Source organism: Eriocheir sinensis, chromosome 18, assembly GCF_024679095.1.
Source record: "Eriocheir sinensis breed Jianghai 21 chromosome 18, ASM2467909v1, whole genome shotgun sequence".
NCBI classification, from domain to species: Eukaryota; Metazoa; Arthropoda; class Malacostraca; order Decapoda; family Varunidae; genus Eriocheir; species Eriocheir sinensis.
In genome coordinates this window covers 15,810,888-15,882,976 of record NC_066526.1, presented here as the reverse complement: position 1 = coordinate 15,882,976, position 72,089 = coordinate 15,810,888, and the positions used below count along the sequence as shown (strand labels likewise).

The window sequence follows — 72,089 nt, the reverse complement described above, 5'->3', positions numbered from 1 at the left end:
ACACACACACACACACACACACACACACACACGATCAGAAAGCACCTCGCAAGCAGCTTTAACGAGCAGGTAAACATATGGAGCCGCGGGGCAGACGAGACTCTCAGCCTATATATAACCCGCAGACTAATGCAGGACCGTGGGGTGGGGAGATGGGGGAAGCATGGAAACACAGAAGCATGGGAGGCCAGGCATCAGGAAGTGTGTTGCTTATAACGAGGCTGCATGCTTTAGTATGTCAATCAGTTCGTCAGGTACTCGGTGACCCGCAGAACATAACCATATCACTTTCTGTTCGTATGCACTGGAAAGATGATTTCACTCCAGTCACAACAAAGTAACCTCACTATGAACCCGAGCACAGCATTAACTTTATTGCAGACAGAGTTAGTGATTGCTGCGTATGTTTCAGGTCACTGCTTATAGTCACCCCAAGATTAGATTCATCATACGCGACGTCCAGAGGTTTTCCACACAAGTTGTATGTATGGCTATTATTCCTAGATCCAAAGAAAATTATTTAACATTTATCAAGATCAGAAGACAATTGAATCTTTCCTGACCAATAAATAATCCATCAAAAGGTCAATGTTGGATTATTTCGCACTCGGTCGCAGTGAGGGCCGTTCAACACTCTTGTTTCATCAGCAAACTTCAGTGTGAGAAATAGGAGGAGGAGGAGGAGGAAAATAGGATGAAAAAAAAAATGTTGCAATCGAAGCTTCACCTGTATGCTTTCTGAATTCGAAGCTCCACCCAGTCACCCACTCACCCACCGACACACACACACACACACACACACACACAGTACAAGCATATACATTTCAAGTTTTATGCCTTTCTCCTCCCCCTTCCCCCCTCCCCAAGTCTCTCTCTCTCTCTCTCTCTCTCTCTCTCTCTCTCTCTCTCTCTCTCTCTCTCTCTCTCTCTCTCTCACTCTCTCTCTCTCTCACTCTCACTCTCACTCTCTTCCCCCCTAAATACCGCCAGCCCAGATTAAATCAACGCCTGCCAGCTCATGAAATATGCCCACAAGAAGGTGATAACACGCGCATATGAAGATTAGGTGGTACCATATATATTCCCGGAGATTTATACCACTATTTTCCCCCTTGTGTGTGCGTGTGCGTGTGCGTGTGCGTGTGTGTGTACCAGCCTTCCACCAGCACTCAAGCTCAGCCACCCAGCTCGGATTGTCGTCAAGTCGGCTTCATCTTCTCCCCGCGTCTTTTCTTTCCCTGCCTGAAGTATCGACGCCGCCTCTTACACATTTTAGCCAGTCAGGACACTCCATACCCCTCCTCCCCTCACCCACCCTCACCCACAAGTCAACGTTGGCAAAGGCGTAGCATAGGGAGCGAGGTGAGGCAAATGAAGGGGGATAAAGACGAGGAGGAAAGGAAGAGAAGGAGAAAAAGGACTGCAAGACCTTTCTCATCTTTTCACACACATCATTGCTGGTAAAAGTGTGACCGGTATAACGAGTAGGGGAGAGAGAGAGAAGAGGTAGAGGAAAATGGAATAGAGGATAAAGAAAAAAGAAAGGGATGAAGGAGGAAAGGAGAGTTAAGGGAGGAAGACTAAGGAGTTACGTAATTAAAGAAAACGGGGACTGGAAGAGTAGGAGTAAGGAAAAATGTAAAGTGGTCGTGGTCATGGTGGTGGTGGTGGCCATGAAGAGGGTACTGCTGGTGATGGTAAGTGCTGGTAGTTGTAGAAGTAGTCGTGGTAGTTGTGGTAGTTGAATCAGTAATGGTGCAAAGACATAGTTGATAATGGTAATAGTTATGGTGGTGATTGTGGTGGTGCAGGTGATAGTGGTTGATGGTTGTAGTATATTGGTAATCATAGTGTGGTATTTCAAATAACAGTATTGGTAATGTTACTGGTTGTGGTGCGGCCCTTGTTACTGGCAGTGGTGGTGATACTGGTGGTGGAAAGGGGTGGGGAAGTAATGGTGGGAGGGGGGGTTATGGTGGTGGTGGCGGCGGCGGCCCCGTGCCAACACCACCACCACATCACCGGCGGCAGGTGTCACAGACTCTTCTCAAGCCCATCAAATTAGGTTAATTGGTGCGGGGGACGGTAAGCCTAACGCAGCGAGACGCCCAAACCAAGATACTGAGGGGGGGAGGGGTTATTTTTATTTTCTCTCTCTCTCTCACAATGGTAATAACCAGATGGAGCAAATGAGCTGTCTGTCTGTCTGTTTACCTGTCTGCATTACTGTCTACCTTTGATTTTTTTTTTACAGCAGAGGAAACAGCTCAAGGGCAAAAAAAAGGAAACAATAATGAAAAAAAGCCCGCTATTCGCTGCTCCTAAAGAAGAGTTCAGTGGAGTGGCCGAAAGATAGGTCAATTTCGGGAGGAGAGGTGTCCTGATGCCCTCCTCTTGAAAGAGTTCAAGTCGCAGGCAGGAGGAAATACAGATGAAGGAAGATTGTTCCAGAGTTTACCAACGTGAGGGTTGACAGAGTTAAGATGCTGGTTAACTCGTGCGTAAGGGATTTGGACAGTAAAGGGATGAGCTTGAGTAGAAAGTCGTGTGTGGCGAGGCCCCGGGAGGGAGGGAGGCATGCAGTTAGCAAGTTCAGAAGAGCAGTCAGCATGAAAATATCGATACAAGATAGAAAGGCAACATGGCGACGGATTTTAAGAGGTAGAAGACTATATCAGTAAGAGGAGGGGAGCTGATGAGACGAAGAGCCTTAGACTCTACTCTGTCCAAGAGAGCTGTGCGAGTGGAGCCCCCCCCCCTCCCCACACACACACACACACACACGTGAGATGCATACTCCATACGAGGGCGGACAAGGCCCACGTATATGGATAGCAACTGTGCGGTGGAGAAGAACTGGCGGAGACGATACAAAACGCCCAACCTCGAAGAAGCTGATTTAGTAAGAGATGTGAAGTTTCCAGTTAAGATTTTGAGTTGAGGATAGACCGAGGATGTTTAATGTTTAAGATGGTGACAGCCGAGTGTTGTCGAAGAAGAAGGGATAGGTGTTTGGAAGATTGCGTAGAAATGATAGGTGGAGAAACTAGGTTTTTGAGGCATTACATTTACCCGTGTCTTGCTGTCTATCTTCCTGTCTGTCAGTCTGTCTTCGTATCTTTTCTGGATAGTTTGTCTGTTGGTATTTTGTACGTCGCATCTCCCTCTCCGATTCGTGTCGCTCCATCTGCCTTCCCTCCCTCGCCTCTCCCTCCCTCGGCTTGAATGCGTAGAGTGTCGCGTCGCGGCACACACACACGCCAGACACGGTATCAAAGACGCCTGAATACTTAACTAAATCTTGGCTTAGCTCGACGGGATTAAGACCTCTGCCTGGCTTAGCGTGAGCCGGGCGAGGCGAGGGGAGACAAGGGGGGGGGGGGTCTGGTTGGCTTCGTCCTGCCATCCACCAGCTATGCCCTTCGTCTCACCCTCACTCACTCCCTCCCTCTCCTTCCACTAGCTATGCCCTTTACTGACACCTTTCCCTCTCTCCCTCTCATTCTCTCTTCAGCATGTCCTTCACCTCTACTTCTCTCTCCTTCTCTCCTTCCCCACTCCGCAAGACGCCATCCTCGCCCACCCTCGCATGATTCATCTCCATGCAATTAACAAAAATAACCCGTCGTTGATTTTCTGGGGCGGGACAGAGCACAAGTTGTTGCAATTACTTGATTAACGCCGGTGTTCCTTACGGCCGGTCCCGCTGCCCTTCGTCTGTGTCCGCCAGGCTTGGGACGCCCCGAGCTGCCTGCCGGGGGATGGAAGGGAGGCAGGGAGGGACGGGCCCGGCACTCCCTTTTAATTCCTTAGTGCCAGACGCCCTGAGTGTGATCTCCATACAGCGTTCACGTTTTTCCGCCGTGAAAGGGAGGCATTTCCTAGAGCGAATTTCGATCCTAAGAAATTCTACTAAACTTTCGACACAAGTGACCAATCAGCGAGCGAACCCTTTGTGCCTGGTTGATGTAATTTGATCCTGTGTGTATACACGTTGATTGCATTAAGCTAAGTGGCAAGCTCACAGTTAATTCACCGGGCGCCTCAATGTTTCGCTCACTCCCGCAGAGACTCGCTCACAAAAGGCCACAAAACCCCCTGAGCCGGGAATCGCGAGCGAGTGAAAGGTTGTGAAGGTTAGTCGTTCTCCAAATCGTTTAACCATTTCTTGATCAACTCCCGTCCATTGTGTATTGAACTACTCGATACCGCTGCATAGTTGTATGATGAAACTGCGCGTTGGATATCTGATTTCTCTAATTGAATTCCTTTATTTCTCTCCCCCGTTTGTGTCTCGTTGATTGGCCCACTGTAATTAAAACTTCCCGCGCGCCAGAATTGGAACCCGAATAAATTTGAAAACATCGAATATGATATAACATAAGCCTCAGCCAAGTCACCGCGCACACACGCCGCGGACGTAAAAAAAATGCCCAGGAACTAAATAACATCAACGAGGCACAGAAAAAACCTTTAATACGAGTAACTAATTAATGCCCAAAAGGGGGATCCGGTTTCCTTGAAGATAGTCTCTGATCCCTTTCGCTCCTTCATGCATTCGCTCCCTCCTTCCTTTACTCCTCCCTTCCTTAATTCCTTCTTCCCTTCCTTCGTTCATTTTCGATAACCTTGGGATCTTTCATTACAAGCCTTTACCGTCTCTCTCTCTCTCTCTCTCTCTCTCTCTCTCTCTCTCTCTCTCTCTCTCTCTCTCTCTCTCTCTCTCTCTCTCTCTCTCTCTCTCCCTTATTTTCCGCCCACTTGGAGTCTAAAGGAAAAAAAAATCGTCCCCTTAATAGAAGAAGCGATATGAAGTGACGCGATTCACTCATTCCTGATCAAACAAATGCGTGTGAAGATCAGGGTGAAAGGCTTCCCCTCCCCCCCTTACCTCCCTCTCACAGAACCCTCTCCTCCCTCTCCCCCCTACCCTTTCACAACCCCCTTTCATCTGTCCAATTCAGGCACCCTTCATTCGCCTCCCCCTCCCCTTCCCTCATCTCCTCCTCTCTATTCCTTCTACCGTATTCCATTTTCCCATCTTCCACCTCTATCCATTTCTCCTTTCTCCCTCTAACACTCCCATCATCCTCTTCTCTCCCTTTCCTATTTCCATCACCCTCCCTTTTTCCCTTATCTACTTATCTCTATTTCCTCTTTCTATCTCCGTGACCCTCCCTGCATACTTTTGTCTCCAGCCTCACATTTCTCCCTCACCTCCCTTCCTCCTCCATATTTCCTCTCCCTCACCCCCTCAACACCCCATCTTTCTCCACCTCACCTTTCTATTTTTTTTTTAATTTCTGTTTTTCCCGAGTCAATCTCTCTCTCTCTCTCTCTCTCTCTCTCTCTCTCTCTCTCTCTCTCTCTCTCTCTCTCTCTCTCTCTCTCTCTCTCTCTCTCTCTCTCAGGCGTCACCGAGGTAGCCAAGGCCAGCTCTGAGTAAGCTACAAAGACGCAATCTCTCGCCACGCAAGACTCCTTTTAATCTCGTGTTCGTTGGAATGCTGGTTACCTCATTCCTTCGCACGCAGTAATATCAACAGAATTCGCTCCAGGAGAATTTATATACAATTAAATCTGCAACTCGTGTGTGTATGTGTGTGTGTGTGTGTGTGTGTGTGTGTGTGTGTGTGTGGGACAAAAACTTGCTCTCAGGCTATTAAAAGCGTCTCAAGCAATATTTAGATGACGGGAGCGATAATTAAATATTCTTGCAGCGCGTGTTACCTGGTGTTTACACGTCGCCTTGATTCACACAGGTAGCGATATACTACAGGTGTGAGTGAGGACACCTAGGTTAAAAAAAAGACCACTAAAAGAATCTTCCTCTGGTATAAAACTAATTTCCCTTCCCACACTTTTTCTCTTCATTTCCTCGCCGCTTTGCTGTCACGACCATTATCATAAAGCCATTAAAAGGCCGCAAATAAACCAATCTTTACTTTTTCATGCTGATCTGAGAGGAGAGACGACAGGGAGCGCGCCGTCCTAAGCCTCCGCCGGTGATCGAGTCGGAAAAGCCCTTCTGCCCCGCGGCGTAGGGCTCATGTCGGGCGGGCGGGCTTGGGGCGGGATGGAGACCTCGGCTACGGCGGCTGCGAGACTCTTTTAGGCAATATTTCTGCTGATGTCAAATGTAAATTCCCACATTCTAAGGCGCTTAACGCAAATGGCGACTTGTTTGATGACGTGGAATAAATCTTTGTGTTGTAGGTATCACGTGTGGTGGTGGAGGGGGGTGGAGGTGGTGGGAGAGTGAATATGTCTCGTCTTGTCTTCTTCCTCCAATTCCTCCACCCCCTCCTCCTCCTCCTCCTCCTCCTCCTACATCCCAGCTCTGTCCAGCCTTCTCTCTTTCTTCCTTGGTGGTATAAACTCTTCTTTCGCCTCGTCCTCGTCCTCCTCCTCCTCGTCCTCGTCGTCCTCGTCGTCCTCCTCGTCCTCGTCGTCCTCCTCCTCCTCCTCCTCCTCCTCCTCGTCCTCGTCCTCGTCCTCGTCGTCCTCGTCCTCGTCCTCGTCCTCGTCCTCGTCCTCGTCCTCGTCGTCCTCGTCCTCCTCCTCCTCCTCGTCCTCCTCCTCCTCCTCGTCCTCGTCCTTCTCTCTCTCGCCTCCTCCCCTCCTGTCAGCCGCCGCCATATTAATCATAAGGAAAGTAATCCCGCCTGTGACTTTAATTTGATGTTGTGTCCTGCGGTGCCGCGTGAAAGCCGTCTCCTGCCGCCGCGGAACATTCCTTTAGTTTTTTCCTCATCTCCGACGCCGCTGATTATGATTGTTTTCCTGTCGGGCCAGAGTTAATTATGTGGCTTTCCCTCTTTCTCTCTCTCTCTCTCTCCATTCCTCCTTTCCCTCTTCCCCTCTCCTGCCTTTTCCTCTCACAATCTTTCCTTTTTTTCATTCTCCCCCTCTTTTCCACTCCCCCTATATCCTCCATTGTACCTTTTAGCCTCCACTATATCTTTTCTCTACCTCCCCACAAAGCAACATATCCCTCCCATCATTCCTGACTCCTCTAACAGACCTTCTCTTCTACCTTACAACCCACAACAATCCCCCCTTTCAAATACCACTCCCACTACGCCCCCCACATCATCATTTCTCCTCTAACAACCATTCTATACCACAACACAACCCACAACAATCCCCCCTTTCAAATATCTCTCACTACGTCCCCCACATAATCATTTCTCCTCTAACAACTCTTCTATACCACCACACAACCCACAACCCGTACCTTTCAACCATCACCCCCCCCTCCCCCCCCCCACACAATCGTTCCTCCACATTTTGAGAGCGTTTTCCCGCCTCTCACTCGCAGCTCCCTCCCCTCCGATCACACTCGTCGCGCCTCTTAAGAGAATTGGCATTGGGACGAGCAAACCAATACATTACGTTATTGGGACGAAGACTTCCCTACAGCGCGTGATCCCACAGGCTCACAGCGAACCCCCAACGCCGCCACACTCCTCCTCCTCTTCCTCTTATTCTCCCTCCTCTTACTCGTCCTCCTCCACCGCCTCCTCTTCTCCATCTTCCTCCTCCTCCTACTTTCACCAAACATATTAAGCTTTCCTTCCTTCATCTGATAAGTAAAAGCACGTAACCAAACAAATAACACACACACACACACACACACACACACACACACACACACACACACACACACACACACACACACAGGCAGTGATGGTGGTAGTGGTGGCGGTGGCTGCTGCTTCGCCCCCGCCAGCTAACAGGTCAATTTCTGGCTTTGTCGTCCTCCCTCCCCTTTATTCCTCTCACGCCAGACACTTTACTGCACTTACGCACATTATTCCATTACTCTCAGCTTACTTTGATACCCTCCCGGCGCGTGGGGGCGGGGCAGCGGGGGCCGGCGAGCACTTAGCCTTCACACGGCACACACAGACTCGTAGAAATAATACAAACTTATCCACAAAGACATGAAAGCTTCGGGATCCATTAAAAAGGTGTCCCAAGGCTTTCTGGATAAACATTTCCTTCGCCAGACGACCTGCAGCCCACACAACGACCTCTACCAGTCAGTATGGCAGTCTGTCTACATAGTTAGTATACGATAGACGACCTGCAGCCTACTCAACGACCTCTACCAGTCAGTATGGCAGTCTATCTACATGGTTTGTATAAGATAGACGACCTGCAGCCTACTCAACGACCTCTACCAGTCAGTATGGCAGTCTATCTACATGGTTTGTATACGATAGACGACCTGCAGCCTATCTCTATCCCATTTCCTTTCATTCTTCATATTCTTCCTCTTTCCTTCCTTACTAATTTTCATCCCCCAATACGTATACATAACGACCTCTAGCTTTCAGTATGGCATTCTATCTAAACAGTTTATAAGTTAGACGACCTGCAGCCTACAAAACAACCTGTAATAGTCAGTATGGCAGTCCCTCTAAACACCTTGTATGCTGGACGACCTGCGGCCCACAAGACGACCTCTGGCAGTCAGCGGGGAACCCTCTTACGCAGGGCTTAACACCACTCGGGTTATAATTGAATTTCTCGCGGCATTAACCTCCTCTTTCTACATTCTGCCGTCAACTTCCATCCACATATCACGGAAAATGTGGCGGTATGACGCGGCGGGAAAAGTGCGAGATGGGGCGCTTTGCTCAAATGTTACGACACGAGCTGGAAGGGAGATGAAAGGCGGCCATGGATGAATACCTTGAGCAGGGCGACACCAGCGAGCCAGGACGCCGTATGTAGCCAGCCAGACGGACGGACGGACGGACGAAATGTTAATGCGGGAAATTATCAGCCGAAACCACCGCCAGAGCAGCGCAGAGTCGCCCTGACACGGTTCGGTGATTCCAATTGTCGGTGTTCCAGCAGCTTTCTTTTTTTGAGGGGGAAGGGAGGGAGATTTAGCGAGGGGGCGCCACGGAGGTTAGAGGGAAATGGGGTTCTTATACTCTAGGGTTCTGGGGTTGAAGGGGATTTTTTTTAAAGAAGAGAAGGGAGATTCAGTAAAAGGGGGCGGCGAGGGAGGGAAAACGGATTCTTGGGTTCTATGCCTCTGAGATTAAAGGTTCTGGGTTCTGTTGACGCTGGTTCTGAATCACGCTTGGGATATACTGAGCAAGAGCGGGACACGCAGAGGTTATATGGAGAGCAAAAGCGAGGTTCTAGGGGCACCGCGGTTATGTGGTTCTGTTGGCGCTGGTTCTGAATCACACTTGGGGTAAAATGCGTAGGAAAGAGAGACGCAAAGGTTGTATGGGATGGTAAAAAGGGAATTCAAGGGGCGCCGCGGTTCTATGGTTCTGTTGGAGCTGCTTCTGCCTCACGCTTGGGGTAAAATGCGCAAGAAAGGGAGACTCAAAGGTTGGATAGGATAGTAAAAGGGGAATTCAAGGGGCGCCGCGGCTCTGGGTTCTGTCAGTGCTGGTTTGTGCAGAAGAAAAAGGAGAATAAGAAAACTAATATGGGGTAGCAAAAAATAGTTCAAGGGGCACCGCGGTTCTGTCGACGCTGGTTCTGCTTCACGCCTGAGGGAGCTCCGTGCAGGCCTCTTCCTCGCCACATAAAGTCTCGGGCGCCCTCACCCGGACACCGGCGCCGCGACACTCACAAACAGCTTTGATACGCCCCTCAGCGACGCATGGGTCACCTGTGTCACCCCGGGAGAGCGTCGCCGACCCGTCCAAGCGTCACATCAAACTCGGGAATCGCTTTTCAGTTGCATTTGTGTGTTATATGAAAATCACCTCAGAAACGCCTCGCCTTTTTACACGACAGACTCTCCCCTTTGGAAATACTTCAGCATCAACATATTCTCGGCGTCTTCCCGTGTGAGGCGGCGACAAAGAGGCAGGACGCTGAATAACACGAAATTCGCTTCACTCTTCCGGGCAGCGACAAGTCACCGACTCACAAAGCCGAAGATTTCAACAAGGTAACGAGGCTCGCGATGCCTTCTCATGCTTCCTTCGGCGAGTGATTCCAAAGACGTTTAGCCTGGAGGTGGAGTGTGTAAGTTGAGGGGGGTGGGGGGTGGGAGCTGTGTGTGTGTGTGTGTGTGTGTGTGTGTGTGTGTGTGTGTGTGTGTTATCTATTCCTATTTTACTCAATGTATTTTATTATTTATATTATTGTGAGAGTTTTCACCAATTGTATTGCTAGCCATTATGCAGTCTAATTAATTCTGATTGTGGAGCAGAGTATATAAGTATGATCTCTTGTAAATAAATTATCTAGCTATTATATCTTTCTTTATCGTTCGAATTACCTGCTTGTCTATCAATTTGTCTAGACGTCTGCCAGTAATGTTTTTACTCAACCTCACTAATAAGGTTACGAAAGTGTTAACATCAAGGCCTGGCCAGCCAAGGAGATTCATGCCTCTTTCCTACATGGCCTCGCGTCCCGGGATGCTGAGAGGGACGAATCAGCCTATGAGACGCTGCCTCAGAAAACTTCGGTCCACTTCGCCACACCTGCACGAGTAAAACACACACACACACACACACACACACACACACACAGCTTGATTTTATCGGTTAAAGCGCCGTGTTTTGCGTCCCGCCGATCCGTAAAAGTCAAGGTACCGGGTTAGTGAAGGCTCTTCAGGCGCTAAGAAATGCCACCAAAATAGCAGCATTTGTCAGTGCAGGAGGCAGAGAAAATAAGAGCTTTCTTTGATATAATCAATCCAATAATTTTAAGCAAACATGCACTAACACTTAACTCGGAAAAGGACAAATAAGAAAGAAAAGAGTAAAATATAGAGTGGAGAAAAAAAACAGCAAACTTGCTTCGACATAATCAATCCAATGAACACCAGACGCACCTCATCAACGCTTTGAGCAGAAGAAAAAGGAGAAAATAAGAAAACTAAATAGCTATTAATTTTACAAACAGTGAAGAGAAAAAGAAACCTGCTTACTTATACATTACCAACGCAGCAATCTGAACACAGAAACCCATTAACACTTCACTTGTAAACGATAGAAAAAAGAAACTCATAATAATAAAATCGAGGAGAAAAGAAACAAACAAGCATATATATTACCAGTAGATTGACACCACTTGTAAAAGATAGAAAGGATAAGATAAGAAATATTCATAACACTAAAAAGCGAAGAAAATAGAAACAAGCATTCACATATCACAAAAGCCCAACGATCCAAACACACAAATCAACACCTCACCTGTACATAATAAAGAGCAAGGCAAGAAAGAAAAGGAAAGGGAAGAGAAAAGAAACTCATTTTACCAGAAGCGAAGAATAGAAGAATCATGAAGCCCAACAGTATTTACCAAAACAGACATCCAGCATCACCAGGAAAAGAGAAAGGCAAATAAAATAAAAAAGATCCAGAGCGCAAAGAATAAAATATAACTTACTTGGATAGGACTGATTAAATAACCGTAAAACAAATCAACAGGAAGGAAAAAGAAACGCTCATTTTACCAGAAACGAAGAATAAAAGAAACAAGGGGTCATATGTATCATGAAACCGAACAGTCTTTACCAAAACAGATATCCAGACGTCACCAGGAAAAAAGAAAGGCAAATAAGAAAAAAAATTATACGCAAAGAGAATAAAGAATAAAATATAACTTACTTGGATATGACTGATCAAATAACTGTAAAACAAATCAACACTCACCTCAGTTTTAAAAGAGAAAGGAAAGGAAAAGAAATGAACACCAGAGGCAAAGAAAATAAACAGAGGCAAAGAAAATAAACTGTCATTCATGTATCGTATCAATAACATACATCATACCAAAAGCGAAAATAAAAAGCATGCGTATATTTCACGACACTCGACAATCTTTACCCAAACATCAATCAACACTTCACTGTAAAAGATAGAAAGGCAAGAAAGATAGAGAAATGCAAGAAAGAATAATAAAAGAAAGAGTAGAGGAAAAGCATACAAGAAAAACATCCATCTTTATCATGAAACCCAAGAATCTTTAACCAAACACCAATCAACACTTCACTGTAAAAGATTGAAAGGCAAGAAAGATGGAAAAAAGCGAGAGAAAAATTGAAGAGAGTAGAGGAAAAGCACAGAAGAAACAAGCATCCATCTGTATCATGAAACACAAGAATCTTCATACAAACACCAATCAACACTTCACCAACAAAAGAAAAAAATAAGTAAAGAAAAAAAATAGGAGAAAGTAAAGGAAAAGAAAAAAAAACAAGCCGTCACATATAATCATGAAGCCCAACAATCTTCATCCAAAACACCCATCAACACTACACCAGTAAAAGAAAGAGAAAGGAAAGGAAAAGAAACTACTATGTATTTCAAGGCCCGCGACATATCGTTTTATTGCAATAACGTCTAAACTAGGTTTCTGACTGACACGGCATTAAAACACTGTGTTTCAGACACCGACGTAATTAGGAAAAATATATCCAAGTATCTACTCTGCTTCATTAGGGTAGTTGTCTTAGAGACATGCCAGCAAAATCCGATAGAAAGGCGAGTCATCAAAAAGGTAAATGGCAACTGGGGCACTGGGAGCGGGCTGCTGAGGTGTGTCTGCCATGTCGTATGGCCGTGACGTGTACTCTTGCCACGCCCACCAATCATTGACTACTATATAATGTAAAACGTTTACTCAAATATATTGCCCTGTGATGGAGTTTAAGGATACTGAACCGTGCTTGTGTAGGAATGAATTCATATTCGACCTCAGTTGAGGCTATTACCCTAATACAATTAATTAACAGGGCACCGTACCCTGCCACCTGAGCATCGACTGGCCTTTGGGGTTGGATGGTAGTCGGAGTTGTGAGCGATCGTCGCCTGGTGCACGTGTTACACTCCGGTTTACTGTTTGGGTACTGACTTTGCCAAGCATGGTCATATCGCTCTGTTATTGTAACAATGCTCGGCTACTATGTGCTGCAATTAATGTACAATGCAATAACTGTTCATAATGAATTATGAGCATCCCATCACCTCCATCCATTCCTCAGTCAGGCGACTTCATAGCGCATGTATATGCTCCTCCAAGAATCCGCATAACCCAAGAAAATGTCTATTATAAATGCAGCAGGTTTCATTATCCTAATGGTATCATAACTACCCTAAAACGACAATCAATATATATATATATATATATATATATATATATATATATATATATATATATATATATATATATATATATATATATATATATATATATATATATATATAACATTATGACATAACATAAGATACTATGCTTAGGTAAATCAATGGCCAGGTAGCAGGGTACAGTTTCCTGTTGATTAATTGTATTAAGGTAATAGCCTCAACTGAGGTCGAATATGAATCCATTCCTACACAAGCACGGTTCAGTATCCTTAAACTCCATCACAGGGCAATATATTTGAGTACCTAATTACGTCGGTGTCTGAAACACAATGTGTTTTAATGCCGTGTCAGTCAGAAACCTAGTTTAGACGCTATTGCAATAAAACGATATGTCGCGGGCCTTGAAATACATAGTAACATATTACTAAAATCGAAGAAAGAAAAAAGCATTCACATACCAGCCAAAAATCCATACAGACAAATTATCACCAGCTATAAAACATGTAAAAGAAAATGAAAATGAAAAACAAAACGGAAAAGAAATGACATTCATTTTACCCGAGGCGACGAATAAAGAAAGAAACAAGCATATACTCATCTATTTCATGAAACTGGATAATCTTTACCGAAATAGCCATCAACACTCCACTGTAAAAGATGGAGAGGCAACGGTCAGGCCATTCTCTCCCCGCCCGGCCGCCGCGCGCGTGTGTGTACTCTGCGGCTCAAATGGATTCCTTGGAAAACGTATCAACAACTCGGTGTGAATTGCTTATTGGAAAACCATAGTCCATCACACCATGCACGCCTGACAGCCTCTCCCGCTAATGGTTTTAGGTCATCAAAAGAAATTAGATTTATTTCCATCCCCTCGTCTCTCTCTCTCTCTCTCTCTCTCTCTCTCTCTCTCTCGTGATATTTCAAAAAGGTGTGTCATTTCTCTCTCTCTCTCTCTCTCTCTCTCTCTCTCTCTCTCTCTCTCTCTCTCTCTCTCTCTCTCTCTGCTTAGCTTAAAAGAAATTTGTTAACCCGTTCCCTTAAAACATTATTCATCAACAGGGATTCGCAAAACTTTTCACCGAACGCCGCGGAATAAATGAATAGAATGGAAATAAACACACAGTAAATAAATAAATAAGAGAACAAATATAACAAATGAATAAACCTAATATTTTCCCGTAAATAATTCCATTTCCACCCTCCTCTCGCTCTCTCTCTCTCTCTCTCTCTCTCTCTCTCTCTCTCTCTCTCTCTCTCTCTCTCTCTCTCTCTCTCTCTCTCTCTCCCTATCTATCTATTCATCTTTTAATCCATATCTGAAGCGAGCGAAACACCAAATCATATGGGGCAGAAAAAAAGAAAAAAAAGAACCAAAATCATTTAACGTTGTGATTTAATTCTCGCGCGTGAAAGAAAAGAACAAAACAGAAGTGAAATTTCCATCAGTTGTGTTGCGAGGATGAAGCAACACAAAACCCGAGACTACACGAGACATTAGTGTTGGGCGGCGTGCGAAACACAACCCCAAACACACACACACACACACACACACACACACACACACACACACACACACACACACACACACAGAACCACCACTCTCTCTCTCTCTCTCTCTCTCTCTCTCTCTCTCTCTCTCTCTCTCTCTCTCTCTCTCTCTCTCTCTCTCTCTCTCTCTTATATATACAGAAACTTACACAATCGAGCCATTACCAACACACACACACACACACACACACACACACACACACACACACACACACACACACACACACACACACCCTGTGGTCGGCGTGGTCCATCTGGTGTATTGAGGTGCATGTTTTGCCAATATTGCTACTAATGCATTCTGAATGGTGCTCGCCGGACCCTCTAAAGCTGGGCGGACGCTTCTAATGGACAATCACCCCCACTGCCCCCCCTCCCTGCTCCCTCCTGCTCTCTCTGGTTCTGGTCCTCTCTTTCTGGTTCTGGTTCTCTGTGGTTCTGTGTGTCTGGTTCTGTGTCTCCCTGGTGCTGTGTCTCTCTCTCTCTCTCTCTCTCTCTCTCTCTCTCTCTCTCTCTCTCTCTCTCTCTCTCTCTCTCTCTCTCTCTCTCTCTCTCTCTCTCTCTCTCTCTCTCACAACTTCAATAATTCTAGTGTCCTCCCCCCGCCCCTTTCCTCCCCTCATCCCCTCCTGCAGGCCAAATAAGTATCGCTAATAAATAACTGAAAATACATGTCCCGATAGTTTGACTTTCGCGTGTCTGATCTTTTTGTTGAAATTTATAAAAGTGGCGAAGAGAATACACGAGAAAAGTTGTGATGGAAATTATAATGAGACTGATGATAATTATGGTGCACGGTTTTGATGATGTCTTTCTTCTTACAATAATAGAACACCAGCTTCTCGGAACTAATTTAGGGATCCACTTAGAAAAAAAGCGCATAATGAAATTTTCACCAAAATATATTTATGTACTCGTGACAAAACTTGCTTCATTCTTAATTACGAAATTTTAATCTGGTGTTACATTACTATATAATAATATATAATATATATATATATATATATATATATATATATATATATATATATATATATATATATATATATATATATATATATATATATATATATATATATATAATATGGGCTGCTTGTTATGCCAGAATTAGTGTTCAGATCAGGGAACTGAACACCGGTAATTGGCGCTGTTTGGAAGTCTTCATTTTGTGGCCGGGCAAAGGCTGCTCATTTTTTGTTTTCAATGCACGGGAATTTGCCAGGCCGTGGCTGCTGTATTTGCTCCAGCGGCGGCGAGGGGCGGAGATCGGCGGTGGCAGCGGCTTTGGCGGCGGCGGCAGTCTAGCGTCATTTAGTCAGTCATTCCGGCGGTGAATCGATCATGTTTTGGTTTGAACGACCCGCAAGAGCTTCGTGCGTGTCAAGGCGCCGTCAGCGTGAGGGGAACGGAACGTGACGGTGTTATCACAAAACATGTCATACCTCCCCCATCACTCCACTCCCAGACACTTGAAGTCAACTTTCATAAGGCAAACTTCAGCAACGACAAAAAGAAACGTATTTGTTCAGACTGATTGGTGCACGAAGTCTGGGCGTGAGGGAGGGAGGAAGGAAGGAAGGAAGGGAGGGAAGTGAGTGATTGAAGGATGGAAGGAAAGAGTGGAAAGGGACGAGAGGAAACTTGGGGAAAGGGGAGAGTTTTGAAAAGTACCGGCAGGAGAGGCGAGGGCAGGAAGATGGAGGGAAGAGGAGTTAAATATGAAAGGATATGAGACAGGAATAAGGGCGGAGGAAGGAAGCCGGAAGGAGGGCTGAGGGCAGGAGATATGAGGGAAAAAGTAAGTAAAGACGAGAGAAGGTAAGGAAGGAAGGAGCAGGGATGGAAGAAGACTAAGTAATAAGAACGTGTTACAGAAAAAAAGGAATAAATTAATGATGGAAGGAAGAAAGTTAGAGAATGAAATGAAAGATAAGAGGAAGGAAGGAAGAAGAGGTGAAGGAATAATAATTTAATGAAGGAGAGGTACACTGATAATGAAGGAAAGAAGGAGGGAAGACCATGATAAACTAAGAAAAGGAATGAAAATGAAGAGGATAAAGGATGAAATGTTGAAAAGGAAAGGAGAGGAGAAGAAGATAAGAGGCAGGTGGGAGAGAGTGAGTGAGAGGTAAGGTTACAGACTCCAGCATCCACCTGACTCCTCTCCCTCGCCTCTCCCCGTTTGTGTCACCGATGCTCAAACAGTCTTCGGCGCCCTCCACGTCCCTCCAACGCGCGGGTCCCCTTTCAAGACTCCACGGCGGCCCTTCGCTGGTGGATTGCGTCTTTGAGGTTAGAATATCGGTGAAGAATATGCCTTGTGACGCCCTTACCAAACGTGCACCCTACCTGAAAATCACCTGTGTGTGTGTGTGTGTGTGTGTGTGTGTGTGTGTGTGTGTGTGTGTGTGTGTGTGTGTGTGTGTGTGTGTGTGTGTGTGTGTGTGTGTGTGTGTGTGTCCCTTCCTCTTCCTCATCGTATCTTCCCCAACATAAGCTTCATCCTCCTTCCCCTCCCCTTCCCCTTTCCTTCCGTCCTTCCCTCCCCTGCCCCTTTCTCCTTCCCCTCCTTCCCCTGCCCTTCCCCTCTCATTCCCTCCCCTTCCCCTTTCCTCCTATCCTTCTCTTTTCCTTCCCTCCCCTTCCTCCCCTCTCCTTCCCCCTTCCTCCCCTCCATCCCATCCCCATTCCCTTCCTCCCACCCTTCCAATACCCGTCCCCTTTCCTTTTCTTTTCCTCCCCCCCTTCCCTCCTCTTCCCCTCCTTCCCCTTCCCCCCCCCCCCCCACACACACACACATTGGCATGGCGGCATCAGATGTCGACAAAAAGCGCCTAATGACAAAGGTGGCAAATGATGCAGATATTAATAAAGGATTTATTAATGGATTCTTTATGCTAATAGGATTGTGAAGGCGCCGCCCCGCCCTTTTGCCACTTATTGCCTCGCCGTGATCGATACATCGGCGGGGAAGCAGAAATATTAATAGAAAAAATGGAAGAAATAACGCGAGGGAGAGAGATGGAAATGATAATAGAAGAATAAATAACGGGAAGAAAAAGAAAAAGAAAAAACATTGAAGGAAAAAAACGAAGAAAATGATAAAAAGTTGGAGGAAAATACCGAAAATTCTGAGAAGTTATAAACAATAAAAACGGGGATAATTTTAGGGATGGTAAACGAAAAAAAAACAAAGAATACGAAAAAATACACAAGATAAAAATGCCACATAGAAGAAAATAAAGAAATACAAAAAAGGCGAACTGATAATAAGGAAGAGAAATATTTTAAGAAACAAAATAGCGCAAAAAAGAGTAACAGGAAAAAAAAGGTAAATGACAAAGAAAAATATGAAACAAATAAAAATCAGAAAAAAAGTAACACTATGATAAATGAAACTATAAATAAGAGACAAAACCCAAAAGCAAATAAAAAAACTAACCAGAAACAAACTAATAATAATGATAAAGGGAAACAAAAATAAAAACAAAAAGCAAAAAAAAAAATAAAACTAAGCCCGTATGCGTTAATTGCGATTCCTGTTCACACGCGGCTGTTTGTTCACCTCCCTATTTATTTCTTTCATTTATTCATTTATTTATTCTATTTATTATTTGACGGAGTGTGTGTAGGCTTGCATTAATTGCCTCGCTTTGCTCCTATTCCTCCTCCTCCTCCTCCTCTTCATCCTCCTCCTGCCCCTTCCCTTGCTCCCCTTCCTTCTCTCCCTTCCTCTCTCTCTCTCCCTCTCTCTCTCTCAACCAACCCGTAGCGTCAGTGCGACTCACAAGAAACTGTGTAACTAACCACGCCTCCGACAAGCGAACTGGTACAACTCGTCACGGCCACATTTCTATCATGTACACAAATGCACGTAGTTTAATACCCAAAAAGGACGAAATTAGGGCGTATATTGCAACAGAGAAACCAGATGTGGTAGCCATCACAGAGACTTGGGCCAACTCTACCCATCTAGAATCCGAAATGTCATTCCCTGGGTACGAAAGCTTCCACAAAAGTCGAAAGCACAAGAAAGGAGGAGGAGTAGTTTGCTACGTAAAAAGTACACTCCCTGCCATAAAAATAGACAAACAGGACGCAGAGAAATACGATTCTGTCTATGTGGAAATAACCGCAAATAACAAGAAACTAACACTTGCAACCGTATACAGGCCTCCGAAACAACAGGCAGCCGATGACACTGCCCTCTACGAAGAGATTCACTCTCTAACACAAAGCAAGGAAGCAATTATAATTGGGGACTTTAATTGCCCTAACATTGACTGGGGACTGATGACTGGAGATCAAGAGGGTAACAGGCTTTTAGAAATGGTGGAGGATTCGTTCCTCACTCAAGTTGTAACTCAACCAACAAGAGAAAACAATCTGCTGGATCTGGTATTAGTAAGCGACCCGACCTCATTCGCGACTGTACAGTTGGTGAGAAACTTAATGGGTGCGATCACCACTTAATCCGTTTTAATATCAACATATGTCACAAACTCGTAGATAATCCATCAGTGATACCAGATTACAAAAAAGGAAATTTCAACTACGACCTGGGACCAACTTGGCATCACCGACAATACAATCGACAACGCGTGGAACGTCTTCAAAGATAAGCTGTTGCAAGTAGAGAAGGCTACAGTGCCTACGAAATCCAGGCGAGTAAATGGGGCCGTAGATCCACCGTGGATGACCAGAGAAATAAAAAGGGCAGTAAACCTAAAAAAAAGGAATTATAATTTGATGAAAGAGAATGCTACGGCCGAAGCCAGCACACAGTACCACAACAGCCTCAGAGCTTGTCGCAGCCTTATTCGGAGTAGCAAACGCAACTATGAAAAGCAAATAGCGCGCGAAATCAAAACTAACTCCAAGAAATTCTTCACGTACATAAGATCGAAAAAGAAAGTAAAATCCAATATTGGTCCCCTGACAGACGAGACTGGATCTGTAACTCAGGACAGTAAACAGATGGCCAGAATCCTCAACAGTAACTTCGCATCCGTATTCACAGTCGAGGACATCGAAACCATTCCGAGCCCTGCCCGCCGAGTGAGATCACGCCGCCAATTGACTCAATATGCGACCAAGAAGTAAAAAAGTACTTGGACAAACTCGACACGAACAAGTCAACGGGACCCGACAGTTTGTCCCCGCGGTTATTAAAAGAGCTTAAACAACAAATACTTCAACCACTCACTACCATATTCAACCGGTCAGTTCAACTAAACAAGGTCCCGGAAGACTGGAAGATGGCGAACGTAACACCGATTTTCAAAAAAGGAGACAAAAGCGTTGCATTAAACTACAGGCCCATAAGTTTGACATCAGTGGCAGGAAAAATACTCGAAAAGATTATTAGAGATAAACTTGTTAAGTTTCTAGAAAACAATAATGTAATCTCCGACACCCAGCATGGCTTCAGAAACAAGCGCTCCTGCCTAACGAATTTATTAGACTTCTTCCAAGGTATATATAAGAACTGGGATGCCCACATCCCCAGTGATGTTATATACCTGGACTTTCAGAAAGCCTTCGACAAGGTACCGCACGAGCGACTCCTTAAGAAACTGCACTCGGCGGGCATCGGAGCCAATCTGATCGCGTGGATAAGAGATTGGCTCACCGACAGAAAACAACGAGTACTACTCAACGGACAGCCTTCCGATTGGCTACCAGTCACTAGTGGAGTGCCTCAAGGGTCAGTGCTGGGACCCATCCTCTTTATCATATATATCAATGACCTAGAATCAGGACTGAAATCCACAATATCGAAATTTGCAGATGACACCAAGGTGGGTGGAGATGCCCTCACAAAGACCGACTGCGAAATCATTCAGAAAGACCTCAATCACATTATCGAATGGTCGGAAAAATGGCAAATGTCTTTTAATGTTGACAAATGCAAAGTCATGCACATTGGGTCCCAAAATAGTAACCACACATACATCATGAATGGGAGACCTCTGCAAGCGATGCAGGAGGAAAAGGATCTTGAGTCACTATCAGCAGTGACCTGAAACACGCGAATCACTGTAAAAAGCATACAACAAGGCCAACATTATGCTCGGGTTCATAGCGAGGAACTCGAGTGTAAAACACCAGACGTGATGCTATCCTTGTATAATTCCATGGTAAGACCGCACCTCGAGTATGCAGTGCAGTTCTGGTCTCCCAATTACAGAAAGGACATTGCTTTACTGGAAAGGATTCAACGACGCGCCACAAAGATGATTCCAACCTTCAGGGCTCAACCGTACGAGGAACGACTCAAGCGACTCAATCTCTTTACATTGGAGAAAAGACGCCTACGAGGGGACATGATTCAAGTCTTCAAGTATCTAAAAAAGTTCAATAACGTCGATTACTCCAAATTCTTTGAACTGCAAACCAACTCAAGAACTAGAAATAACGGTTTACCCATTCAGTCGAGTCGATGTAACACAGACATTGGAAGGAGTTTCTTTTCAAACCGAGTCATCCGCCACTGGAACAATCTTCCCTCAGAAGTAGTAAATGCGAATACCATCAACTCCTTCAAATATAGAATCGACCGTCATTTCGCTGCGTCAGGAGTAAACTGAATAACGAGGGGCTTCCATCTGCTCCTCAATATCGAGGTGCTTTCATCTGCTCACCAAGCCCCAAGTGGCGGTCGAGCAGATTAAATCACCCAAGCGGGCGACCTCGTAATGAGCCAATAGGCTTTCTGTTGCCTGCATTTCCATGTTTCCATGTTTCCATGTTTCCTCCCTCTCTCCCTTCCTCCCTCTCTCCCTTCCTCCCTCTCTCCCTTCCTCCCTCTCTCCCTTCCTCCTCCTCATCCTTCCCTACGCCCCTTCTCCCTCTCTTACGGAAAAAAATAATTACAAAGCGAGATAAAAAATAATATAGAAGAAGAAGAAAAAGAAGAAGAAGGAGAAGAAGAAGAAGAAGAAGGAGGAGGAAGAGGAAGAACACAAGGAGGAAGACAGAAGAGGGAGGAGGAGGATACCGAGTAAAATTCTTATCATAATACAAAAAGAACACAGTAAAATGTTAAAAAAGAGCATAACAACAACAACAACAACAACAACGAAACCATGAACGTAAATTATCGCCGTTTAAAATATGACTCAATTTAGCGGTAATAGATGTGTCGAAGGGAGTGTGGCGAGAGGAATGTGCGGCAGGCGATAGGAGTAATGAAGAAGGGGTGAAGGGGTGACGGGCCTTGCTGGGGGTGACTAAGGGGGTGAAGAAGAGGGGTGAAGGGAGTAATGAGGGGCTGGCCGCGATTAAAAGGGTATAAGGGGGATCAAAGGGGGGTTAATGGGTATATATAAGGAGTTTAATGGGGGTTATTAGAATAGTGAACAGAGGGAAGGATTGACATTATGACTTGATGATGTTGGTGACGATAACAGCGAGAAATAATAAAATAAAGAAAGAAGAAAATGGAAAAGATGAAGAAGAAAAAGACCTAAAAATAAATGATGAACGGAAGAACAATGAGTCAAAAGAGGAAGAATAAAACTATCAATAAGAATGGAAATGTCAAGTGGTAGCGGAAGAAAAAAAAATATCTCTGTTCCTCCTTAAAAGCGTTCCCCGAGAGAAGATTGATAGAAAATGTACAGAGGAAACGTAACATAGAAAACGAGAGGTGTTCATGGTCAATAGTGCTAAATGTTGAAACACGTGAAAGTCCTGAGCGAGGGCGAACCGAAGGGGATTTTTTTTTCTTTTCACTATTAATCAACGAGTGCTGCAAATATTGTGGCTTGTGTTTGAGTCACTCTCGGGCTGCAAAGGAGTGATTGTGTGGATGCATGAATAAAATATAAAGAACGGTGACTGATGTGAGAGAAATGATTTATACAGCAACGTGACAGTGATTCAAATTTCCTACTAATGTTACTGCTGCTACTACTACTGCCATTATTGTTATTATATTGCAACAAAGCTATATATCCCCCCCCCCCAAACACACACACACACACACACACACACACACACACACACACACACACACACACACACACACACTTCATCCCATTCAACCCCTTCCAGTACCTCCACCCTTATTTCAACATCAACATCACCCCCCCTCTATCACAACTTCCTCACCCACCACCCGCTCCTCCCCATTCCAAGCTCTCCCCTTCTACCCCTCTCCCCATCCTCCTCCTGTCCCTCCCTTCCCACACCCATAGATAGTCCCCCCTTCCACCTCCTCCACTCACCTTCCTCTTCCTCCTCTGCCCCTTACCTCGATGTTCCTACCACCTCTCTCCCCTCTTCCACCTCTCTCCTCTTTTAAAAGCTTCCACAGTGCACTCCCACATCCCTCCCTCCACCTCCTTACCCTCACCACCCACTCCACTCCCCCTCTCCCTTACCTCGCCTCCCCCGCCACCTTCTTCCCCCCTACCCTTCTTCCCAGTCCAGCATCAGGAAGACTAATGATAAAATGGACTTATTTTCCGCCTTTATGTAAATACCGAGAAAAAAGTCGCTGCTGGACCCGAGCTTACCACGGCTGAGGACTTTTTTTGTTAGTTGAGGGGGAGTCTGACCACGTGTTACATTATCATCATTATCATCATTAGTTGTAGTAGTAGTAGTAGTAGTAGTAGTAGTAGTAGCTGGAAGGAGACTGAGTGTGAGATGACGGAAAGGAATAATTAAAATAAAGTAGGAAAATATCTACAAACTGGCATAAAAACAAGAAAGTATAATGATAAAGAAATGAATGGAAAATAAGAAAGTAGGATAGAAAGAACAATAATATTAATGAAAGGAAGGATATAACAGGAAGATATATACAAACACGGGGAATAAAAAGCAATGAAGGAATGAGAAGAAAAACAAGTGGAAGGAAGAATAGAATGATGGAAATAACAAAATTAATGGAAGGAAAAAGTAAGGGAAGATGCCTACAAACAAAAGTAATAAGAAGCAAGAAAGAATAAGAAAAACAGTAATTGAAGGACGGAGAAAGAGAATTAAAGAACAAGCGAAGTGAAGGAAGAGGTGAAGGAAGAGAGATGTACAAACAGGAGCAAGCAATGAAAAAAGGGAATGAATGAATGAAGGAAGGAAGGAGGGAAGGAAGAAGGGAAGGAAAGATGACTGATGAAAGAAGAAAGGGAAGCAAGGAGAAAAGGAGGCAAGGAATGAGGGAAGAAAGGAAGGAGGGAAGGAAAGGCTGAAGAAAGGGAGAAAGGGAAACAGAGGGAGAAGGAAGAAACCAATAATAGGAGCATACAAGGGAAAAAGAAAGTACGGAAGAAAGGAATGAAGGAGAGAAGCAAGGGATGAAAATAAGGAAGGAAGGAGGGCTGGTGGAAGAAGAAAGGGGAACAGAAGCAGGAGGAAGAAGCGTCACAAACAGGAGGCAAGAAAGAAAGGAAGAAAGCAAGGAAGAAGGGAGGAGGGAAGGAAGGCTGGTGAAGGAAGCGGAGGAACAGAAAGAAGGAGGAAGAGATTCACAAGCATGAGCAAGCAAGGAAGGAGGGAAGGAAGAAAGGAAAGGAGGGAAGGAAGAAAGGAAAGGAGGGAAGAAAGGAAGGAATGAAGGAAGAGGGAGAACAAAAAAGATATTCACTAACAGAAGCAAGCAACGTGAGAAGGAAAGAAGGGAGGAAGAAAGGAAAGGAGGGAAAAAGCAAGGAAGAAAGGAAGGAATGAAGGAAGGCTGGTGATGAAGGAAGAGGGAAAAAAAAGATATTCACTAACAGGAGCAAAGTGAGAAGGAAAGAAGGAAGAAGGAAAGAAGGAAGGAAGAAGGAAGGAGGGAAAGAGGGAAGGCGGGTGTGCAGTCCATGAGTGTGGCTTCTCAAACTTCCTAAGGTAATGGCCGAAGGAGGGAAATTAATGGACATGGCTCTCCCTCTTTTAATGGAGGAGAGTGGCTGCTTGTCTCTCTCTCTCTCTCTCTCTCTCTCTCTCTCTCTCTCTCTCTCTCTCTCTCTCTCTCTCTCTCTCTCTCTCTGACAAACCACTTCCTTCTCCATGTCAAGCTGGTAAAAATAGTTATCATCAGCCCACTATCGTGCTCTCTCTCTCTCTCTCTCTCTCTCTCTCTCTCTCTCTCTCTCTCTCTCTCTCTCTCTCTCTCTCATGACTAAACAACAACGCCTTGCACGTCAAACGACACGAGTATTAAAAGTAAAGAAATGAGAAGTTTTTCTTTTCCTTAACCATCAATTACAGTACACAAAAAAACAAACATAATTCCCGAACACACACGCTGTCAAACAAACACTAAACACTCAAAGCACTTTAATAAACATACCACCAAAGCCAAGCCAAGCCAACCCAACCCAACCCAAACCAATCTAAACCATCCCAACCCAACCCAATCTAAACCAACCCAACCCATCCCAACCCAAACCAAGCCAAACCAACCCAACCCAAGTGAAGCCAAGCCAAGTGAAGCCAAGCCAAGCACGGCGACCATATCCCTTTAACGACAAGAACCACTCACAAACATTTGGCAAAACTCGCGCCAATTTCCATTCCCTGTATCTTGCCGTCTGTCGAAATTGCAATACTGGCGCGCACACACATCCCTTGCCCACAAACACGAGAGAGAGAGAGAGAGAGAGAATAACAAATAAGCAAAAAAGACGTGTAAGATTTATTTAGTGATTGAAAGAGAGAGAGAGAGAGAGAGAGAGAGAGAGAGAGAGAGAGAGAGTGGAATAACATATTTGTAAAAGATTGAGAGGAATAACAAAAAAAACTAGAAAAAGATGTGTAAGACATATTTAGAGATGATTTCCTGAGAGAGAGAGAGAGAGAGAGAGAGAGAGAGAGAGAGAGAGAGCAGCTGATCACAATATAGAAATGAAGCCCACAAGCCAATAATCTGTTTGTGTGGCCAGCGAGAGAACGGACGCGGCGGAGATGGGCGGAGTGGCGGCGGTGCGGCGGTACTAAAGCGAGATATTAATGCATTAGACATTAGGCCAGACGGAAACAAGCTGCATGGAAATAAGCTGATGGAGTGCCCGAGGCGTGGCTGCCCTAACGCGCGGGGCGGAAGGGGAGAGTAGGGAGGAGGGGAAGGTGCGTGATGGAGTGTGGAGAGGAATAGAGGAATGTTATTGTGGTGTGTGTGTGTGTGTGTGTGTGTGTGTGTGTGGTTATGCCATTTCACAGGTTTCCGTGTTCGTGCTAGGGTGTGTGTGTGTGTGTGTGTGTGTGTGTGTGTGTGTGTGTGTGGTTATGCCATTTCACAGGTTTTCGTGTTAGTGCTAGGGTGTGTGTGTGTGTGTGTGTGTGTGGTTATGCCATTTCACAGGTTTTCGTGTTCGTGCAAGTGTGTGTGTGTGTGTGTGTGTGTGTGTGTGTAAATGGAGAGAGGAGACAAAAGAGCAGATATAGCGATGGAACGATGAGGGAAAAGGTTAAGAACAAGGAAACTATACAAAAGGAGATGGGGCTCTTCAGTACTATATGCATGCAGCTGTAAGTGGTGCCACCTAGTGTCGGTGAGCGCCCCTAAAGAAAACGACACCTTATAGGGGTGACTATTTTCATGGGATCACTATAGTTCGAACCTGCCACATTAAACTTATCTTTGAAAATTGTTTACTTTCCCTGTTTACTTTCCCGCTAACGACAAAATAAGTGCCTACCGGCGCTATAGTATAACACTTAAAAAAAATTAGGTAAATAAATTATTTAGCAAAAAGATTAAATTTCAAAACCTCATCAAAATTTACCATACATTAAGTTACGTCCACAATTGAGACGGTAAACTTATATTTACCCTAACTATGTATTCGGTGAAGACTGGGTGCGTTTTGAAGAGATATTGAGGGTGTGAGTGGGTGGGGGTAGGAGGCAGCGGGGTGGAAGCGGCCATTATGGCCCGGCCCTTCCAGTAACTTTTTTGACTGCCAGGATAGGTTATATGCGGCAGTAGGCACCATGACAGGCTTAAAATTTGGTGTAAAATTTGTTCACTACTAAGAACAGAACCTCACCTGCTTGGAGGCAGAGCATGGAACCCTTGGACCTGGGGTCATATCTTTACTACAGGCGGCGTTTGTTTTTGAAAATGAGGTGGCAGACGACATGGCAGTTGTAGCCGTCATCGTACTCGGTAAGTTCTATAGGTACCGGTTTCTAACCTCAAATTGTTGTGCCCAATGATACAAAATCATAATTATTGCAAAACACTTGAATTATAATTTTTTTTCCAAAATGAAAGGATAAATCTACGTTCCATAAGTTAATCGGTCAACAATCCACTCACAATCCAACCGAAACTCACCCTCATGGCCACACAACTCCATCAAACACTTGTAAAGACGATCTCAGCCTCGGACTAACTCACACCACATGGCTACCCTACCCCGCCGGCGCAATCAGAGCACAGAGGGCTCGATCTTACCTTTATTTTGCAGTCGTTTCTCGGGCACGTAGCGATGCAGGGTAGACCACGCGTCCAAGGCCACATCAGGGACACAGAACAGGCGCCTAAAACTATCAGGTGACGTCTAATACACGGTGGGAATCGAGATAAACCGCAAAATAACACAGGCACTGCTGAAGCGTGTACATCGCGCGGGGTGGGCGGACGAAAAGGAGGCAAGGAAAGAGAATGATGATGACATTGATATGTATTCCCCCCTGCCCTCTAGTGATGGAAAGAGGTAGTTAACGATGTAAAGACTCGAACCAGTTGTTATCTTGGCCAAATGCTTGTTCTGAGGCGTCCGAAGCCCCGCTCACTTGCTGATTCGAGAGCTACTGTGTTGAGTTGCCAGATTTTGCTGTACTTAGACTTGCCATCCTGCTCTTAGTCCACAGGTGAAGTTGCATTGTATTCTGTCTTTACCCTTAAACACACACCTCAATGCTACTTTTAAAATAATATATAAGACAGTACGGAACATCCTCTGAGAGAGAGAGAGAGAGAGAGAGAGAGACAACTGCGAGTCTCTCTCTCTCTCTCTCTCTCCACACACACACACATACACACAAAACACCGGAATAAGATAAAAACAAACAATAAAAGGAAAAAACAACCTAAACAACGACAAACAGCAAAGGAGGACACACACACACACACACACACACATACACACAAAACACCGGAATAAGATAAAAACAAACAATAAAAGGAAAAAACAACGTAAACAACGACAAACAGCAAAGGAGGACACACACACACACACACACACACACACAAGAACTAAAACACAGGAATAAGGTGAAAAACGAGCAGAATAGAACATAATACAGCCGCAGGTAGGAGCACAAAAAGAATCAAGGAGTAAGCAATAAACTATCAGTCAATAAATAAATAAATAAATCAAGAGAAATATAAGCCTTCCTGTTATTCTTGGTGGCGACTTTTGGCATCTTAGCATCCTCCCCTCATGGACCCTACCACCCCTACCCACTTGGCAACCCCCACTCCCTTCTCCTCTCCTCCCCCAAACTTACCCCCCCGCCTACCCTACCCCCCCCCCTCTGGAGCTGTCACGGGCCGGAGTAGGGAGTTCTGTCTGGATGGTTGGAGCGAGTCATCGTCATCATCATCATTTTCATCCATTACTAATGCAAGGTTCTCATCAACACGGAATACAATCGGCGCTTTGAAGGGATCCGGGAGAGAGAGAGAGAGAGAGAGAGAGAGAGAGAGAGCGGAGGGGGGAGGGGGAGGAACTGGAATTATATTTCTTTACGTTGCAATATTTCTTTTCAAATGTAATCTCTCTCTCTCTCTCTCTCTCTCTCTCTCTCTCTCTCTCTCTCTCTCTCTCTCTCTCTCTCTCTCCGCATTAATCATTCTAAGTATTACAACCGTTAATAATGTGTGTGTGTGTGTGTGTGTGTGTGTTATCGGACCCACACACTAACACATCATACAACAGTAGGAGCTTCAAACACTTACATATGAACATACAAACGATACTTACTTAACATATATTTCATTATTTTAAAGTGATGGACATTTTTTTGTTTACACTGAATCACATCTCTTAACAGAATACAAATCAAAATATTGTACGTGATTTATTCCTATAACCTACGACTAGTGCAATGACGGTTTGAAGACGAAAGGAGCGATGTTTAAATAGTTTGGGGTCTTTTTTTCTGCACCAACAAGGAAAAGGTAGTGAGGTATGAGAGCTTTCTGACGCGTAACAAGAAGCCAGATAGATAACATTTTTTTTTTTTACAACAAAGTAGACAGCTCAAGGGCACAAAAAAAGAAAACAATGATAAAAAAAAAAAAGCCCGCTACTTGCTGCTCCTACAAAAAAAATCAAAAGAGGTGGCCGAAAGAGAGGTTAATTCCGGGATGAGAGGTAAGAACATTAACAATCAGGTTCAAAACGTCAGGTAAAAACATCAACAATTAGGTTAAAACGTTAGGTAAGAATGTCAACTTATAGCTCGGTTTGCGCTTCTCTGCACCCACACTGAAGGAAGCAGAGGAAGGACAACTTAACACTTAACAAAACACTGGGAAGAAGGCGTTTGTAAGAGCATCAACTTAAAGGTTTGTGCGTTTATCTGCATTACTACTGAGAGAAGGAAATATTGGACAGCTTGATAACACGTAGCACAATATTGGAAAGACGCCAGGTAAAAACACACAACTTCCATAAAAGCTTCAGCTCTTCTTTGAAACCTCTAAACCGTGAGGAGGAGGAGGAGGAGGAGGAGGTGGAAGAGGAGGAAAAGTTAGAACAAATATTAAACAGGTAACACAACATTGGAATTAAGATTAATGCCTCAGATCTTTTTTGAGACTTGAGATCGTGAGAAGGAGGTGAGGAAGAACAGATTTTTTTAAACTTTGGATCGTGAGGAGGTGAGGAAGAACAGGTACATTTAACAGGTAACAAAACACTGGGATGAAGACCTTAGATAACAACAGTATAAAATCGGTATTCCATCTCTTTTTAAACTTCAGATCGTGAGGAGGTGAGGAAGAACAGATGCTTTTAACAGGTAACAAAACAATGGAATGAAGACGTGTACAGAGAACATCTAATTAAATACACCCAGTAGATTGCTTATACGAGGCCTTGTTTTGTTGTTTTGTTGTTGATTCCACTTGATTCCACTCTCAGCCAGGTCTCACGCACACGCCAGCCACCCAAAGCATCCCTCGCCCGCAGGAAACGCCCGTAACGCAGGCTAACACAGCGGCCGCGGCTTCCCTCTCCGCCCGCCCGCCAGGAAGCAGCCGAGAAGAAAAATAATTCCTCCCTCCTGATCCTTGGCCGGGGCGAGGGATAAACCGGCGTTGATTTGTACATCTTCCTCTCTTCCCCTTTTTTCCTCTGTTTCCTGCTGGTGTTGTGCTATAAAAAAAATATATATAGTCATCCTCCTCTTCCTCCTCCGCCCTTTCACTTTGTCTTCCTGTCTTCTTCTCATCCTCGTTCACTTCTTTTCTTTCTGTTTCCTTTACTGTCTTCAATATCCCACATCCTTTTCCTCCTTGTCCTCCTCTAATAATATACTCTTCCTCTTAACCTCTCAACCTCTACTCCTTATCCTCCTCTTCCTAATCCTCCTCTTGACCTCTTGTACTGCTTCTCGTTCTCTTGTCCTCTACTCCTCGTCGTCCTCCTCCGGCAGACTCTTGAGGCAGATGTGACGCTGGGCGCACTTGCTGGGACAACACCGCTCCTCCTCGCCGCAGTACCCGTCGGAGGCACACGAGGGCTTTTCCTTCACGTCACCCTCCGCCAGCAGCAGCGCGCCGGAGGTCCTGCCAGTCTGAGAAGCAAAGAAAGGGTGACTCCAGACGATCTTAGTACTTCTGTTATCTTTCCTGTTACTGCTCCTCCTCCTTCTACTGCTTCTCCTTCTATGTGCTGGTTACTGCTTTGAAATGTGCATGGTTCCCCCTTCTGTAGATTCTGATACTTCTACCCCCGCTAGTGTCCTGCTATGTGTCTCTTACTGGGGTGTCCATGTGTCCTACGCCTGCTAGTGTTCTGCTGTGTGTTGGTTACTGTTCACTATCCCTGCTTTGTGGTGGCCATGTCTCCTGCTTCTGCTAGTGTTCTGCTTTCCATCCTGCCTGCTTTAGGATGTGTATGTCTCCTACTCCTGATAATCTGGCTCTTAGTTTTCTTTCTTCTTTTGTTGCATGCTGTCTACTGCTTACTATGGCTGCTATGAGGCTTACGTTTCTGTTATACCCCTTGATGCTGCGTGCTGGCTACTGGTTACTATTCTTCCTGCGTTGGGAATCCTCATGCTAAGCCGCTGTTTTTTTTTTTTCTGTGTGTGTGTGTGCGTGTGTCTTCGCCTCCTGATTATTTTTGCTTGTTTGTTAGTATGGGGTATGTTGTGTTGTTTACTGTTTTCCTCGTTGAAGACCTTACTTCTTTTGTTTTCTTCCTTCCCACCTCTCGTACTGTCCTCCAAACACTCACCCATGTAAATCACCCCACCTTCCTTCCCTCCTTCCTTTAATCCCTTTTTTTTTTTATTTCCTTTCCTCCTTCCTTTCTTCCTTCAATCCTTTTTTTATATTTCCTTCCCTCCTTCCTATCTTCCTTCAATCCTTTTTTTTATATTTCCTTTCTTCCTTCCTTTCTTCCTTCAACTCTTTTTTTATCTTTCCTTTCCTCCTTCCTTTCTTCCTTCAACCCTTTTTTATATTTCCTTTCCTCCTTTCTTCCTTCATTCCTTTCTTATTTCCTCTCTTCCTTCCTTTACTTGGCCATAACTACTCACAACAGACTTACTACAAACACTACCATCTCTACACTTTCCACTAAATATTGAACCCCTGAAATGAACCGTACAATACTAAACGGGTTCTTAGGTGTATTGTAATTGTGTTCTCCTTATCATAAACCCTCACCTCACCTGGAAATCACCTATTCACGCACACCTATTTACCTGGATTGCTCACATATTACCATTTACCTTATACATGTCACACCTTCACCTTTACTAAGAGTTCCTTACTTACCTTGCTCTTCTTGGTGACGAGGAAGATACCTTGGGTCTTGCACACCTGTTCCTCCTCCTCAGGACACAGACCCTCGTGCTGATTTTGGTTCTCTGGGACTGTGGAGGAAGTAATAGTGGTAGAAGTAGTAGTAGTAGTGATTGTAGTAGTAGTAGTAGTAGTAGTAGTAGTAGAGTAGTAGTAGTAGTTGTAGTAGTAGATGTTGTTGTTATTGTTGTTGTTGTTGTAATGGTGGTAGTAATAGTAACAGTGAAATAGTAGAGTAATGGTAAAGTAACAGTTTTAGTAGTAGTAGTAGTAGTAGTAGCAGTAGTAGTAGTGACAGTGGCATCGCTAAAAGTAGCAGTAAATAATGACTGCCGCCTCACTACGTGTGGTAATGATAACGCATGATAAAACTAATCAAATTGTTGTCATTAACTGATGTGTTGTGCTAATTACTTTGATTTTCCTCTTTGCTGAACAAAGCGTTTGCATCCAGGTAATTTATTCCACGCGTAGCAAAAAAAAAATAATAGTGGAGGGAATGGGTGGTAGGGGGAAGGTGATTAGGGGAGGGGAGGGGAGGGGGGGCAAAATGGGGGGAAAGCGATTAAACTGTAAACACTGAAATGAATCATAGGAAGTGAGAGTAATGACGTGACTGTTGTGGACTGAATTAAAGAGGGAAAAAGAGGCAGGAAAGTGTAGCGACGTGACTGAAGTATGAAAATAAAGTGATGAAAATAGCGTGAGGACGGTTAAAAAAAGAAAGTAGGACATAATGTAAGTGGAGTAAAAGTGGAAGGAAAAGGAGGAAAATGCGGGAGTGAACAATGCCATGAATGATGGAGGAAACTAATGTGAAAAAAAGCAGACAAAATTAATAAAAATGGAAAACGATGAAAAAGTGAAAGAAAAAAATAGAAAAAAAGTTACCGAGTGAAATTTAAAGCAAATGACGCAACTAATGTAACAAGAAGGTTCTAAATAAAAATAATCAGAATTACAGACCTGTGATGAGACATAAAATAAAATGAGTCATCACATAAACAACTGTGGTGGAAAAATAAAAATAAAACATTTAAGTGGACAATAAAATGAGGAGAGAGTGAGGAAAATACTGCAAAAATTTTAGATAGAAAGAAAATAAGAGCAAGTCGTCTCTGATTCAAAAAAGAAAGTGTTGCATTACATTAAAGAGTGTGATACAAAAGGAGATAAAAAGATCCGTAAGTAAGCAATGAAATGAAGAGCAAATGAGGAAAACACTGTAAAAAAAGGATACTTGATAAAAAGAAACGAAAAATATGTTGTTTGTGTTAAAAAAAATATTAAGAGGCAAAGCATTACTTTAAAAAAATGAGAAAAAAAGGGAAAAAAGGTAAAAGAATAACAGAAGGGAAGGGAATCAAAGAGTACGAGGAAAATGTGGACGTGCGGAAAATATTACATGGAAATTAAAAGTCTGCACTGAAAATTAATAACGAAAGAGGAAATGAATGTCTCCAACCTTCATAGAAAAGAGAAAACAGGTTAATGATGCAGTGAAAGACAAATGGCAAAAAGTAATCAAATGCAAGGGTAGTGAAATATAAGAAAATGAAGCGTCTGTAGTGAAAATAAATAAAGGAAAGAAAAACAATATATATAAAACTTTGATAGTAAGAAAAAAGGAACTGAACTACACAAAGAAAGAGAATATAATGTACTTGACTAAACACTGACACGGCAGACGAGTAGTAAGTAGCATCAGAATAAGAATGGCAAAAAGAACTAAGAGAGAAAACGTTATATGTTAAACTAAAAGGAAGTGAAGCATTATATAAACCGTTGCGATAGAAACAATAACAGCAAAAGGAAGAGAGTAATTCAGAGAGGAAAAAGCTAATAAAATAATGATTCTGTGGCACGATGAAGAGAACAATGGAGGATGAAAAACAAGAGGAAGAAAAGGAAAAAAATACGGAGGGCGTGGAAAGGAGGTGGAGGTTAAAGGTTAAGGTAGAGGTAAAGAAATACATACATACATACATACATAAGAGAGTGCGTGTGTGTTTCTGTGTGATTTCCTCTCTCATCCTCATTATATCCATGTTTAGTACTCACTCACTCACTCACTCACTATCTCCTTTCAACCACTTCCTTTCCTACCTCAATCATCTTCCTCATAAACTCACACACCTTATTCCTCTCTTCCTCCTTAGCTACCCCCCTTCCTCTTCCTCTCCTTCCCTCCCTCACCCACCAGCTCCCAACCTCACTCACTAGGGGCAAAGACTTACTAGGGACGGAGTTGTCGGCGCAGCAGTAGACCGCCCCGTCGTAGGAGCAGTAGTACAGACACCCATTGGCCGCCGGTGGGTCTGCGGGCGAGAACAGACATACAGACACTCAGACACGATGATGTAAGGCATAACAAGACATAACAAAAAGACACAGACACAGACACACCAACTATGGCTCAATGCGTGAAGGTAAAGACATTTTGTACACTTATACATACAAAGGCAAGAAAAAATAGACGCCTAACACGAAAAAATTGAAGAAAAAAAACACTTTGCACTCAGACATAGAGACACTGGATACATAGAGACACTGGATACATAGGCAGGACAACACAGGCATTACACAGAACTAAGACATTGACAAATATTACAGATTTTGACGTAAAGACATGAAACTCCAAAAAAGCAGAAATATATAAAAGAAGTGGGTTTTTTTTTTTAGAATTTAAGACAAGGTAACTTACATTCAGATGGGAACACTTCATCATCGACCTCGGCACCTGTGGAAAAAAAAAAGAAAATTGATTTACTGAATATTCAAGGCTTACAAAAGAGAGAGAAGTAAGAATCAGAAAGCAAGGAAGAAAAGTCATCGTGTCCTAATTCTCATGGAAATATTTTAAGCTAAATTACAAAGAGAAAATGTCATCTGGCTAAGCATCTGGCGAATATCATGTGAGTGAGTGAGTGAGTGTGTGTGTGTGTGTGTGTGTGTGTGTGTGTGTGTGTGTGTGTGTGTGTGTGTGTGTGTGTGTGTGTGTGTGTGTGTGTGAGTGTGTGTGTGTGATGAGTCTCAGGTAATCTTCTCTCTGTACACAGGTAAAGCGAGCCTCAGGTGAAAGAGAAGAGGTGAACAGCCGGTGGTAGGGACGTCACGTGGCTAGGCTCCCGCGCACACACACACACACACTCTCTCTCTCTCTCTCTCTCTCTCTCTCTCTCTCTCTCTCTCTCTCTCTCTCTCTCTCTCTCTCTCTCTCTCTCTCTCTCTGTGTGTGTGTGTGTGTGTGTGTGTGTGTGTGTGTGTGTGTGTGTTTACTTTGGGTTATAATTTCTAATAATTTGTGAGAAATGTGGTTTGAGTGGTGTTGATTTGTGAGAAATGTGGTTTACGTGGTGTTAATTTAGGTGCAAGTGGTAGTGGTGGTGGTGGTGGTTGTAATGATGGTGGTGGTAGTGGTGGGGGTGTTGGTGATGACGATTGGCCTGGTGGTAGTAGGGATGGTGGTGGCGGCGATGATGATGGTGGTGGTGGTGGTGATGGGGGGGATTCTAGGAGTGGTGGTGGTGGTGGTGGTGGTAGGGGGTCTAGGAGTGGTGGTAGTGGTGGTGGTGGTAGGGGGTCTAGGAGTGGGGGGGAGGGGGGCGTGAACGTGAGACTGGAAAGTGTCGGGGCGCCGGCTCGTGCAAGTCACCAAGTCACCCCCGTAAAGTGAGATTGCTAAGAAGGTTTGCACTCTCTCTCTCACTTATGCGCCCTCCCCTCCCTTGCTTCCCCTCCCCTTCCTTACCCTCCCTCCCCTCCCTACCTACCCCTTACCTCCCTAACTACTCCTCCTGTCCTCATTTACTTCTCTTCCTCTTCTCTCTTACTTCCCTTCATTCCTCTCCTTCTTTTCCCTATTCCTTTCCACCTTCTTTACTTAACTTCCCTCCCTTCCTCACTCTTACTTTCCTCCCTCATTTCCCTATCTTCATCATTTCCCTTCTTCCCTCATCTTCGTTCCCTAGCTCCCTTCTCTCCTCACCACCTTCCTTCTTTCCTTCTTATCTCCTCTTTTCTTTATCTAATTCGTCTTTTTCAATCCTTTATTTTGCCCTATTATCGCATTATTTTCCCCATTGGTATGTTGGTTTATCAGTTCTTAATTTTTATCCTTCCCATTTTATCCTTCCTTCTTCCCTTATTATCTCCCATTTTCTTTATCTAATTCGTCTTTTTCTGTTTTCAATCTCTTATTATGTGTCTTAATATCGCATTATTTTCCCTATTGGTATGTTGGTTTATCAGATCTTCATTTTTATCCTTACCATTTTATTTGTTTGTTGGTATTTGTATCTTATTCTTATTTGTCTACCGGTCTATCCATCTATCTGTCTGTGTGTTTGTATTTACTGTGCATTCTCAAGCGCACTTCCTCCTTTCCCATTGTCCATCACCACCATAACCACCACAATCATCACCACCATCACCGTCTCCATCACACCATGCAACACTCTCCTCGCTCTCAGTCATCCACATCAGTCATCGTAAAGTCACCGTGGTCTATAAAAGTCACCACGTCTTACATCAGCCGCTCATCACCTCCTCTTCGTCACCATCATCATCATCATCATCATCATCAACAACAGGTTATTTATGTCATGTTGTGAGTTTATATATCAAGTTAAGAAGGAATCTGAGTCACTATTCGATGTTGCTAAGTTACGAAGAGTTAGGATTGAGTTATTTTAGTCATCTGAAGTCAACTCCTTTTTTCTTTCTTTCTCTCTGTCTCTCATTTTTCTCGACTTATTTATTTATTTAAGTTCAGAAGAGTTAGGATTGTGGCACTATAGTTAACCTTAAGTCAACTCCTTACTTCCTTTCCTTCTTTTTTTCTCTCGTTCTCTTTTTTTTCATTCTTTCTTTCTTTTATTGTTTCTTTCTTTCTCTCGTTCTCTTTTTTCTATCTTTTTTTCTTACTTTCTTTTATTCTTTCTTTCTTTTTCTTGTTCTCTTTTTTCTTATTCTTTCTTCCTTACTTTCTTTCTTTTCTTTCTTTCTTACAACATTTTTCTTTCTTTCTTTCTTTCTTTTTCCACTTATTCATTTACTTAAGATACTCACTGTCATATCCAGGTGCAGGTTCGTCATCTGTTGGGAAATGAGTGGATGGTTAATTAGCTCATTCCATCATTAGTTCACGATCATATTTTCAACATTTATTTTATTAATGCTGATGAAAGTTTATGACGTCAGCTCTCTCACTCCCTATGATTTATTTTTATTTTTATATGAGTTGAAAATCTTAGAGAAAATGTTTAGGCAAAAGAAAAAGTAGAGTAATTGAGGAATGCGTTATTTCTGACCATATTATTAACTCTCTCTCTCTCTCTCTCTCTCTCTCTCTCTCTCTCTCTCTCTCTCTCTCTCTCTCTCTCTCTCTCTCTCTCTCTCTCTCTCTCTCTCTCTCTCTCTCTCTCTCTCTCTCTCTCTCTCTCTCTTACTCTACTTCTCTTCTACTCCCTTTCTTTCCCTTTTCTTCCCTCCCATTCCCTTCTATTATCTCCTTTCCTCTTCTCTCATTCCTTATCTTATTTTCTAACTCTATATTTTTTTCTATCATCCTAACTTTCTATCTATCTATTCTTTCTTCCATCATACCTGCAGTGTCTAGGAAGGGGTTCCCGTCGTCGCAGCAGATGTAAGTGTTGCCGTTGGGCACCTTACAGTAGTACTTGCAGGCGGAGGCACCACCCAGCGCCGCCAGCACCACCAGGAGACTTGAAGGATGCATGTTGACTTCTGCAGGAGGAAAATAGGAGCATAAGAACTTGATGAGCCTGGACCCACCTATACTCCAAATCCATGACTTTATCTAACCTTGTGGAGGATATTTATCGTAATGGCACTTAACACATGACTACCAAGCCTGTTACAGTCATCCAAAACTCATGTAGTGAAGTAATTTGTTCCTGTCTTGAGTGGATATGAATTTAGCTAACTTAAAATCATTGCTATGGGTCTTATTTTGTACCGCCAGAACCTTATTGTCATCAGATGGAGAGGGAAGAGGAGGAGGAGGAGGAGGAGGAGGAGGAGGAGGAGGAGGAGGAGGAAGAAGGGAAGGGAGAACGAGGAGTAAATAAGGAGGGTGGAAAGTGTGGGGGAGTGGTGTGTGTGTGTGTGTGTGTGTGTGTGTGTGTGTGTGTGTGTGTGTGTGTGAAAGTAGCGGTATCTGACCACATCCACGTGTGTGCGTAACTCTCTCTTTCTTAGTGGAGCGTTAAATCTTACTACATGTGTGTGTGTGTGTGTGTGTGTGTGTGTGTGTGTGTGTGTGTGTGTGTGTGTGTGTGTGTGTGAATTTCTTTGTCTTAATACAAATATATAGTATGACAACAGTATTACAGTGAGGGAGAAATAAATAAAAAGAAGAAACAAAAAAGAAGAAAAGTAGGTGAGAATTAGATGATGAAGGATGAAGAAAGACAAAAAGAAGGAAAAGATAGACGGAAAGAAAAAACAGAGAAAGAAAGAAAGGAAGAGAAAGTAATAATTGAAGACGTAGGCGGAAGCAACAGATGTAACAGTGCCAACAGAAGCAACAACAAAACAGGTGGTGAAGCAATTTTAGTGACGGCGAGCTATTGGCGATGGTGAGGGTGATGGTGATTCACAGGGGACAGCTTTACTAGTGAACGATTACATAACTACATACTTACATAACTTACATAACCTGTTCATCTCTCTACCCACCCACCTACCGGTCTGTTATCATACTTACAAATCTACCCACCTGTTGTTATCCCATTTACCTGTCTACCTTTCTATCATTCAACCTATCTCTATCTATGCATCTTTGTCTTCCTACTAAACTACATATTTACCTGTTTCCTAATCTACCTAGTTACCTATTTGCCTATCTCAATACTTGCTTTCTTCGCCTGTCGTTATTGCTTCCTCGGTAGTTGGGTGGTTAAGAAAGGTAACGAGTCTACCATGGAACAATGCATACCTGTCTACCTAAGTATCTGCCTACTTTCCCTCTTGCTTACCTTCTTACTTGTCTCCTACCTGTCTCTTTTAATCACCTGGCTCTATGGAAGGTATTAACATGCCATAAAATCGTGCACCGTCTAATTGTCTGCCTATTCATATCTTTCCCTGATTTCCCATTTATTTGCTCTCTCTCTCCCTCTTTTGGTCGCCTGGCTCCCTGGATGGTTAAGAAATGTAGTAAAATAGTATGCCATAAAATCCTCCACTGTCCGTCTATCTAATTGTCTGTCCTCTTTTCTTCCTGTTCTTCTTCTACCTCTTTTAATCCTTCCTTCTCCTACGTTTCTTTCTTCCTCCACCTTCCTTCCACCTCCAGCAGTTGTTCTTCCTCTTTTCTTTCCCTACATACTCTCCTACCTATCTGCTTGCTCTCACTCTCTCTCTCCCTCTCTCCTGGTTGCCGCTGCCTGGCTCGCTCCCCGCCTGGCTGCTGGTCGGGGGAGGTAATGAATCTGCCATAACGCCCTGCATGAGAGCACAGTGTCATAAAAGCCGGTGCCCCCGCCGCCACCAACAGATTTATGGAACCATGCATCACGCGGCGGTCACCTTGCATCACCCACGCCACCTACCGACAACTGCCTGCCGCACACACTCACCTGGAGATGCTGCTTCCTCCTACTCCTACTACTCCTGCTCCTTCTCCTCCTGCGCCTCCTTTTGCTGCTCTGGTTTCAACATCTAATATTTTTTTTTACTTTGATATTTTTAGTTTTATTCATTTTTTTTTTTTTACTTTTTTCTTTCTCTTCTATTCATCAACGTTCTTTGCATGCTTATTTATCTTTCTTTCTCTCATCTTCTTATCATCCACCTATCTTCCCTTTCCTTATCTCTGTTCTCTTTTAATATTTTACTCTCATCACTTCGTTTATGTTCCCCCATCTATATATTTTTCTTCCCATTTTTTTTCTTCCTATGTGCCTACCCTATACACCTTTTCGTTATCTCTTTTCTCTTTTATTTTCTTTACTGCTACACTTTAGTTTCTTTCTTCTTCCATTTTCTACTCTCTCGTTCCTCTCCATATTCGCATAAATCCTTCTCTCCCCTTCTAACGCTCTTTCTTAGCCTCTTTTATCATCTCCTCCACTTCCTCCTTCTCCTCCATCTTCTTCACCTCCGAATCATCATTTTGTATCGTCTTCTTTCTTCTTCCTCCTCTGCCACCTCTACCAATCCTTATTCCCCTCTTCCTCTTTTCTTCCTGTTCTTTTTCTACCTCTTCTAATCCTTCGTTCTCCTTCTTTTCTTTCTTCTTCCTCCACCTTTCTTCCACCTCCACCAGTTGTTCTTCCTCTTTTCTTTGTCTTACTTCTCCACCTCTTCTACTTCCTGCTTCTCCTTTCTTTCTTCCTCCACCTTCCTACCACCTTCACCAATCCTTCTTCTGAGTTTCCCTCTACTCCCTCTTCCTTTCCCACTTCTTCTAACCCTCCTTCATCTTCTTTTCTTCCTTCACCTTCCTACCACCTTCACCAATCCGTCTTCTTCCCCTTCCCATTTTCTTCCTTCACCATCTCTTCTAGTCCTTCCCTCTTCTCCTTTCCTTCATCCTCTCCTTCACCTCCTTCATGTCTTCATTTTCCCCTTTTCTTCCTCTTCTTCCTTCCTCGTCCTTTTCCACTTCTTCTAATCCCCCTTTCTTATCCTTTCCCTCTTCTTCCTCGTCATTCTCCGCCTCTTCTAATTCCTCCTCCTTCTTCTTTGCTTCTTCTTCCTCTCCTCCTCCGCCTCCTCCAAGCCTCCCTCCTTTCTCCGCTGACGTATTCGCCTTTCACTAATTCATAATCAGTGCACGAGATTATTAATTCAGGCGTAATTAAGATGAAACATGAATAATCAAATATTAGGAGGACGATTACTGCAGCAACCCTTTCACTCATGTATACCTTGATGATGATGACGATGATGAGTGGAGGGGAGTGGGGGAAGGAGTAGGAGTAGGAAGTTACGACATTTTGAACCATTGTATTACTCGCTACGTCCTGTTTCCTTCCTTCCTCCCTTCCTCTCTCCCTTCTTTCCTCCCTTCCATTCCTAACCCTCGCCAGCGTTACATAACCACGGCAAACAATCACAGTTCACGTCATTAAACACCGAAAGACCAACCAACACCCACACGGACGGAACACTTTCCACACGCAACACAACACAACAAAGCAACAACACACGCAACTACCCTCACCTTACTTTACCGCAACACACTCACACTCAAAACACACTCAAACGCACTCTTTTACTGCAGCCGTTCCCTCACGCACGCTTTTGCCACGGTCGTTCGAGGCATGGCACAGAAATGGCACCTCGCACGGGGCTTCCACATGGTACCCTCAAATGGCCCTTTTCACCGGCACACACACGCGGGGTGGCATCAGCGAGGGAGGGAAAGTTTGGGCGCCATCCAGACTCACGTTAGCCCTCTGAACAGTGATGCTGGCGGTAAAGAGAGGGAGGGAGAGATAGGGTAGGAGACAAAAGGAGAGATGGGGTGGGAGCCAGATGGAGAGGCAGGGTGGGAGAGACAGAGGAAGAGACGAGATGGGAGAGTGACAGGGAGGGTGAAATATTGTGGGAGAGGGAGGAGATAATTATGGTGGGAGAGAGAGAGGTAGAGACAGGGTGGGAGTGAGACGGGAAGGGAGAGACAGAGTGAGAGAGAGAGGCGTGGAGGATGGAAAAATATAGTCATGATGTATATTGCTGGATTAGAAAAGGTGACTGGAAATTGGAAAAGGAGTACCACAGAGAGAGAAGAAGCAAGGCAAGGGTAGCAAGTAGAAAGTATAAGAAAAAGGTTTACTGTACAGAGTTTGAAAAGGATGACTGAGAAGGGAGATGAGTGATAAAGAGAGAAGAAGGAAAAAGGGGAGAAAGAAAACAGGGAGACAGGGGTGACAGGGCGGCATGGAAAGAACGGAAAAGAACACACAGGTTATAATGAAGGAAATGGATAACAGGCATGAACTAAAGAAGATGTCAAGGAAAAGTGAGGAGAGGAGTAGCGCTTGACAAGAGAGAAGTGAGGGAAGGATGGAGAAGGTCGAGGAGGACGAGTGGAAAAAAAGGAAGAACAAGAGAAGGAAAGATATAACTGAAAAGGAGGAGGAATATAAAGAAAGGTGATGAGAGTAAGAGAACAGGGACATAAGGGGAGGGTGATAACAGGAAGAGGAAAAACAATACAAAGAAAAGCCAAAAAAAAAGCATAAAAGAAAACGGGTGAAAGGGGAGCCACTAACATCACACACGTAAAGGGTAATAAGACTTTTTTTCCCTTTGGTCATTTATCTTATTTTCTTTCTTCCCTTTGCGGCGGAGTTTTGAGAAAGAGTTAATTAGTCCATTTCAGGGAGCCATCAGTATTCTATCTACGCGAGAGAGAAAAATACGGGACCCAAATCTCATCTCATCTCATCTCACGACAGCATCAGCATCACCATCATCAGCAGGAGGGTGGGGTGGGAGAGCACGTAATGAAGAGGCGAATGAAAAGTAATAAAGAGGAGGATAAAAAGGCGACACCCACGACATGAATACACCGAGGAGGGAGCGACGGGACGAAGGAGAAAAGTGTTAATGAGAATGAGGAGGTGGCGAGGAGGCGTCATAAGAATTTCAAGAGTCAATCAAGCTTCTTCTTCTTCAGATATAAGAAAGAGGAGGAAGAAGAAGAAGAAGATGAAGAAGATGAAGAAGAAGAAGAAGAACAAGAAGAACAAGAACAAGAAGAAGAAGGTGAAGAAAAAGAAGAAAAAGAAGAAGAAGAAGACAAAGAAGAAGATAAAGAAGAAGAAGACAAAAAAGATGAAAATGAAGAGGTAAAACAAGGAAGAGGAGGAGGAGGAGGAGAAGGAGGAGATTAAGGAAGACCAGGAGGAGGGCATAACTATAAAACGAGAAAGAAAAAAAACATGAAAGAGGAAGTGGACAACAAGAGGGAAGAGGAGAAAAATAAAGAAAAAAAAAACAGAGACGGAAAGGAGAAGGAAGCAAAATTATCACCTTCCTCAGCCATCACTAGTCCATTGGCAGGTGTTAGTATGATCCATCCCGGTCCGGTAAATCCCCTAACTACATCTCTCCAAGCGGTTCCCTGCCTGCCATGACTTCTACTATATCTGTATTGCCATTCATACTTTGCTTATCCATCAATTATATCCATCCTACACATAATATGACTTCCGAAGTTAAAACAAGTCCATTTCTTTTTCGTATTCATTAAAATATCCTCAACCATTGTCTGTTCCCTAATCCACAATGCTTACTCCTGTATCTCCGAGTTACGTTCAGCCTTTTTCTCTACGTTCATCTTGTGCGGACGCGAAGAAGGATGAGGGAAGAAGAAAAGTAGAAAGAGGAGGAGGAGGAAAGGAAATACGACACCAATAACATCCTTCCTCCTCTATTCCCTCTCTCTCCCTTTCTCTCCTACCTACCCCTTCCTTCCTCCCCCCCTCTCCATTATACAAGGCCGGGGTAAAGGTTAAACAGTAGCTCTCTAAATTCTCTCTCCCCGCTGCTTGTAATCGCGTCATTAGCATTAATAGCCTCATCGGGGCCCGCGACCGTCTTCCTCGCGGGTTAAACATTGAGACCGGGAAAAGGTTACGCCAATGACCAATTATCGGACCCGCGTGCCTGGTCACTCCTCTCCCGTCGGGGCTTCTTATCAACGACGCAATGCAGTATTCAGTTCGAAGAGCTACCCCAAGGTGACTCTTTTCTCCTATAATGGCTCTGTTTAAGTGTAAGTGGTCACGGTTTGTATCTCATTCTCGTGCACTCTGCCTGGCTCATGGAAATATTCTGTGTGGGAAAGCTACATGCATGGTATTAGTTTGTGTGTTGCTTTAATAATGGCTCTGTTTTTGTATAAGTGTTCACGGTTTGTCTCTCAGCTTGGTACTCTCTACCCGATGTACGGAAAAGCTCTACGGAGGAGTGTTACATTTCTAGTATGAGTTTGCATCACTCTGTTGTCTCTGCTTTATCGTACTCATTGTTGTGTCGAATTTATACAACGTAGAGAAAGGTTACCAAAAACAAGTTAGTTAAAAGGTGATAAACATATGAATACGTATGAGAAAGATGTATATAACTGAAAACAAATAATATATATGCAAATATTAGATGCCAGGCTAATATGAATGTGATTTATTAACCACATTCACCATGAATATTATACTCCAGGTTAATGTGATAATGCATACATCAATAACCAACACCATGGCTATGAAAATATTATCTATGCATGAGTATCAATAGCCAGACTGATGATAAGATGAAAACACGAGTATCAGAGCCCAGGCTAACGTAAAGATGATGTATACAGGCTTCTCAAGTGTTGGGTTTATACAGGTCAGTCATGCACACCACCTCCGCCTACCTCGATCCCCGGAGGTCTTGCTGCGTCGACGATCAGACAGGGAGTGAGACGCACGCCGGTCCGCCGCCTCCTATTTATACGAGTAACTACGCGGCCGGGCGGGGAAACGCGGAGAAATCTGGCGGAAACCTTTCTTCAACGCGTGTACTGGCTGACTCTTAGTGTGTGTGTGTGCGTGTGTGTGTGTGCTAAAGAATGATAGTGTGATAAGATAGCCAAGGCCAATTATCTTTAACGACTCCTTGCTTTCTTTTAGACTCAAGTATAACCCACATATGGCTTTCTTACATAAGTTTATTTCAGCCTTTAAACTGCATCAACTAAACAGCAACAACAACGAAAACAACCTCTCCACCATGACGCGCCATCACGCAACGCACGCCAACAAACTGTAAAATCACTGAAGGAATAGAGCCATAGCGTCACCTTCCGTCCCGCCCTGCAGCGAGGTCCCTGACCACCACTTAGCCTGCAGAACTGTAGCGGCGGCAGGGGGGCGATGGACGATCTATCCTGTATAGTTCCTCCCATTGTGACGAGAACATCCTGTGAGTGACAATAAAGTGTGAAGTGGACTAACCTGAATTGTGTGCCGTTGACAGAGCTGACTTGGCGGGGCGTAGCGTGCTAAAGTTATGAGGTGCTACAGCCACGCCCTTAATTAAGTGATGCCGCTGACCTCACTCTCTCTACCTCTCTCTAATGCAGCTGGTGAAAAGCGGTTCAAATTTAATAGTGCGTAGAGTTCTAGGATCCCAAAATCCAGCCTTGAAGTACTTCCATTGACCTCTATGCAGCAAATGTACTAACAGAAGGGAAAGGTACAGAAGCTGGAGTTTTTCCTTACATAACACGAGGGGATTTAAAAGTTTTTGGATCCATTGGTTTATTTTTTTCTTTCCGTCTGTTTTGTTTATTTCCTCTTTTGATTTCTTTTTCTATTGTTCTGTTTCACTCTTTTCTTCTCCTTTCTTCTCTTCAATTATCTTTTTTTTTCCTTAAGGGACGGTGAGCAATGTAATGTTCCTTGGCGGCACCAAAGACCAGCCCTGAGGCACTCCCGCTGACCTCTATGCCGTGAAAGTAGCGAAAGAAGGGAAAGGCAGATGATTTTTTTTTCTTATAGTGTACTGGCAAAAAAAATTAAGGGACGGTGCGTAATACGATGTTTTTTCGCGGTATATAAGCCCCGTCCAGAGGCACTCCTGCTGACCTCCGCTGTGAAGGTAGTAACAGGGAAGGGAAAGTTAAATAAGCTGGAGTGTTTTTTTCTTATAGAGTACCGCTGAAAACATCGAAGAGACAGCTGCGTAATTCAATGTTCCGTCACGGTACTACTGAAAGACCCCCATACAGTGAAGGTAGTGACACAGAAGGGAAAGGTAAATACGCTTGTTTTTTTTTTGTTTTGTTTTCATAGTGACCCGTTGAAAAGATTGAAGGAACGGTGCGCAATATAATATTCCTTGGCGGTACTAAGTCCCCACCCAAAGGTAACCTACACGTACTAACCTCTCTTTCCTGAAGGTGGTGGGAGAGGGAAGGAAAGGGATGCGATAAAGTAGATATGAAGAGTGTGCCGTTGGAAAGACTGACATAACGGGGCTGAGTATAGAGTCCCGAGACGCCACTCAGAGGTACTCCTGCTGACCTCTAATCTCACGGTGGTAAAAAGAAAAAGGAAAGGGAAAGTGCAAACAGAATGTAATACCTGTAGACAGAGAAGGTAAAGGAGTAAACATATGCATTGCCGTAAAAGGGAGAAGGTAATAGGGTTCAAATTAGGTGCACACTGGGGACGAGAGAGAGAGATTTGTAGGTACAAGAAAACTGAGGAAGAGAACCACAAGTAGGGAGACTGGGAGGAAGGGAGGAAAAGTTATTAATGAGAAGGTGAGATGGAGAGAAGAAATGAGATTGGTGGATAGATGAGTTGGAAGAAAGGTAGACATGTTGGATTGATGATGGTAGGTAGGTAGGTAGGAAGGTAGGTAAAAGAGATTGGAGAAAGGGAGAGAGATGTACAAGAGGAACGAGATATGGAAGATGAGGAGGAGGAGGAGGAGGAGGAGGAGGAGGGTCAACGGCTTGCAATGAAAGTGAAAGTGACTCCTAATCACTGTTGCCATGTGTGTGTGTGTGTGTGTGTGTGTGTGTGTGTGTGTGTGTGTGTGTGTGTGTGTGTGTGTGTGTGTGTGTGTGTGTGTGTGTGTGTGTGTGTGTGTGTGTGTGTGTGTGTGTGTGTGTGTGTGTGTGTGTGTGTGTGTGTGTGTGTGTGTGTGTGTTTTCACTGTTATCATTCCAAACAAAAGAATACACAGATGATAACGAAGAACTAAACAATAACAACAACAAGACACAAAATAAAACAAACAATTAATTCAATAAAGCAAGACGAATTAGAGAGAAAAAAATGCACTGGTTAAAAAATAGAAACGGAAAGAAAACAAAAGGGTGGAGAGAGAGAGAGAGAGAGAGAGAGAGACCTATGAATAACAAGAAGAGCATCGACGTGAGATTATATGCTGATGTGTATTTACAGGAGCGTCGAAGTCTCTCTCTCTCTCTCTCTCTCTCTCTCTCTCTCTCTCTCTCTCTCTCTCTCTCTCTCTCTCTCTCTCTCTCTCTCTCTCTCTCTCTCTCTCTCTCTCATACTTTATTTCTTTCTCTTTCTTTATCTTTCTGTTTCTCTTCCTTTCTCTCTCCTACAAAGCTTGACTCCCGTAACGTAACTAATATAACTAATCTGTCGTTTATCCTTCACGCCACACCACACCTTTTCTACAGACCTGATACTTCCGGGTGTAACTAATATATATACAGAAAACGAGATGCTGGTGACATATTCTTCACCTGTAAGGGTATACTACAGAAACAGGCAACCTCTCACCTAACTATCTCCTTGCAGTAAAACATAAAATACCTAGCGCACAAACCTCTCCAGTACCTAAATTTAAGCCTGAATTCGCCCAAAAGAAGCCATAAAACACAGAGATAAAAAAAAACGGCAAGCAGAAATCAGGCTGATGGGAAATAATTAAAACAGTAACATTAAAGGAGTATGCAAAGAAAGGCATACATAAAAATACAAATAACCTGACCTACAGCATTAAGTGACAAGCAGAAATAAGGCCAATAGGATACAGTAGAAACAGGACATAAATATGAGTCTACAGAGCAAGAATAAAAATATAGAAACACATACCATAAGAATACAATTAACCTATTCTATATACATAACTCAATATGCGGCAAGCAGATATAAGGTCAATGGGATACAATATGATGACAGTAATAGGAGTCCGTAAACGTAAGGAAGCATAAGAGTACACAAATAAATACGTAAGAATCACCGTTGACAAATAATCGTACACACCGTATTCCATTTTCGTACTTTTTGACTGATATCTTAAGCAAAAACAAACAAACAAACATCAATAAATAACAGTTTTAACGCTACCTTTAATATTCTTTCCTTATTTGTGTAGGTACGAGAGTTTGAGGCTTAAAAATGATAAATACAATGTGGTGAATACGATAATCTGACAACGCTGGCGAGAATACACATACCCTGACCGAGGAACATTAAGCAATAAGCGGTGAGCGGAGCGGTGAGTAGCGGGCTTTTTTTTTTTCTACACTCTTTTTGCTGCCCTTGAGCCGTCTCCTATGGTGGTAAAAAAAAAAGAAGCGGCAAGCAGAAAGTAGTACAATGTGAGACAATAAGAACGAAAGTAATAAGAGTTTGCAAATGTAAGGAGGAAGGCAAGGTGAGGTGGAGCACGTTGGGAAAGGCCTTTATCTTGCAGTGAGTACAACGGGATATTAATACAAGCAGCCAGACTCGGGTCCTTTGATGCTTCCTCTTTTTGCTGCATGTGTTTTTCATCTAAGAACGGGCAGCGGAAAATGTTACTAATGATCTGTGAAGCAAGCAACAAACGAGAGACATGTCAATATGATACAAAATAAAAACATGACATTAATAAAGAGTCTGCAGATGTACACAAACTTAAGTATACACAAAACAAAACCTAAGTACATGAGCAGGACCCTTACGTAACATTGGTCTCGAGGTGCGTAGCGGGGAAGGCAGCGGGGCGTGTTTGTTATGTTCCTTCCAAATGAGGCGGAGAAAGTGGCCGGGTATGCCGCCGCCCCGCAAGCCCTCGTTAATAGATATATAAAAGGCGCTGTGGTCTTTCCGCGGCTCGGTTATTGGGGCTAAGCGTGCCAGGCTGTATCGTTGGGCTCGGCTGGTTTATTCACGAACAATTATTAATCTCGGCTTTACGTGTTGTAGGGGGGGGGAGGGAGGGGGAGGGAAGGAGGAGGGGGGTTTGTATGGGGGGAAGGAGGGTTAAGTGTGTGTGTGTGTGTGTGTGTGTGTGTTAAAAAGAGAGAGAGAGAGAGAGAGAGAGAGAGAGAGAGAGAGAATACCGTTTGCTTAATAATGCCAATTTTATTCACTCCACTTTGTCACCCATCGTCACTGGCCCGTTATTTCCTTTCGGGCCCCAATTAGCTAGAGGTTGTTACGATGTTTTCTCTGTGTTTTATTTATGCTTCAGTCCACTTGTGTTACGTTTTTTTTTTTTCGTTTTTTTTCTTATTGTGTACACAGTCTCAGGTGAGTTATTATTTTTTTTTTTTTATTCTCTGTTTATCTTTGTCTTTCTTTTTTACTGAATATTTGTTTGTTTGTTTGTTTGTTTGCTAAGTAATAATTGTTTTTTGTATCAATCTCTTTTATTCTCTCAGTATATCTATCTGTCTGTCTGAATGTTTTTATTTTTATCGAGTATTTGTCTGTTTGTCTCTTTGTCTATCTGTATGTATGTATGTATGTATGTGTGTGTATGTATCTCTCTCTCTCTCTCTCTCTCTCTCTCTCTCTCTCTCTCTCTCTCTCTCTCTCTCTCTCTCTCTCTCTCTCTCTCTCTCTCACACATACACACACACACACACACACACCGTCCTCCACTTGACTCATAATATCACAGGTGTGTACTGCCAATACCTTGCTTCCCCCAAAAAAACACAAAGGTATTTTTCTTCGTTACGACTAATGTTGATGAGGTGATATTGCACCTGCCCTCACCTGGCGGCAATCAACGGGGAGGTCAAAAAAAGCTACCTGGACATTACCTGAGTACTTTGCGCCTGTTTTTCTTGTTCCGTCGAATTTTTCCGCACCTCACGCAAATGACAAGATTGGAATAGGAATTAAGGCGATAAAAGAGAAGTTAATGAGTCAATGACGAGGAAATATCTCGCTCTGATGCTTGTAATAAATCGTGAATATGTGTGATGGAGGGAAAAATAATTAAGTTTCCGGCGTAAAAAAAAAAAATGGAGAATGAAAAAGAAGAGCGCGAGTGATGCGAGTAAAACAGAAGAACACGAGCTGAACTTTTACTTTAATAGCTTTGTCTCTACTTCACACCTTTACCTGTTAACACAAACACACACACACACACACACACACACACACACACACAACACACACACATATTGTTCACTTTCTCCGTCACAGCTCTGAACATTAACAATATCCAGACCTAAATGACAGTTAAAGGAAAAAAAAACGTAATTAAAGCGGCGCCTGTGACGTGAAAGTGAAAGGCTCTCAGGTGACATACGGGAAAAACAGGTAAACTTGTCTCGAGGCGCAAAAGAAAGGGAAAGTGATAAAGGCAGGTAGGTAGATAGATTGCTAGCCGTATGCAGGCTTTTTGTGTATATGTCTGTTGGAATTTATCTAGACTATTGTTGTTGTCCCTGTGTCTGTGAGCTGCTTCCTTTGATGTAAATTTTAACGACATAGACAAAGATGAATAGACAGATGGTCAGAATACTGTAAGGTCAAATATAATACAAAAAATAGAGATTAACATTATCATAACAAAAATAATCACTCGTATAAGAGATGGAGCGAGTGTAGTGATACGAAAGTATATTTATGATACTCTTAATGACATCCAATTATAAAAGACATTACCATCACGAATAACACAGATTATAAGTACAAAATGAACCAACAGAGATCAATAACGCTTTCTAGACAACACCAAGGCACATAAAGAGATACTGACGATAAGGATGACTCAAAAAGAAGAAAATATAAACACCACAATAAAATAAACGCACTAATCTCCATAACACCACCACCACCACCACCACTACATCACCACTACATCACCACCACCACCTCGGTACTGGACACACGCACAATAACCTAACCTGCCCTGACCCGCCTGGTGGGAATTCGCTCCGGGACGCGTCTGATACGGGTACAGGACCACTCCCGTTCTTCCGTGATTATCTGAATGAAATCTAAATTGCCTCGCTACATGCATAGATTTTCATGTTGTCTCTGCCGCTGCAAAGACCGAAGCTCGTTTTCTATATAATTAAATGACGCATAGTAAGGAAGGAGGGAAGAGGAAGGAAGAGGAGGAAGAGGCATAGAAGCGGGGAGTGTAGGCAGTAAATAAAGGGATAAGTTATGGAAAAGGAAAGAAGGAAGAAGGGAAGAGGGAGGAAGAGGAGGAAGAGGAATAGAGGCGGGGGGTTTAGGCAGTAAATGAAAGGATAAGTTATGGAGAAGGAAAGAAGGATGAGAGGGGTGAGGAAGGGAGAGAGGGGTGAGGAAGGGAGAGAGGGTTGAGGAAGGGAGAGAGGGGTGAGGAAGGGAGAGAGGGGTGAAGAAGGGAGAGAGGGGTGAGGAAGGGAGAGAGGGGTGAAGAAGGGAGAGAGGGGTGAGGAAGGGAGAGAGGGGTGAGGAAGGGAAAGAGTGAATAAAAATAATAAACAATCGTATGTGAAATAAACAGGAAAGTGAGATAATTAAAAGACGCTTATAAAGAAGGGAAGAATAGGAGAACGAAGTCATGAATGTTTATTGATGAAGAGGAGGAAGATGAAGAAAGACGCAAGGATAGGAGAACGATGTCATGAAGATTTATTGATGAAATGGAGGAAGATGAAGAGAGACACTGAAGAGAAAAACTAAGTAAGCAGAAACCAAAGAAAGGCGATTAGAAAGGAAGTGAGAGATAAACAATGGTGAGCGTGAGCAATGAGGCAGTGGTAATTATGAAGGGAGAAGGAGAAGGAACACGAGGTAGAAAAAACGAAAACAATAACAACAATAATCCAGAAAATGCTAAAAAAATAACCTTAAAGAGAAGCGATAAAAAAATCTATTGATAAATGATACACAAAGGTAAAAAAATAAAACAACAGAATTAAAAATAAACAATAAATTAAATAATGGAAAAGGTAAGAATACATTTATAAAACAAAAAATAATAAAATTCCTGACATCAGTAAACTAAAGCAATGAAGGTTTCTAATCTCCTTAAAAGCCACTGGTAAGAGATCCAACCGCTTCGTAGGGGAGTTTAAACCAAAATAATATACAAATAAATAAAAACACAATATAGTAGAAAAAAGGAACATAGAGAAAACTAAATAGAGCCAAAAAAAAATAAGGATGATAAAGCAGATTGAGAAAAAAAATCAGAGGAGAGAAAACGAAGGAAAAGAAACACGAATTGAAGGAAAATGGAACACAGGAAGGAATGGGGGAATAAAGAAGAGGAGAACTAAAAAGGAAGAATAAAGGAGGAGACAAAACAACGGAAAATAAAGGAAGGAAAACAAGAATTCAAGGAAAACGGAATACAGACAAAAAAGAATGGGAGATGAAAGAGAGGTGGAGGAGAAAGGGGTAAAATAGAGAGCAGCGGAGAAGGAGGAGAAGAAGGAGAGGGAAGGGAGGAGGAGGAGGCAGGAGGCAGGACAAGGAGTTAAGATATTTCTCCCTTAAGGAATCTATTTCTACCTGGCTTAAAGAACGTGTCGGGAGGGAGAGAGGGAGGTAGATATAGAGAGAGAGAGAGAGAGAGAGAGAGAGAGAGAGAGAGAGTGTGTGTGTGTGTGTGTGTGTGTGTGTGTGTGTGTGTGTGTGTGTGTGTGTGTGTGTGTGTGTGCAATTCACAACGGCCTGATCACGAGTTGGACTCACAATCGCCAGCAGGTACACTCCCGACATGAGCAAGCTCATGCTCATTATCGTCGATCTTTGGGTACTGCCAGGACCTCACACACCACACACCCCATCCCCCTTGTTCAAGGAGGGACAGTAACCACTCCTATAGTCAACGGAAAGAATCCGGGCCTGAGCGGGGCTCGAACCGCCACCTGTCAGGCCGTGAAGTCTTGCAGCGCAGCGCTCTAACCGATTGAGATAATAATAATAATAATAATAATAATAATAATAATAATAATAATAATAATAATAATAATAATAATAATAATAATAATAATAATAATAATAATAATAATAATAATAATAATAATAATAAATGGTTTATTCATTTGTAGGCAGCCATAAGGCTGAAAATACATAAAAATACCATACAACGAGTTTCATGTGGTGAGTAATGGGGGAAGTGGGGAAGGGTGATGTGTGTGTGTGTGTGTGTGTGTGTTGGAGTGTAGGGGTCATGTGATCATGGAGGTGTTAATGACCCTCACAAGTGTCGGTATCACACTAAGCCGATATCTGTCCGTGACCGGAGCGATGTGTGTGTGTGTGTGTGTGTGTGTGTGTGTGTGTGTGTGTGTGTGTGTGTGTGTGTGTGTGTGTGTGTGTGTGTGTGTGTGTGTGTGTGTGTGTGTGTAGGTGTAAGTACGTGTATGTATATGTTTATTGTGTATGTATGAGCGTAAGTGGGTATATATGTGTTTATGTATATGTTTCTTTTTTTTTACAGCAAACAAACAAAAACGAAAAGGCCAGGTACGTATGTACGTATGTATGTATGTATGTGTATATGTATGTATGTATGTATGTATGAATGTATGTATGTATGCATGTATGTATGTATGTATGTATGTATATGTGTACGTCTACCCATGTGTGTGTGCGTGTGTGTGTAAGGCAGCCCGGAGATGAGGCCTTCATTTAGCAGGAGCACCAATTAGCCTTAGCCGCGGCGTCCCCTCCAGCCGGCTCTTTGTCCGCCAGGAGCCGTGGAGGGGCGATGGCCTTGTTATCCCCTCGCCGCTTGTTAGCTGCATAGAAAACTCGTTGCTGTAAAATAAGAGTGAGCGGCTTTACACAGGAGTCACTGATGTGGAGAGTGATCCTTTCACGCCACCTACCGACCTGCCCTGCCCACCCACCTGCCTGCCTACCTATAGCTTTGTCACCTCCTCCTGTTACTCCTCCTCCTCCTCCTCTTCCTCCTCGTCATACCTGGCTTATCTATACCGCTGTCACCTCCTCCTGTTACTCCTCCTCCTCCTCCTCTTCCTCCTCGTCATACCTGGCTTATCTATACCGCTGTCACCTCCTCCTGTTACTCCTCCTCCTCCTCTTCCTCCTCGTCATACCTGGCTTATCTATACCGCTGTCACCTCCTCCTGTTACTCCTCCTCCTCCTCCTCTTCCTCCTCGTCATACCTGGCCTATCTATACTCACCTCCTCCTCCTCCTCCTCCTCTCGTCTGTCACCTCCTCCTGTTACTCCTCCTCCTCCTCCTCTTCCTCCTCGTCATACCTGGCTTATCTATACCGCTGTCACCTCCTCCTGTTACTCCTCCTCCTCCTCCTCTTCCTCCTCGTCATACCTGGCTTATCTATACCGTTGTCACCTCCTCCTGTTACTCCTCCTCCTCCTCCTCTTCCTCCTCGTCATACCTGGCTTATCTATACCGTTGTCACCTCCTCCTGTTACGCCTCCTCCTCCTCCTCTTCCTCCTCGTCATACCTGGCCTATCTATACTGTTGTCACCTCCTGTTCCTCCTCCTCATTCTCTACCTCTTCCTCCTCGTTCTACCAAGCGCATCCACACCATGGTCATCTACTCTTCCCTACTACCACTACTACTAATAATAATGATAATAATAATAATAATATGGCTACTATAGCTATACACCCACTCCCCCACTCTCATCTTACCTACCTACCTACTAACTGTCTATCTTCCTGCCCTCCTTCTATCCATTGGTCATCTCCTCCTCCTCCTCCTCCTGATAGTATTCCTGCACCTGTTCGCCGCTGCCCTCCCTCTCCTTCTTAGTCCCCGTTTCTTAATTTGATTCCTGCTCCTTGTCGTTTTCTCCTCCTACTTTTCCCACTGCTACAACTACTACTTTTTTACCTCCCCTCCCCCCCCCTCAAGCTTACGTCCCCTCCCCTACTTCCTCCGCCTTCTACGAATACAAGTTATGGTGTTATTTCTTCGGCTTACGTTTCCATAAGGAGTTCTTTAAGTCGTGTATAATGGAGGCGCGACACTTCCTGGAGCGGAATAATCACACAGGTATTTATTTCCACCTGATATTCTGTGACACCTGTATTCTGTTTATGTGTCAGAGGTTCTTTATGATTGTTGCTAGTTTCCCGTTTTGTTTTGTTTTGTCATCTATTTCTGTGTTACAATCATCTCACGTCTAATAATATGTCTGTTTGTCTGTGTGTGTGTCTCTCTCTCTCTCTCTCTCTCTCTCTCTCTCTCTCTCTCTCTCTCTCTCTCTCTCTCTCTCTCTCTCTCTCTCAGCCTTCCCATAAACAAAGAGGAGAGAGTATCAACTATATTTAGGCGAATGTGTGTGGGTGTGCGTGTGTGTGTGTGGGTGGGTGTGTGTGTGTGTGTGTGTGTGAGCGCGTGCGTGCGTGTCTACTCCCCCCAGGTGCCCTCAGTTCAGGCCCAGGGCACAAGTAGAATACGGGACGATAATTACGAGGAGGCGGAGGGCATCACATCTTGCATCTCATTACCGGAATCTCAAATACACGAGAACAAGAGCTAAGAAAAACAATGCCAAAAGTAGACCCACCGGAGACAGGCGACTCTGGACCATCTCGCCAGGTAGCCATAAGGGTGAGAACGGCCTGCGCGGGGAACTAGGCCAGACTCCAGAGTGGTTAATTAACAGAGCCAAAATTTCATGTTCGACTGGTCAGCAATAGAATCTGGTCTTTTGAAGCTGCTGAGGATGCCGGGAGAGGACCAGAAGGGCGGACCTGACTCCCCTGTGGCCCGGCCTGCAGGTGTGGGAGGTCAGGAGGGAGAGGAGGGCGGCCAGGTGACACAGGGGCGGGGGGCGGGGGGCAGGGCGAGGGGACGAGAAGAAAAGGAAGGCAATTAGGGAAAAGTATAAGTGCAAGAGACCTTTATGTACACTAAGAATATGTAAATACACGAGAGAAAGAGGGTGATTAAAGCATTCCATTAAGAAGAAAAAAACATGCAGGAGCAAGCAAACACAAAAGGAGGGAGAGAAAGAGGAGAGAGAGAGAGAGAGAGAGCGAGAGCGAGAGCGAGAGCGAGAGAGAGAGAGAGAGAGAAATAGGAGAACGAATGAGAGAAAGAACGCAATACCACTCCCACACCAAGGAAGGAAGGTTGTTTTAGAAGACTAGTAAAAACACTAATATAAGCATCTACAGTCGCTCCTATTATAGCCGAGTAAGTAAGGACGTTGCTGATTGGCTGATGGCGGGTTGGGTGTGTGAAGTCTCCATCCCCAAACCCATTAGTGTAGGTTCAGAATATACTCACTTCTTTACTTAACTCATCTGCTACACAATAAAGGTAATTTTTGTTCATATTCGGTTCTGTGTTTTTTTTTTTACTGCAGAGGAGACAGCTCAAGGGCACACACACACACACAAAAAAAAATAATGAAAAAAAAAGCCCGCTACTTGCTGCTCCTAAAAAGATTACACAGTGGCCAAAAGAGACGTCAATTCCAACTGCACTTCAACTACACTATCCGTCCACAACTTCTGTAACCTCTACCAATCCTTTCTTTGCCCCGTCACGGACCATACGAGTCTACCGTCTTCTCCAGGCCTCCAATCCCTCCACCACCTTCCTTCAGCCCTCCAAGCCCTCCATCACCGAACAACCTCTTCCACTAGCCCTTCGGTCCCTCCACTACCCTTCTTTAGCCCTCCAATTCCTCCATCACCCAACCACCACCTCCCTCCACTAGCCCTTCAGTCCCTCCACTACCCTTCTTTAGCCCTCCAATTCCTCCATCACCCAACCACCACCTCCCTCCACTTGCCCTACAGTCCCTCCACCACCTCCTTTAGCCTTCCATCACCCAACGACCACCTCCCTCCACCAGCCTTCCGCACCCCTCCAGTCACTCAGCCTACCTTCTTAACACTTTCAGTCTCCCCACTACACTGATCCACTTCTCCAGCCCCTCAGCCACTCTCCTCCAACACCTTTACCTCCATTCGTCAGCCCTCCAGTCCCTATATCACACAGGTCTTCTGGTGTCTGTTCTTCCTATGTATTCCTATGTATTCTAGATTCCTCCATTCCCTCCACCACCCTTCTCTAGCCCTCCAATCCCCTCACCACCCTCCTCCACTATTTCAGACCCTCCACCATCCTTCAAGATCCTTCCAGCCCCCTCCCACCCCTCTAGACCCCATCCAGCCCCCTCAGCATCCCTCCGTGACTCCCGGGGAAGCATAACTCGCGTATTGAAGCTCCAGTTCCAAGACATCACATTACTCGTCGACTCAAAGGCTCACTGAGGATCAAAGTTACTCGCCGCTGTCTACTGTGATAATATTCTCCTTGTTTATCCTCCTTCGTGTTCTCCTTCGTCTTCGTTTTCTTCTTCATCTTCTCATACACTAATGGACATGTCTGGGCGTGTTTTTGATTAATTATTTTTGGGTGTGTGTGTGTGTGTGTGTGTGTGTGTGTGTGTGTGTGTGTGTGTGTGTGTGTGTGTGTGTGTGTGTGTGTGTGTGTGTGTGTGTGTGTGTGTGTGTGTGTGTGTGTGTGTGTGTGTGTGTGTGTGTGTGTGTGTTATTGTTTATCACGTAAATAAAAGTGAATTATGTCATTTACTTCTTTCTCTCAGACTTTATTTTTCTATGTTTTTTTTTCTTTCTTACTGTTTGTCTTTTCATATCCATTAATTCCTTCTCTTTTTTCTTTGCATTCCTCTCCTTCGTTCTTTCTTTTTGTCAATCTTCCTTCCCCCTTTCTTTTCTATGTTACTGTTAATTACACTAAGATAAAATGCAAGCTGTTTTTTTTCTTTTTTTCTCGCGTGATTATTAGAGTTTCGTATATTCCTTTTCATATCCTTTTTTTTATCTATTTACATATAATCATTTGGGAGAACAGGGAAGAAGAAGGAAGGGAAGGAAAGGAAGGAAGAAAGAAAAGAAGGAAGGAAAGGAGAGAGGGGAGGTAATGAAGCAGGGAGATAAGGAAGGTAGGAGGGAAGGAAAAAGAATACACTTGTGGAAATGGGGAATGGAGGAAATAGGGAAGGAGAGGCGAGAAGAAAGAGGGGGCAAAGAGAGGAGGAGATGAAGAAAGTAGGAGGGGAGGAAACGAGAAAAAATGGGTGTAAATAAGGAATGGAAGAATATTGAAGGAAGAATTTAAGGAAGAAAAGGACGAAAAAGAGGAGTTAAGAAAGGAAGGAGGAAAGGAAAGAAGGAAAAATTGGGTGGAAATCAGGAATGGAATGGGAGAGGAAAAGAGAAAAGGGAGAAGACAAGAATGAAGGGAAGAATTAAGGAAGGAAAGGAAGAAATAAGGGAGATAAGGAAGTGGGTAAGAAAATAGGGATAAAGGGAAGGGAGAAAGACAGGTGGAAATGAGGAATGGAGGAAGAAGGGGAGGAGAGAAGGAGACAAGGGAGGAAAGGAGGAAGGATGGGAAGAAAGGAGGAGACAAGGGAGGAAAGGAGGAAGGAAGGGAAGAAAGGAGGAGACAAGGGAGGAAAGGAGGAAGGAAGGGAAGAAAAGAGGAGACAAGGGAGGAAAGGAGGAAGGAAGGGAAGAAAGGAGGAGACAAGGGAGGAAAGGAGGAAGGAAGGGAAGAAAAGAGGAGACAAGGAGGAAAGGAGGAAGGAAGGAAGAAAGGAGGAGACAAGGGAGGAAAGGAGGAAGGAAGGGAAGAAAAGAGGAGACAAGGGAGGAAAGGAGGAAGGAAGGGAAGAAAAGAGGAGACAAGGGAGGAAAGGAGGAAGGAAGGGAAGAAAAGAGGAGACAAGGGAGGAAAGGAGGAAGGAAGGGAAGAAAAGAGGAGACAAGGGAGGAAAGGAGGAAGAAAGGGAAGAAAGGAGGAGACAAGGGAGGAAAGGAGGAAGGAAGGGAAGAAAGGAGGAGACAAGGGAGGAAAGGAGGAGAGAGGGGAGGAAAGGGACGGCCACAGATCAAAGGTGGAGGAGGAGGTGACGTCTCCAGTGACCACCCTTGGGAGATGACTTGCCTCCTCCTCCTCCTCCTCCTCCTCCTCCTCTTCCAAAGGTGTTACTTGCTCTTGGGTACCAGAAGGCAAACTGAGTAAAGGAGGAGGATGAAAAGGAAAAGGAGGAGGAGCAGGAGATGGAGGAGGAGGAAGAAGAGGAGGAGGCGGATTCATCAGTAAAAATCAAAGGCAAATAGCTTCCATCTCTTCTGTCCCTCATAACCTTTCCTCCTCCTCCTCCTCCTCCTCCTCCTCCTCCTCCTCCCGCCATACTTTTCCCGGACTCGCCAAACCCCGCGGAGCACAACGAATTTAGGATAATGACGGCAAAGGCGGCGATGATTAGAACGAAACACGAAGTCAATTTGAAGACTGAATGATGCATGTGCTTCTGTTTAACTCTGGCTCCCTTTCTTTACTCTCTCTCTCTCTCTCTCTCTCTCTCTCTCATTCCTTCCTTTCCTTTCCTTTCGTTTCCTGTCTTTTCTTTCTCCTTCACGCCCCGCTTTTTTTTTACTCTCTCTCTCTCTCTCTCTCTCTCTCTCTCTCTCTCTCTCTCTCTCTCTCTCTCTCTCTCTCTCTCTCTCTCTCTCTCTCCTGACGCACCTTCAGGAGACGCGGCTTCCCTAAGGGGACGAGAGACTCACCTGCTGCCATTTCCCTGATGAACTTTACCTGTCAATTAACCTTTGCCACCTGGAGACGGACGCGCCGCTCCTCGCCTCCACTCCGGCAAACTTTCTAACGCGGCCCAAACTTACTGCTTGCCGCGCCCCAACGTGTTTGTGACGAAGCCTGAACGAGGAAGTATTTATCGTTACTGTTATGATTTGTTTATAATTATGAGCAATATGTGTCGATTTTTTTCCCCTTCCAATGTCTCAATTTTTTCCCCCCTGCCTCTCATTGTATCGTCCTTTTTCCACTTCTTACTAACTACGGATTGATTTGTTTCGTTTTTCTTATATCTTTCCTCAACTGTGACTGTTATAAGGGAAACTATTTAGGGTATTACAGATTGCGCGGTGATGTGGGCTTTAGGTAGAGTTACAAAAATGAAATCAACAGAGGGAGATGTAATGGAGAGGAATGATTGGAGAAGACTTGTAAACGACGTCAGCCCCAGACTAAACCAAGGAGAAAGAAAACTAAGGATCTAACGTAAAAGAGGGAAGAAAAAGGTTACTGGTATGCTTCTCCGTCTCCTCCAGAAAAAAAATGTAATGATTTTTTTCCAGACCAAGACAAACTTACATGTTTCTTACGTAGTTTGTGCAATTAAGTATTTGTTATATTATATGTGTGTTAACTTACGACCATAAATGAATAAAGTAAAATATATAAAAAAATCATATTAATATCTACAGCAACAGAACGTTACAACCTTCAACCCAACTCTTCTGTATTTATCTCCTATGTCTTGTGTAGCTTGTGCATGTAACTACTTAACGCATCCTCTATTTGCGTTGTATTATGATTATTACGCCGCTACGAAAAACTGGAAATACACATGAAAGATCACTCCCTAACGCTGTACAAAGTGTTTCGCTGCAGCCCACCGTGTATTACTTAATCATCTTACACCTAAAAAAGCCATTCTATCTTTTGCTCCCGTTAACTCGTGGCCATTACGCAGCTGAGCCAAAAACTAAACATATAAATAAGAGATAAGTTTATTCCTACGCCTGTGTGTAAGGAAGCTTGTATACGTAACTGGATTATCTGTTATTTCTGTTTCCTTATGACCCTTACGCCGCTACGTCAGAAAAGAGTAAAATAGATAAATGGTTTAATCCCTAGAAGCCGGCTACTTCAATATGTCAAGGCACGCACGCACGCACGCACACATGAACCGAACAAAAGAAAGCCGTGAAATAGGAGAGAGCTAGAAGAGGAATGAAATACGAAGGACAAAAAAGAAGAGAGGATAAAGAAAAATGTTGAGGGAGAGAGGACAGAGGGGGCATAGAGGAAGAAAGAAGCAGGAGAAAAAAAGAAGAGAAAGAGAGGGGGCGAGGCATCAGGTGGGCTGGATCCATCAGGGGGCCAAATCCTGTGATAATTGGCTCGAGGGTTGCCGCTCGCCGCCAGCCCGGCCCGCCACCGCCCAGCCTCCGCCGCCGCCTTCCCCATCAAGGCAGGAGATCTCCAACTTGTACGCAACTTCCAATTAGTACCCATATCATGAAGGGAAAAACACTCTGCAGAATATATTCCTACTTTTTTTCTCGCCATGTCTCAGGCCTGTGACTTAAGAGAATCGTACCTTAGAAGCTTTGAACCTTAAAAGTGTATTGAGACTCGGTAATGATAGTTATTGATGTCTTATGGAGTGAAGCCCTGTCTGCCCTAGAGGTAAATATAGATGAGAATTATTGTTTCTTTTGATTTATGGTGTCGATCTGCCACGCACGCCGACCATCCACAAAGTTAAATGCCTTCAATGCAGCAACAACCAGAAGTGAACTAAAGTGGCCGCCACCTTGTTATACTCCCACATAAGAGCAGCCACACTCCTCACCCTATAGCCAGAAATGAGTTTGTATGTACGCAGTTATGTTTGTAAGCCAATGTGTTTATGAGCATTGGGTAGGCGGTGGCTGAGTGGTTAGTGTGCGGGCCCCGCATTCACCGCATGATGGACGACGCGGGTCCGAATCCATCGCTGCCACCTGGGATTTTTCAGTCACCACCGAGTGGTTTAAGACTACGCACATGCTGTCCTGAGGACCACCGATCAACCCGGACTTTAGAAAAAAACCGTCTAAGTGAATTAAGAACGCGTTCCGGGGGGCAGCACGAGCCAAGAAAAGATGGCGCCACTATAAAACACTTGCCTGCCCCATGACGGGCTGGGGCCGACTACCATCCAGGCCCCTCAAGAAAGCCTACCGGCGCTATAGGCTGGCACATAAAAAAAATGTTATAACCACGCGCACGTCGGTAAGAAAAATTATATAAACAAAACACTTCACATGCTACCATTAACTTGTACATGATATCACCAATAATAGTGTTTGAAACGGATCCATTGATGGTACGGCGGTGCTTCCCTCTGGCGGCAAAATCGAGACTTAGAAAAGAGATCTATGAAGATAATACATAGAAATTAAATACTACATTATTAACTTTTGATAGTCCCAGCATATCATACCCCCCCTCAAATCCCCATGGGAGTTTTCTTCCTTATTTTTCCTGATGCTGCATGGTGCTTATTGGAACCATGCGTACGAATTGGAGAACACGGAGTCATGCGCGCAGCCTCAGTGCTCTGGATGGCTAGTCGCGAGGCGCTGCTTAAGCCGTTCTTTTCGTCCTCGGCCTTTTAGTTGGAGCAGAAGGGGAGCGCTACACTCAGCCTGCGCCCGCCCGTTGTTTATTGGCTGGAAATGTTTATGGTTACCGGCCTTTTTTCACGCATTTAATCTCCCGCCAACGGTGTTTTTTATTCTCTCTCTCTCTCTCTCTCTTTCCGTTTTTTTTTAATCTATTTGTATTTCTTTCCTCGTTCTGTATATTGAATTTCATGGGAAAGTGATGGGAGGGGAGGAGAAGGGATGCTTGTGTTTATTTTCCTCGGCTTATTCTTCCATAGCATCTCTTTTTATCTATGAAATCCCACCCTTACTGCACCCCCTTCTCCATCGCTACCACCACCACCACCACCACCACCTGCAGTACCTCCGTCACTTCCAGCATGTCCTTACTTTACATATCATTCTCATTATTATCCCAAACGGTCTCTCTTTTAGCTTTGAATTCGTATCATCACCACCACCCTCACCACTAACAACAACAGTGCCTCCATCACTTCTAACAAAACCACCACTATTACGTTATTACTTCATATTTTCTTCTTTTTATTACTCCATACTGCCTCTAATTTAACCCTGAATTCGCATTATAATCATCACCATCACCATCATCACCAGCACCATCATGTAGTCGGTGTTGTGATTTCCCTAACACGGCAAAATACGAGGGTAAATATATACAACCTTTCAATAAAATAATCAAAAAAGCAATTAAAATCCGAGAGCCATTCATTGGAAATCTACTAACCAGGCCGGACCGTTGTGCTTTCTCTCCCTTCCTTTCCCTCCCTCTTTGTTTCTCTCCTTCTCTTTCTCTTCTCCTTTCTCTCTATGATCCCCCTTTCTTCAGGCTTTTCTCTTTACATTATTTCTATACCTCAATCTATCTTCGTATATATCTGTCTATCTATCTATTTATTAATCTATTTATCTATGTCTATTTCCTTTCTCTTTTTCTTTCTCTTCTTTCTTCTTGACACCCCTTTTTTTCTGACATTCTCTCTCTCTCTTTCACGAGGTATCATTTTCTTACTCCCTTACTCCCCTTCTCTCTCTATTTCTCTAACCCACTCTCCCTTTCTCCTTCCTCTCTTGACACTCCCTCTTTCACTCTCCCTCTCTCTCTCCCTCTTCTTGCTTCACGAGGTCTCACTTTCCGTCAAAAAACACAAGGAACGTGATGTATCGGACACACACACAGGAATGACAGCAAACACGATCCCTGCGAAGTGCCTTTTAACCGTTTAACATCACGTTCGAGGCTCAGACTGTGCTCGGGATCGCCTGTGAAATTTAGCTTCTCTCAAGGACTCAAAAGACGAGGCGGAAAAGAACTTCGGGAACACGGTATAATATCATGTGAATCAACGGTGGTAGTGACGTTGTGGTGGGGTGGGGGAGGGGATGGGGGGAGGGGGGAGAGGGGAGGGGGGGGTATGTGTGCGTGCGCGCGTGTGTGTGTGTGTGTGTGTGTGTGTGTGTGTGTGTGTGTGCTAAAAGATGCTGCGTGAAGGGGCGTCATCACAGCATCTCCCTCTTTGAACCCTGATACCACAGAGACTCCAGTTTAGGAAGGTGGTGGTGGTGGTGGTGGTGGTGGTGATGAGTGGTGGTGGTAGAGGAGTCGTGTGAGGCGATGGCGAGAAGTGATTTTGGTGATGGTGAATGTTGGTGATGATAAGTCGTATGTGATGAAGGTAGTGGATGACGGAGAGTGGCTGTATGTGGAGGTGATGGTGATGAAGGTAGTGAATGGCTGTAGAGAATTGTTACATATGGTAGTGATGATAAGATGGAGTAAAAAAAAAAAAAAAAAAAAAAATTCAACGCTTAAAAACACTACGGATTCCTTCTATCACGTTTAAGATATTGTTTTGTACACACACACACACACACACACACACACACACTTCCTTCTCTCACGAGGTATCATTTTCTTACTCCCTTACTCCCTTATTCCTCCCCCCCCCACACACACACACGCATTTCCTTCTCTCACGAGGTATCATTTTCTTACTCCCTCACACATACACACACACACACACACACACACACACACACTTCCTTCTCTCACGAGGTATCATTTTCTTACTCCCTCACTCCCTTACTCCCCCCCCCCCCCCCACACACACACACACACACACGCACTTCCTTCTCTCACGAGGTATCATTTTCTTACTCACTCACTCCCTTACTCCCCACCCCCCCACCCACACACACACAAGGCCAGCCAGTCACTTTACACATGGCAGCTCACGAAACCCGGTTATTCACCCACCATCTGCTCTCCCTTAGTCACCATCCGCCCTGCCTAAGAAAGAGAATCCTGAACACACTGCATGCGCCTCCCTTTCCCCTGTTACTTCCCCGTCAGTGAGGCGAAGGAGGCGAGGGGAGAGGAGGAGCCCAGCCGCTACCTCCAGAAGGGATAGAGACGCTCCCGCCCTGCATTGTCTTCGCCGTTCCGCAAGAAGTGACAGGTGCATTCCAGGCCGGCGGAAAAAAATGGAAAAGACCGAGAAAACAATCTGTTACATATGAAGTGTTTCTGACAGTCAATACAGCCGGCCAACACCAGGTAAAACTCTTCCAGGTAGATGTACACACACACACACACACACACACACACACACACACACACACACACACACACACACACATGACCGCCTTGAGAGGAGGCATGTGGCGGAATCTGATGCAAGAAAAGTGGGCGTTGGAAATAAGAAATAAAGAAAACGAGACGAGGGGATTCTATTTCAGGGAGGACGATAAAGTTTTGACCCTTTCGTTAACTGATTGCCCCCCCAAAAAAAACAAATAAAAAGAGGAAACAAAAGGCCGATGCAATGTGGCTGCCATGAGGCGAAAATAATTGAACCTTTAGAGACATTTGCCTTCATGCCTCTAATTTTCCTTCCATAAGAGAGCCAGAACCATGAGACATCCCTTGCACTGCTCTCTGAGGCTCAAATGGGCACTCAGGTGATGAAGGGCGAATGTGAACAAGCAGGAAAATCAATATCCTCAACACAATACAACGAAATCATACAGGAATCAATACAATACAGCAAGACACAATACAATACAATACAATACAGCCCAAAAAAATCAATATCCCCAATGCAATACAACGAAATAATACAGGAATCAATACAATACAGCAAGACACAATACAATACAATACAACCCAAAAAATCAATATCCTCAACACAATACAACGAAATAATACAGGAATCAATACAATACAGCAAGACACAATACAATACAATACAATACAACCCAAAAAATCAATATCCTCAACACAATACAACGAAATAATACAGAAATCAATACAATACAGCAAGACACAATACAATACAATACAATACAATACAAAAAAATCAATATCCCCAACACAATACACCTCGAGCAAAACAGGAGCAGAGGGAAAGAAAGGCAATCAAGAATATCAATGGAGAGACAGATAGAAAAATACATTAACACTAATGCCGACAGTGACAGGAACACGGACACGGACAGGAAGGACGCTCAGCACGGAGACAAAAGCCAACAGCAGCAACACCCATTGTTCCGGCAACACAAAGACAAGGCAACACCACCACAGCCGGCAACACAGACAGACCAGCCGGCGGAAAAACAGACAGGCTCCAACAACAGGTAGTGAAAAAGGAGGAGCGCAACAGGAGCATCACCACCCACTGCAACACACACATGCCAACCAGCAACAACAGACCGACTAACGGGAGCCTCTCAAACAAACAGAAACACGCACCACTCAAAATAAAAGAGGTGATGCAACAGAATCAACACATACACAACACCACAGAGACACACCAACACAACACACTGCAACACACACATCGCCAGAGCCTCCAGCACCGACAAAAAGCTTATGTAACGGACAACAAACACACATAAACAAACAAACAAACAGTACACCAACAGGAGAGGGACTGAAAAAGAAGAGGAGATAACAGAAGCAACAAACAGTACCATAACCAACAACAACCTCACTAACAGACCCAAACAAACAAACACAGTCGCACACAAACTCACATTCACCGCCACGAGAAGAAGGAGAACGAAGAGGAGAAAGATGAGAGAACGGAAGCAACAAACAGTATACCACCATAACCACTAACCTCACAAACCCCAACAAACACACCCACCCACCACCACCACCACCACCAGCAGGAACAAAAGCAGCGACAACAGAGTGAAGAAACAACACCCGAGCCAGAAGGAGCAGGAGCAGCGCCACGCAATAACGGAGCAGATCAATAACATAGCAATAACCGGTTTTGCTGCACAGGGGAAGGCGGGTGTGATTGCCCTGTGCCGCTGGGAGAGCCGCTAGCCATTTATCCAATTATATCAATAAGTTTGCGACGGCTTCTGCTCAAACGTTCCAAGACAAATACCTTCTCGTGAGGAGGAGGAGAGGAGGAAAACGAGAAGGAGGCAGAGAAACAGAAGGCTTAGCTGGGAGATGTAGAGGAGGAGGAGGAGGAGGAGAAAGAGGAGGAAAAGGGAGATGAAAAGAGGGAAAAGGTGAAGAGAACGAGACGGTTATAAAGAAACAGAAGGCTTAGCTGGGAGATGTAGAGGAGGAGGAGAAGAAAGAGGAGGAGAAAGAGGGAGATGAAAAGAGGGAAAAGGTGAAGAAATGGTAGAGGTGAAGAGAACGAGGAGGCAGAGAAACAGAAGGCTTAGCTGGGAGATGTACAGGAGGAGGAGGAGGAGAGATAGAAGGAATAGGTGAAGAATAGAAAGAAAAGATGAAGGAAAGGAAAGTATAAAAACAAGAGGAGAGGGGCAGAACGAAGGAGGTATATTAGAAGAAGGCTTAGGTGAAAGACATAGAGGAGGAGGAGAAAGAGGAGGAAGTTATTGAATAAAAAAGGAAAAGGTGAAGGAGAAGAAAATATAGAAACAGGAGACTAAAGAGGAAGAGAGGGAAAAGCTGGAAGAGGAGCAGAAAAAGGCGATATATAAACAAAAGAATATATAGGAGAAAGAAACCAAAAAGAGGAGAGGAGAAAAAGATGAAGGTTGAGAGTACTGCTCTGGGATGCTTTAGGACGAAAAGACACGAGAGGAGAGGAAATGGAAAAAGAAAAAGATTTGGAAACATGAAACGTAAGAGGAGTAAAGCAAAATAGATGTACGTTCACGGTACTATTCACAACTACACTTCACGGAGGAGAACGAGCCACAGAAGAAGGAGGAAGTAACGCAACAGAAAGACACAGAGGAGAAGGAGCAGGAAGAAGAGAAGAGGCTTACACTACTGTTCTCCGGTACTTCAGGATGGGAGGGCGGGGCAGTGGGAGTGTGTATGATGGATTAATATTTTGTAACTTTTTTCGTGACAGGAGGGGACGGAGGAGGGGGAGAAGGAGGAGAAGGAAAAGAAGGTGAAGATGTACGGTAGGAGTATTGCTGCAAGATGTCTGAGGGATAGAGGACAAGCTGGTAAGTATATGTAATAACGAATGATTCTTTGGTAGTATTTGAGACTTAGAAGAGACAAAAGAAGCGATAGAATATTAGGGAAAAAGAACACATAAAGGATAATGAGACTGATGCTGCTCTTTGAAGGTTATGGGATGAGGATGGTGAGCTACTGAGCATGTATGATAACGCTTGATTCTTTGTTGTGTTTTAGAATTTAGAATAGACAAAAGAAGAGATAGAATACTAGAGAAAAAAAAACAGATAAAAGATAATGAGACTGTTTCTGCTCTTTGAAGGTTATAGGACGAGGATGGTGAGCTACTGAGCATGTATGATAACGCTTGATTCTTTTGTTGTGTTTTAGAATCAGACGAGCGTAGAGAAGCTAGAGTAAAGAACGAAAAAGATAAGGGGTAAGGATATTTTTCAGGTATTTGAGGGTTAGGGAAGAAAATGGTAAGTTTGAGATAATGACTGATATTTTTGGATAAACTAAAAGAAACCACGGTAGTAAAAGGAAGAGATAAAGGTTGTGGATAAGGTTCTTAGCTGTTTGAGGTCTAAAGGGCAGAGATATGAGTTTGTGTGACAAGGGATTATTATTTTCTAGTGTTTTCAGGAGCGGGAAACAACAAGAAAGAACGTAGAGAAGCCAAAGGGGTAAAAAAAAACGAGATAGAAGATAAGACAATTTTCATATAAGTCTGGGAGCGAAACGACAAGGTAACAAGTGTGATACATGACAGATGGCTCTTCTGAGGACTTATAGGAACATAAAGGAACGAAGGGACGAGGAAAAACTAGATGAGTAGAAGTGTAATGTAAGATATGTACAGTTTCTATTTGTTTCATATCGACAGGACAGAGTAGTGAGTGTGTATACATGATGGATTTTTCTTCTGTGGCGTTTTAGGATCGTAGAGAAGCGAAAAAAGGACAAAGAAAAGTTAGATGAGTAGAATAAGGAAGAAAAAAGCTAAGGGCAGTGTTGTTAGTTGTGTCAGAGCGAGAGGACAAGGTAGAAACTGTGAACGCATGTCATAAATCTGTTTTGGGGCGTTTCAAAAGCATAAAGAAGCGAAGAAGGGCAAAGAGAAGTTAGATGAGTAGTATAAGGAAGACATTAAAGCTAAGAGGACGTATTGTGCTTAGATATTTCAGAGCGAAAGGACAGAGTAATGAATGCATGTTCGTAACGATAATGTAAAGATAAGTAGGACGGGAATATATAAACAGAAGGGAAGGGAAGGGAAGGAAACGGAAAGAAAGGGGGGGGACGGGAAGGGAAGGGTAGGGAAGGGAAGGGAAAGAAAGGAAAGAAAGGGGGGAAGGAAGGAAGGAAGGAAGGAAAAGAAAGGGGGAAGGAAGGGAAGGGAAGGGAAGGGAAGAAAGGGAGGGGAGGGGAAGGGATGGGAAGGGAAGGAAGGAAAGGAAGGAAGGAAGGGAAGGAAGGGAAGGAAGGGAAGGAAGGGAAGGAAGGGAAGGGAAGGAAGGAAAGGGAGAGGAAGGAAGGAAGGGAAGGGAAGGGAAAAGAAGGGAAGGGAAGGGAAGGGAGGGGAAGGGAAGGGAAGGGAAGGAACGGGAGGGGAAGGGAAGGGAAGGGAAGGGAAAGAAAGGGAGGGGAAGGGAAGGGAAGGGGAGAGCTAAGAGTACTGAGTTTAGATGTTTCGGAGCTAGAGGACAGAGCAGTGAGTGTGTGTCCACGGCGGATGAATATTTCGTAGCGATTACGGACTCGCGGCATCGCTCAAGATGAATACCCGGGACTAAAAAAAGGCAGAAAGCCGATATTTACGGCCGTGTTTGGGGCCCCGAGCGATTGGTTTGGGTTTCCACGAGCGGCGAGTGATGTTTCGGCGAACCCAGACCAGGAGATGAGCAGGAGGGAGGGAGTCACACCTTAGCGCGTCCACACACACACACACACACACACACACCGCCTAGATACAGAGATACAAATAGGAGGTAGGTATGTTTGTAGATACACATATAGATATTGATGGATCGATACGTGGATTGATTGAAAGAGAGACAAATAGAGACAGAGAAGCGGGGCCTGAAACCTCATCAACGGTAAACGGGAAACGGTAAGATAGGTAGACAGGATTACTGACCCCTTTATAAATACAGTATATAAATGGGAGAGGAGAGTGGACGAATGATAAAGGGGATCAGGGATAAAGTAGAAGAATGGTTAAGGGAATAGATGATAGTGAAAAAGAAGCAAAATCAAAGAGGAAGAAGACAAGAGGAAGAAGAAGAAGAGTCCTAGGGAGAATGAAGAAGGTGGAAGGGGAGAAGCCGAGGGTAGTGAAGACGGATTGGTAGAAGTTGAGGAGGTGGAGGAGGTGGAGAGAGCAACAGTGGTGGTGGTGGTGGTGGTGAAGGTAGTGGTGGTGGTGAACTGCTGGCGTTGACAGATCTTAGGAGATAGAGAACGCGGAGGCCAAGGAGAACGAGGAGAACAAGGAAGACGAGAACAAGGCCTAGGAAGAGAATGACAAGGAAAGAGAAGAATAACAAGAGAAGTAAGAGATTAGGAAAAATGGAGAGGAAAAGGAGGAAGAGGAGAAGGAGAAAAGTGGAAAAGAAAAAGAATAAAGAGGGAATGAAGACGAAGAAGGAGGTGAAGGAAGGAAAAAAGGAAACAGAGACAAGTAAGAATAGAGATATAGAAGAAAAGAACAAGAACAACAATAGCAATACAAACAGACAGAAGGAGACAGAGAAACGGAGACGGAAAGAAGAGGAGGAGTAGAGTCGGTGTTCCATCACGAGAGAGGGAGAGACAGAGAGAAGGAAAGAGGGAGGGAGGGCGGGAGGGAGGGTGGGAGAAGTACCTTGAGCCAATACACTTCTCTCTCCTCTTATTGGGATACTTTTAATTAGTTTTGTGCTATTACAGTCCGTCGAGGGTGGCGCCGATGATCAGATATATTGTCTCCAAAACATCAAGCGGACACAAGCGCCGTAACTTCTTTTTTTTTTCCCTCTCAACGCCTCTAAGGAATGACGATGAGGAGGAGGGAGTGAAGGAGAGAGTGAAGGCAAAGGGAGGGAGCGAGGAAGGGAGGGTGGTGGAGGTGGTAGGGTGAGGTAGAGAGAGTAAGGAAGGGTTCAAGAGGGAAGAGAAGGGAGGGGAAGAGAAGGGAAGAGATGGGAAGGGAAAGGAAAGGAAAGGAGAGGAAAGGAAAGGAAGGGAAGGAAGGAAGGAAGGAAGGAAAGGAAAGGAAAGGAAAGGAAAGGAGAGGAAAGGAAGGGAAGGGAAGGGAAGGGAGGGGAAAGGAAGGAAAAGGGAATGAATAGAAGTAAAAGAAAGGGAAGGAAAAGAAGAAATGGAGGAAAAAGAGGAAAGGGAAGAGAAGGGAAAGGGACTGGAAGGAAAAAGAAGGTAAGAAAAATGAAGGGAAATGAAAAAAAGAATAGGAAAGGTAAGAAAAAAGAAGTGAAAGGAAAGGAAAGGAAGTTAAGGTAAGAAGGAGGGAGAGGTAAAGATAGGTGAAAGGGAAAGTGATAACAGGAATGGCGTTTCTGGGAAGGGAAGATAAAGGAAAGGACGGGAAGGGAAAAAGAGATGAGATGGGAAATGAAGGGTGGTAATAGGATTGGCAGTGATGGGAAGGGAATGGAGGGGAAGAGGAAAACTACTACCAATAACTGCCTTCTCGTTTATGAATGTTATGGTGGTGGTGGTGATTGTGGTGGTGATTGTGGTGGTGGTGATGGTGGTGACAGTTGTTAATTCCGCAATACATCGCCTCAACGAGAAATTATTAGTCCATACAAATCACCATTCACATTCTACTAAAAAAGGCAAATTATGAACGATAAAGATTTAAGCATAACAAATTACCTTGCTATGTTTCCATCTACCTGTTACAGAGGCTCATTAGCTAGACAGGTGAAGCAAAAATGTGTGTGTGTGTGTGTGTGTGTGTGTGTGTGTGTGTGTGTGTGTGTGTGAATTGAGATAGTGAAAGAGAATGAGTTTGATTGCAGTAAACTAATATATAAAAAAAAACGGTGAGATAAAACACAATTGAAAAAAAAAGAAAAACAATAATAAAACACAAAATCAAGAACGAACAAACACACATAAAAAAAAACATAAATCAAACACAGACGAATCAAATTACACTACAAGAACCAAGCTAAACAAAACACACACACACATGCACACACACACACACACACACACACACACACACACACACACACACACACACACACACACACACACACAGGCAGTTTCATTAGTGTCTCCCTCTTCAGCAGTTAATTAAAATCCTTAACACACACACAAGTGGTACACCAAACCCAGCACTCGGCCGGCCTCTGCACCCCGCCCTGTTATTTAATGTGAGTATCGTGTTTACATTTAGAATCAATATGGCCCTTATCATCCTTTGGTGAGGGGAAGGAAAGGGTGGAAGGGAAGGCAGGGAGGAAGGGGAAGGGAAGGAAGGGAACGAAGGAATGGAAAGGATAGGGTGAGATAGGATAGGAGAGGAAACGAAAGGAAAGGACTGGAAAGGAAAGGAATGGAAAGGAAGGAATGAGAGAGAGAGAGAGAGAGAGAGAGAGAGAGAGAGAGAGAGAGAGAGAGAGAGAGAGAGAGAGAGAGAGAGAGAGAGAGAGAGAGAGAGAGAGAGAGAGAGAGAGAGAGAGAGAGAGAGAGAGAGAGAGAGAGAGAGAGAGAGAGAGAGAGAGAGAGAGAGAGAGAGAGAGAGAGAGAGAGAGAACACATATTTTCGTGGAACAGGTAAGGAAAACAAGGGAAAGGTCAGGCTGGAGCAGGTAAGAATGAGAGAATGAGTAAGTTTATGAATTCCAGCATTTGTAGTAGTAGTAGTAGTAGTAGTAGTAGTAGTAGTAGTAGTAGCAGTTGTTGTTGTTGTTGTTGTAGTAACCTAGGTAACTCCTTCCTTGCCTCCTACCTAACCACATTAACCTGTGCTACCTTAACCTAATATAGGGTAGCCGTACCTGACCTAACCTCACCTAATATAACCTTTATGAGTCCATCTTAAACCAGCAAAACCTAACCCAGACCAACG

General features: G+C 44.1%; 1 protein-coding gene and 1 long non-coding RNA gene across 2 annotated transcripts; one reads left to right on the top strand and one right to left on the bottom strand.

Moving 5' to 3' along the window:
* Positions 1–28,384: 28,384 nt before the first annotated feature.
* LOC127000376 (uncharacterized) lies at positions 28,385–29,873 on the top strand. The gene is made up of 2 exons (XR_007753946.1): positions 28,385–29,415; positions 29,458–29,873. It is a non-coding gene; the product is annotated as an uncharacterized LOC127000376 (long non-coding RNA).
* Positions 29,654–44,144, bottom strand: LOC127000375 (uncharacterized). Its single transcript, XM_050864041.1, has 7 exons — positions 44,006–44,144; positions 37,219–37,359; positions 36,682–36,708; positions 34,316–34,351; positions 33,849–33,929; positions 31,585–31,682; positions 29,654–30,374 (listed from the first exon to the last, which is right to left on the bottom strand). Exons 2-7 carry the CDS (start codon positions 37,349–37,351, stop codon positions 30,207–30,209), a joined length of 543 nt encoding a protein of 180 aa, XP_050719998.1. The 5' UTR covers positions 37,352–37,359; positions 44,006–44,144; the 3' UTR covers positions 29,654–30,206.
* Between the last annotated feature and the right edge of the window lie 27,945 nt (positions 44,145–72,089).

Bases quoted from the DNA above. Each gene is read 5' to 3' on its own strand.
- LOC127000375 (XM_050864041.1), bottom strand. From the start codon at position 37,351: ATGCATCCTTCAAGTCTCCTGGTGGTGCTGGCGGCGCTGGGTGGTGCC. The intron at 34,352-36,681 runs GTGAGTATCTTA...TTTTTTCCACAG, and splicing joins ACCTGCACCTGGATATGACA to GTGCCGAGGTCGATGATGAA. The intron at 30,375-31,584 runs GTAAGTAAGGAA...TTTGCTTCTCAG, and splicing joins TCGTCACCAAGAAGAGCAAG to ACTGGCAGGACCTCCGGCGC.